General features: G+C 50.0%; 2 protein-coding genes across 2 annotated transcripts; one reads left to right on the top strand and one right to left on the bottom strand.

Moving 5' to 3' along the window:
* Positions 1-22,365: 22,365 nt before the first annotated feature.
* YWHAH (tyrosine 3-monooxygenase/tryptophan 5-monooxygenase activation protein eta) lies at positions 22,366-32,076 on the top strand. Its single transcript, XM_055404845.2, has 2 exons — positions 22,366-22,619; positions 30,633-32,076. The coding sequence occupies exons 1-2, from the start codon at positions 22,533-22,535 to the stop codon at positions 31,284-31,286; spliced, it is 741 nt and encodes a 246-aa protein (XP_055260820.1). The 5' UTR covers positions 22,366-22,532; the 3' UTR covers positions 31,287-32,076.
* A 32,509-nt stretch (positions 32,077-64,585) lies between these two features.
* LOC129542538 (diphosphoinositol polyphosphate phosphohydrolase NUDT4B) lies at positions 64,586-65,573 on the bottom strand. Its single transcript, XM_055405040.2, has one exon. The coding sequence runs from the start codon at positions 65,269-65,271 to the stop codon at positions 64,726-64,728; it is 546 nt and encodes a 181-aa protein (XP_055261015.2). The 5' UTR covers positions 65,272-65,573; the 3' UTR covers positions 64,586-64,725.
* Positions 65,574-70,559: the final 4,986 nt, after the last annotated feature.

A 70,559-nucleotide genomic window follows, 5' to 3' on the forward strand; every position in this document is an offset into this window, starting at 1 on the left:
GTTCTGCCTGTTTGGTGCATCCTCCAGGGGTGTGTTGAAGGCGGGGCGACCTTGAGCAAGTCTTTCTCCTCCACCTGCCTCAGTTTCCTCATCTTTCCAGTAGGAACATGTTCACTGTCCTTGCAGGGGGTTGACAAGCCCTTACATAGAGCACTGGCGCAGCGTCTGGCATGGCGGAGGTGCCCCCTAAGTGGAGTCATTGTCTAATAGTGACTGAGCCGGGCCAGGAATCCAGGCTCCAGTGGCTGCACTTTCTGCCTCCCCGCTCTGCCCTCCCCCCGGGGTGCTTCCAGGAGACACGGAGCCAGGAGCCGTCATCAGGCTGAACACATTGGCCCGAGCCCCAGCTTGCTCTCTGCTAAAGCGTTTCCCTGCTGTCACATCGCTGCCCTTTGCCAGTCACGCTAATGACGCCTGGAAAGTGGCGCTGGTCCACAGCCACAGCCAGACCAGGAGCCCGTGTCCCCTCCCTCCTAGTCCCCATGGCGCCCCAGGCAGGATCCAGCAGATGACTGACCAGCCGGTCTCTGCAGGCGCCTGATTCCTGCTGTGGCAGCCACGTGCCTGCAGGTGAGCAGCAGGGGTGACGCAGAGCCCACAGCCCCGGGCCTGAATGCAGCAGGACCGCATTGTCCTGCAAGGGTAGAGGCACCCGGAACCCTCTCTTCTGATTCAGGGAAGGAATGTCCCTAGACGGGGAAAGGAGCTGGCCCGGAGGCACACATGCCTGGAGCCAGGCGGATGCTCTACTCGCTACCCGGCTCCTTTCTAGCAACAACCCCTCAGGCTGTGGACCACTGGCCAGTTTTACAGATAAGGACCCTCTGGGGATTGGGGTCACCGAGTTGACAAGTGGGAGAGTCTGGATTCTAATCCAGGTCACCACGATCTTGCCTTGGCACCTGCCCCTTGGCTGGTGGCCCTTTGGGCTGGGTTTTGCTATATTTTTGTATTTCCTCTGACGTAAGCCGGATTGTAGGAGGCCTGGAGGCGAGATGGGCAAGGCTGAGCTCTGGTTTCTTCATCCGGCAAGGGGCCACAGGCTGGAGGCACCTCAGCACTGGGTTGGGGTGGGGCTGGGGCCTCCCTTTCTGGTTTCAGAGAGGAAGCCGAGGTCTGGAGGTGAAGGGTGGCTTGCCCAAGGTTACAAGGGTTGATCGCTGCAGAGCTGGGTCAGGTGGGCTTTCCTTGTGTCTCCTTCGTGACCTCCCTGGTTGGCCTCTGGGCCGCAGTCTAAGCTATTCCAGTTGGAGAATCCCAGTCCAGGCACCCTGGTCCTCCTTTCTGTGTCTCATTCCCCGGGCGACCCGGTCCTGTAATTCTGACCACCATCAACATGCCTGTGAGTCTCCACTTGAGACCTCTAGCCTTGACTCTGAACTCCAACCTGTCTGTCCAGCTGCCTTCTTGGCCCTCCCTAGAGACCTGAGAGCATAACAAACTGGCTGTGTCCATAACACAGCTCTTAGGAATTCCCTGCTGGTCCAGTGGTTAGGACTCTGCGCTTTCACTGCCAAGGGCCTGGGTTCTATCCCTAGTCAGGGATAGCCCACAAACCATGTGGTGTCACCAAAAAAAAAAAAAGCAACCCCAAAACAAAAAACAGGTCTTGATTTAGCTGCATCCTCCCTGCTACCACCTAAGCCTGCTCCTCCCACAGTCATGCTAGTTTCAGTCCATCCTAAAGGAGATCAACCCTGAATATTCATTGGAAGGACTGAGGCTGAAGCTGAAGCTCCAATACTTTGGCCACCTGATGAAAAGAGTCGACTCATTGGAAAAGACCCTGAAGCTGGGAAAAGATTGAGGGCAGGAGGAGAAGGGGACGACAGAGGATAAGATGGCTAGGTAGCATCACTGACTCAATGGACATGAATCTGAGCAAACACCAGGAGATAGTGGAGGACAGCGGAGGGTGGCGTGCTGCAGTTCATGGGGTCGCAAAGAGTTGGACACGGCTGAGCGACTGAACGACAATGACAACTATCATCTACCCAGTTTTCAGGCTGAAAGCCTTGTAGTCTTCTTTTATTTCCTTCTCTCCACCCCTGCATCTAATCCATTAGCAAAATGTGCTGTGACCCTTCTTCCCATCTCCACCTTTATCTGAAGCAGCAGCCCCTGGCTGGTCCTCCTGGGGATGAATTCCCAACTCCTTGCCATGACCCACACGGCGACATGGGGCCTGGGCTTCTGGACGCTTCTTTCACCTGCTCTTACTCTGAAAGATGCAGTGCCTCCTCTTTCTGCTGCATGGATGCCCCAGGGTTGCCCCTGGTCAGGGCCCTTGCACGACTCTCCCCTCTTCCTGGAATCCTCCTCCCAGGACTGCGGCTCTGCTGCCTCCTCATTGTTCGTGTCACCTGACTCCCCTGTCCAGAGACGCGCCCTCCCCCTGCCCGCCACTGCCCACCATGCCCCCCGTCATCCCCCCCTCGCCGGCCTGACAGCTCCTGAACCCACCCACGTCGCTGGCCCACGTGAGCACTGCCTTCTCGCCTCAGCGGAATGCAAGTTCTCGGACTGTTTTCCATTCCCGCCTCAGTCCTCACAGTAACAGGGTGCCTGGCATGCAGTAGGTGCTCAACGAGTGCCTGATCACAGAACAAACACAAGGGCATGAGTCAGGCCCGCCCTGGGTTGCTGGCCTCAACTCTCCTGCAAGACGGCTCTTCCCCGTCCTTTGATTTCTGTACTGCAGCCATTTCTTACGGTGCTCAGAGGTCGCTCAGAGGTCACCTGCCTGCTCTACCCCTACAGGCTTTGTGACCTCGGACAAGTTACTTAAGCTCTCTGGGCCTCGGCTTTGCGGGCTGTAAAGTGAGAACAGTAACAGTGCCCACCTCATAGGTGAGTGTGTGTGTGTGTGCGTGTGTGTGTGCGCGCGCGTGCTCAGCTGTGTCTGACTCTTTGCAACCCCATGGACTGTACTGCCGGGCTCCTCTGTCCATGGAATTTTCCAGGCCAGAATACTAGAGTAGGGTGCCATTTCCTTCTCCACTGTTACCTCTACTGCGATTTTCACCACCATTAGCACCAGTTTGATTCTTGAAAAACACAACTCTTGTTTCCTCTCTGCCTCCAGGTAATATCACTTACCTGGCCAATTTGCCTACGTGGCACCCTCCAGGGGCTTCCTGTTCCACTTGGGAAGAGACCAAACCCCTGGGAGCAGCCTGGCAGCCCCACCTCCCTCTGCAGCCTCACCTTGCCCAACTTTCCCTCTTGTTCAACCCTCTGCAGTCACACCGCCCTCATGTTAATTCTTCTTTTTTAGGTATTTATTTGGTTGCGTGGGGCTTCCTTGCAGCGTATGGGGTATTTCATGCAGGCATGCTGGCCCTCTAGTTGTGCTGCACTGGCTTAGTTGCTCTTAGTTGCGAGACCTTAGTTCCCCGACCAGGGATTGAACCTGAGTTGCAAGATGGATTCTTGACCACTGGGCCACCAGGAAGTCCCCTCAAGTCAGTTCTTTGTTCAACTGCTGCTTGTCCCACGCCAGGCACTCTGCCTGGAATGACCTTTCTCTCCTCCTGCCCCTGCTTGTGGCCTCCTCACTTGGTCAGGGCCCTTCAGCCTCCCGAGACCCCTGACAGGGGGTCCCTCCTGCACCCCTCCACCCTGGCGCAGGGAGTCTTCTCGGCCAGCCTTGGCACAGCACGCATGCCTGCCCTGGGTGGATGTGTGCCTTTCCTACGAGACCCTGAGCTCCACGAGAGCAGAGACACAGCCATCCTCTGTCACCTTTGTACTCATGGTGTTTGCACACGGTAAATATTAAGTGAGGGAGTGGGGAGACAGCCTTTGGATTGCACATACAACCGCGCCGAGAGAAGAATCTGCTGCCTTTGCAGAACCAACCAGCCTCCAGCCACAGAGCAGGAACAGCCCTCCCGACTTCCAGGAGGGTCCACTTGCTCGCAGCGTGGCCAGGGGCAGCCCCTGCTTGCAGGCTGCCTCCTCCCACACGGTGCCCACAAGGTCGCAGGCATCGGGAGAGCCTTTGCTCAGCGAGGCCAGGATAGAAACGGGACATGAAGCAGTGACTCTATGGGGAAGTCCGTCTGGCTCCCTGAGCTTGGCCGGCTCACGGCCAGACGTCCAGCTCTTCCTTCCCTCTCGAAACAGGGTGACTCTGGGGTCCCAATGCCCTCGTTTTTCTGGCTGATGGTGTTTCCTTCGATTGCTTGGACCAGAGGTCCTCGCAGGCGCCAGCCCTGGGCTAGTCCCCCCCACCCCAAGTCTGAGCCAGAACATGCCAAAATGAGAAAAATGGGGACACGACAGGGAGTTCTTGTAAAGCTAAATTAATTCTCAGGTTGTCTGCCCTCCTTTTTTTGTGTGTCAAGATGCCCTTTCTGAAACAAGGGTGATGCAGGTTGAGATAGGTTTTCTTTCCATCTTTATTTTTTTTTTTCTTCCTCTTAATGTCACCACTTGTCAAATTACCTACTTAATTTTCTTTTGAAATTTCCTGGTCTGTAGACAGCAGCTGAGTGGGGTGAATGCGCTCTCCACTCTGCAGCCCCTCCATGGTGAGGGTGAGATGCAGGGGAGCCACAGGAGCCACAGGCTGTGAGTTATTTACGGGCTGTGGAAGAGGGGACATGCTTGTTCTGGTTGCATCCCGGGGTCACTGGGGAGCAGTTTCAGATGGGCACGTCCCGGGCTTAGAATAGTTCCTGACAGACAATTATTCAACCACAGAGCAGGCCACCCCATCACAGTTGTCCGGGCACAGCTGGGGCGGCTCCGTCAGGGGCTGGGAGAGACAAGGCTCTGGCCAGGGCCGGGGCGGGGACGAGTTAAGACTCTTTGTCTTAGATTCGACCTGCTTTCAGCACCAGTTGCACCACTCACTACCTGTGTGACCTTGGGCAAGTCCGGCTCCTATTTAAAATGGGGGTAATCATTGTCACCCTCAGAGTCTCAAGAGGTTTCAAAAAAGGGGTGAGGCCTTCCAGGAGGGTGAATCCTGCCCCCAGGGAGCTTACTTAGAGTCTGGTAAAGAGCAGGAGGCTCACAAGCAATTTACCAACGAAGCCCTGCAAGAGTGGCCCAGACTTCTGAGTGGGGGTGTTTCTGAGGACGGGTGATCAGGGGAGGAGGTAACACTTAAACTGAACCTGGAGACGCTTCCCGGGCTGGACAAGTAGAGAGGAAACGGTGGGCAGCTTCCTGGGAGGAGAGCGTACAGCAGTCTATTAAGTACGAGTCTGTTGTTAGTTGCTCAGTCATGCCTGACTCTTTTTACCACCCCAAAGACCCTAGCCCACCAGGCTCCTCTGTCCATGGAATTCTCCAGGCAAGAATACTGGAGTGGAGAGCCATTCCTTTCTCCAGGTGATCTTCCCAACTCAGGGATGAAACCTGGGTTCTCCTGCATTGCAGGCAGATTCTTTATCGTCCAACTGCCAGGGAAACCCAAGTATGGGTCTAGTCAGTTCAGTCGCTCAGTCGTGACCGACTCTCCGCGACCCCGTGAATCACAGCACGCCAGGCCTCCCTGTCCATCACCAACTCCCGGAGTCCACCCAAACTCATGTCCATCGAGTTGGTGATGCCATCCAGCCATCTCATTCTCTGTCGTCCCCTTCTCCTTCCGCCCCCAATCCCTCCCAGCATCAGAGTCTTTTCCAGTGAGTCAACTCGTTTCATGAGGTGGCCAAAGTATTGGAGTTTCAGCTTTAGCATCAGTCCTTCCAATGAACACCCAGGGCTGATCTCCTTTAGAATGACTGGTTGGATCTCCTTGCAAGTAGCTACTATTATTACCTAAATTTCCAGGGCAGAGAAGTCTCTCTTTCCCTGGGTTGTCTTTCCCTGAGTGTGACAGCTCTGCGGTCACACTCCTGGCACATGAGAGATGCTTGGTGCATGTTGAATGAACGGGATTGGCTCAGAATAGAGGGAGATATGATTAGGTCTAAGTGACCTGGGGAAAGTGGGAGCATTCTTCCATCGAGTCATACTCCTGTCCATCATCCAACAAAGCCACATTCATCCTTCCATCTGTATGTTTCAAGCAGAGAACAAGAAAAAGCCACTCAAAGCTTACATCAAGTGGGACAGGGCTTACAGATATGAATCAAATAATGACATGAATAAGTATAAAACTGCAACTGTGAAGTGATACAGTCAGAGGGGTTCGTGGTGCCAGGACAGCCCAAACCAGAGTGATTCGACCTAATCAGGGAGGTCAAAAAGTCTCCCCAAGCAAGTGAGAACTCATGGGTAAGCTGGAGTAACTAGTAAGTAGAAGGATTGGAAGTGTGTTGGGGTATGTTCCAGGCAGAGAGGGCAGAGCACATGCCAGGGCAAGACAAAGTTGCAGGTGGGGTGTCAGCCTGATGCAGGGCCTCCTGGGCTTGTTTAGGATTTCAATTTTCATCTATAGAGGTTCTAAGGAGGCATTAGGTGACATGTTCTGTTCTGTTCTGTTCAGTCGCTCAGTCGTGTCCGACTCTTTGTGACCCCGTGGACTGTAGCCTACCAGGCTTCTCCGTCCATGGGATTCTGCAGGCAAGAATACTGGAGCGGGTTACCATTTCCTTCTCCAGGGGATCTTCCCAACCCAGGGATCGAACCCGGGTCTCCCGCATTGGAGGCAGACTCTTTAACCTCTGAGCCACCAGGGAAGTTACATGATCGGACTTAAATTTTGTAAAGACTGTCTGGCTGTGGTTATAGAAAATGGAAGTAGGGGTGGGACAGGCAGGTGTGATAGCAGGAGACCTGTGAGAAGCCTGGAAACCCATGGTGGAACCCCGGGCTGGGAAGGGGTTGGGGAGGGGACGAGTGGGCGAGGAGGCCATTTAGGAGATAAAGGGACGTGACTGGGCGATGTGTTTGGCGGGAAGAATGAGGGCGAGGGAGCTGCTTAGGATGCCACCTAGGTTTCTGGATGGAGCTGTTGCCAGGCGACAGGGTGACAGCGAGAAGCGCGGGGGAAGGGGTGGGACACACTTTCCCTTGCTCTTGTCATTATGTCTGTGTTTGCAAAATAAGGGTGTCGGGAGTGTGGGCGCGCACCCCTCCCCGAACCAACGATCGAACGCCTGCTGGCAGGGGGGAAGGCTGGTTTGAGGAGACCGCACATGGCAGGCTGGGGAGCCAGCTAGCCTTCCAGGCTTGGCTCTGCATCAGGGCAGACGTGTGACCCTAGGGGGCAGCTTCGCCTCTGTGGGCTTCGGCTCTGCAATGGACAGGGTCAGCATTCGGTGCAAACTCTCAGTTGAGGCATGTGGCATTTTAAGGGCATAAAGCAACCTGAGTCTTACTTGTGTCAAGGCATTATTTACAGGGCTCCCCCTTGGAAAGTTATTCCTTGTAGATCCCCTTTATCTAGAGCCTGAAGGTTAAAACAGCACCAAGGGGACTTCCTTGGTGGTCAATGGCTAGGACTATGTGCTCCTAATGCAGGGGGCCCCGGGTTCGATCCCTGCCCAGGGAACGAGATCCCACGTGCCTCAACTAAGTTTGCACTGAAGGCTGATCCTGCATACTGAGCCCCCATGCTGCACCTAGGATCCAGTGCAGCCAAATACATAAATATTTACAAAACTAAAACAAAAAAATCAGTATTGAGTCTAGCATGTGAGCTCAGAGGACTCGCAGAGCCTGCTTGCCCCATCCTCTGATTTTACAGAGGGGCAGCGCTTGTGTCTGACTGATCCTTTTCTCTCTCCTCCTGCCCGACCCTGCATGTAGCAGAACAGGGAGAACAGTTTTCATAGAACCACAAAGCTGCAGGGCAGAAAAGAGCCCTTTGAGGTTAGTCCCACTGTCCTCTTCTTACTTTGGGGGTGGGGATTCTTCTGCAGCCTACCACTGTTTCTTAGGACAGATGGGGCTAGGCAGAGCTGTGGGGATAAGCTAAGATCACAGACACAGGTGATGCTGAGCACCTGGGGGAAGAGTGATGAAGGGGACATCTGGAGCTGTGTCCTGCTAAGCCGGGGTCCTTTCTGACTCATTGAAGATGTCTTCTTGTCATGCACCCCTGCCGTGACTCCTGGGTGTCCTCCACAGGCTGCAGGATGCTCTCTGCAAAAAAAGGAATTCAGAAAACCCAGCCTTCCTCCCCCACCCCTGCATACAAGATATGGAGACAAAAACCCGGTTGGAACCTCAGGGCTGAGGTTTCCATGGTGGCTCCACTCTGCCGCCCTTCCCATTGGCTGGGTGTCCTGCTTTAGCAACAGAGGCTCAGATACATGTCTCCTTCCTGATTGGCCAGGCTGGTGCTGCAGCGCCATGGCAACAGGGGCAGAGGGACCAGTCTCTGCAGAACAACTTGAGTCACTCTCTACCTGGGGTGAGGCTGAGATCCAGAGGGCTGCCTGCAGGGGATGCAAACTGGAACAGGTAGCTCCACCTCAGCTCAAAGTCAGGTGGGTCAGTTCTTGGTCGCCCAGGGTGTTGGGAGACTGCTGAGCTTCTCCTTCTCGTCTCATCTATCCAGTATCTTGCAGCATGTTCCCAATCCTTCTCTTGCCCCAGGGCTATGTCTCCACAGAAGGAAAAATCGAACCTCTAGCAGTGCCAGTGGTTAATTCATTTGCCCAAAGTCACACAAGTTACAAGTTAGAACTTGAACCCTCATTATATTGCCTGACTTAAATAAAGGCTTTAGAGGGTCTTTGGTGGAAAATCTAGGGGTCCTTTTTTTTTTTTTTAATAGACTTTGTTTTTCAGAGCACTTTTAGGTTCATAGCAAAGGCACAGGGCTGAAGGTACAGCAATTTCCCATAGTGTTTTCAGTTTTAATAGCAATCCTCCTTTAATTCATCAAACAGCTGATGCTCGCCTAAACACTCCCCCAACAAATCTCTGATCCTCCCAATAACTCTGCGAGTTTGGTAAGTCAGGGAGGAATGACCAGTCTTACAGATGAGGCCACCAGAGTCCATAGAGGGCAAGTGATTTGTTCCAGGTCACACAGCATATTCATCCAGGGCTGGCCTTCCAACCCAGGCCTCCTGAATCCTTGTCAGGGGTCTACCCCCAAACCATTGACTTATCCATACCAGGGGCCCCCAGGAGGGTTGAAGGACTGCTCCTGGGGTTCTCTCATCTGTTTAGAGAACAGTTGCTGAATAGAATCAATGTCTCTAACATGGACCAAGGGCTTCACATCAAAACTCAAGTCCCTGCCAGGCAATTCTTAAATGTGGCTCAAGTTCCCACGAAGGGTCCTTGTTGCACTGAAAACCTTGCTGTCCATCCTGCTACACGGACGCAAGAAGGTGCACTCATAAACATCCAGTCAGTTTAGCGTTGCTCTGCACTTGACTCTGAGTGGAGGGCCTGCCTGACTCCTCACTGCAGCCTTGGGTCTTCACTGTCCACTGTTTACAGATGCAGAGGCTGGCTTCAAGGAAGGTCAGCCTGCATGCCAAGGTCACACACGTGGCAGTGCGGCCACGTTCCGACAGGAGGCCACCTGACTTGAAAGCGGGCTGACTTGAACATGTGATGGGCTCTCCGCCACCATAGGATGCAGAACGGCAGCTCCATGAGGCATCAGAGAGCAGATGTTGCTCTGGGGTGTGCATTTCCCACAGTGGAAGCAGTGGCTGGACCTACTTTTCGGTGCTGGAGAAGGCAGGCCCAGAGGACCTACTTGGTGTTATGGATTTAGAAGTCCTTGGCCCCTGAGGGGACCCAGTGCCCCCAACACCGTCTCCTGTGGCCTAGGGTCTCAGCTTTGAGACCCTTCAGGAGGATGTGCTGGGTGGCTGGTACTCAGCCATCAACTTGGAGGAAGGAAAACCCCATGATGTCCTTGCTCGGAATCTCAGCCCCAGCTGAAAATGAATGCTTTGGCAGATTTCTTTCCTTCCTGCTCAGCTTGGGCTCCCTGAAGCTCTTGCCCCTGAAACACAGCCAAGCCACCTGGCCTGCCCTCCTGCCCTCCCAAGGGTGAGGATCGTGGAGGACACAGAAGGCGGGAGCTCACGCCCATCACTCTGCACCCCAAGTGCCACACCAGTAAGGGGCATGCTCAGGAGTTACCCTCAGCAAGTCCGCAGCGTCCTCCCTGGGCCAGACACCCCACAGGAGCTAGGGAGATGGGCAGGAATGTGCCCCTATAGCCCTGCCCTCAGAGAAGCCGCTGCCTGGTGGAGGAGATGGATGATGGACCACAAGTGAATAAGTCGTGATTTCCGACAGCAGTAAATGTTGTGGATGACAGACTTCCCTGGCAGTCCAGTGGTTAAGACTCTGTGCTCCCAATGCAGGGGACGTGAGTTCGATCCCTGATCAGGGAGTTAGGATCCCTCATGCCACAAGTCACAGCTCCCCCCCCAAAAAAAAACGCCGAGGACTTGTGGACGGAATGAGACCGGGTAACAGGACAGGGAGCGGCTAGCTGGGACTCAGGGTCTGTGTTTCCTGTTTCAGCCAGGACGGTCAGGAGATGCCTCTCTGAGGAGGTGATATCTGAGCGCAAAGAACTTGGATAAAGAAGGGGAAACCGTTGACAGGCAAAGTGTGAGGGGCTGTGGGATGTAGCAATCCAACGTGACAAATGTCTGCTGAATCCCTACTCTGCATCAAGGCACCAGGACAGACGGGGGGGACCTGCCCAGGTGCAGTGGGAGCCCAGAGGAAGTACCACCCAGGCCTGGAGAGCCAGGAAGTCTTCCATGAGGAAGCAACGATCCTTTGGAGGCCTGAAGGATGTCAGGTCAAGCACAGTGGGGCAGCAGGGGCGTGGAAACACCGAGATGGTTCCAGCAGAAGAACAGAAGCTGCAAAGGCCAGAGGGAGGGAGAGTTGGGGATTGTCCGGTAAAAGGCAAAGAGCTGTGTCTGAAGCAGAGAGGGGAAAGGAGGAGCTTATAGGGCTTCCCTGGTAGCTCAGCTGGTGAAGAATCTGCCTGCAATGGAGGAGACCCTGGTTCGATTCCTGGGTCAGGAAGATCCCCTGGAGAAGGAAATGGCCAGTATTCTGACCTGGAAAATCCCATGGACAGAGGCGCTTGGTGGGCGACAGTCCATGGGGTCTCAAAGAGTCACAACTGAGTGACTAAGCATGAATGGGGTCAAAGTGGGCCTCGGAGGCCAGTTAAAAGACTCCAACCTTTTCCTGAAGGCAGCCTGCACAGGATTGCCAGGTTTAGCAAAAAAAAAACAAAACAAACAGGCTATCCTGTTAACTTTGAATTTCAGATAAACAACAAATACATTTTTAAGTATAATTATAGACACGCAATATATGGAACATTCTTACTAAAAACCATTACTTGTTGATTTGAAATTCAGTTTTAATGGGGCCTCCTGCATCCTCTCTGGCAACCCAGAGTTTGGGCCCACAGAAGGGTTTTACCCAGGGGATGACACGGTTGGATTTACATTTTGTGAAACTTCCAGGATTTGTGGGAAAACACATTGACGGGAGACCAGGAAGGGGGCGGGATGATGAGGCCCTGCTTTGTCCAGGCCAGAGACGCAGAGGACAGGGAACAGGGCCTCTCGTTGCGCCGCCTGCCTCCGTGTGGGTGGCCCTGGGTAAATCTCTCAGCTGGGTGACTGAAGACCAGATCAGACCCCGGCTCTGCAGTGTGAGCCTCCGGGCTGGTCTGCTCCCTCCGGGGCCCTCGGCATCCTCTGTCGAGTGAAGGGGTCAGATAGATAATCACAAGAGACGGTTCACAAGGGCCCTTCTGTTCCTGCCACCCTGGGCTCTCTGTCCATCCTCCGTCTGACGGCTCTCTGGGACGCTGCCCCACCATGGTGACAAGTCCAAACCCGATACAGCTGGCTCCAAGTTCCCCTCCCTCGCCCCCTTGCTCTTTCTTCCCTTCCCACAGCTCTCCAGCCGATGAATGCATGAAGCGCCCCCACACCTGGTCTGCTGAGGGCCCGCTGTGTGCTGGGCTGGGTCCTCTGCATCAGCCGGTGGTTTAGACTCTCAGTCGTGTCTGACTCCTCGTGACCTCCTGGACTGTAAGCCCCCCAGGCTCCTCTGTCCGTGGGATTTTCTAGGCAAGAATACAGGAGTGGGTTGCCATTTCCTTCTCCAGAGGATCGTTCTGACTCAGGGATCAAACCCGTGTCTTCTGCATTGCGGTCGGATTCTTTACGGACTGAGCCACCAGCAACTTCCCAATGTACAGCATTCATCTCCGTTAATTCTCACAAAAGCCTCTCGGGGAGGGTCTCATGATTCCCATTGCACAGATCAGAGAACTGAGGCTCAGTGGTGCAGCTGCTGCCCAGCTGTGCAAGGTAAGCCTGGGGTGGAGTCTGAGACCAGTCGGCGCCAGGGCGCTGTCCTCCCACTGTCTCCAGGAAACGTCCCCCGGAGCCCCTAATCCCCCTACATTTATCACCGGGGCTTGGTCAGCAGTCTCCTTGTCCCATGGCAGGCACATGATTCCCTGGTTCTTTCTGAGTTAAGCCGGGGGACTAAAACTCGTTGCTGTGATGCTCATCTGCTGGGGGGGCTTTCCGGTTTAGGAAATTTTACCATCTGTGCCCTCCTCACGACCCCGTGGGGACTCAGCATGGCCCCTCGGCCCTCCTAGCCTGCAGCTCTGCCGCAGTGGAGTCTTCATTAAATATTAACGGGGCCGCTCCCGGCACTGCTGTGACGTCAATTACCGGGCTGCTTGATGAGAGCTGTGGCCTCCTTTCCAAGGTGAAGCGGTGCCCGGAATTCAGCCGGCTCAGATGGTGTCCCTGGGGACCGGCTGTTGGAGAAGATGCCGCTAATGTAAGGCGTGGCAGGAGTCCAGGAGCTTTCCTCCCATCTCTCTGGCTCCCTCGGGGCCCCGGTGGCATTCTGATGCTGGCACGATGCATTGTCATTCGGTAGATATTTATTGAGCACCTGCTGGATGCCAAGCACGTACAGCAGATGAGACGGTTAGATAGCATCACTGATTTAATGGACATGAAACTCCGGGAGTTGGTGCAGGACAGGGAAGCCTGGCATGCTGCAGTCCATGGGGTCGCAAAAGAGACCCAACTTAGTGACTGAACAACAAGGATGCCGAGCACAGGTCTAGGCTCTGGGGATGCAGTCATGAGGGTGACGACGTCCTTCATCATGGGACATTCCTGTCTGGTGGTGGATAGGGAGAAACTGTCTTAACGCAGAACAGTAGACCCAGTGCTGTGAGCCAGAGCAGGTGCCCACCTCAGCCTGCCTGTGACCGAGGGATCCTCCCAGAGGAAACTAGGAATAAGCTAAACCCAAAGAAGGAGCCCACGTGAGGTCTGAAGAGAGGATGGGTGAGGGTTTTGGCGAGAAGGCCTAGGATCAGGTCTCAGACCCGAGTTCTGTCCCTCTTCAGTCGTTTACCTGCAGCAGAGTCTCCACTGTCCCGGCTGCGGAGAGGACTCCAGGAAGACATCGCTAATGGCAGCGGAGGGTTTGACGCTCAGCGAGAACTCGGGAGTAGCTGCTATGAAAATATCTCTGTGCCTTGACAGAATTCCTCACCCTGTCAGGGAACCCTACCCTGATTCGGGGAGCATAGAAACTGAGGCTCAGAGGGGTGACATAACAAGCCCTGGGTAATACTGTGGATCAGACCCCAGCCGGACATAAGACCCCAGGCTCTGACTTGGGCTCTCTGACATTTTCCAGCCACAGGCGACCCAGCTGGGGTCTCAGCTCAGTGAGAGCCAGAATCCCGCGAGATCTCAGTGTGAATTCCTCAGCCTTCTCTGAGGTTAAGGCTGCAGCTGCCCAAGGACAAGCCCAGGCCTTGGCTTTGGGGAGGGGGTGGGGGCAGGGCCTAGGCCTTGCTCTGCTGGGAATCTGCTGTGTGCCTGTGAGTGAATTTCCTTCCCTCTCTGAGCTTCAGTTCCCCATCCTCAACACTCACACCAGCCTGGGTCTCTGATCCTCACAACAGAGCTGTGGCAAAGGAATTATTTTTAATTTCTTGTTAAAGATGAGGAGCCAGGCCACAGAGCAAGTGGGGGCTGGATTTGGAGCCAGGCTCGTCTGCTGGCAGAGCTGGCTAACAGCCCATCCTGCACTGTGGTCTCAGAGTAGGAAAGCCAGCCTCAGTTGTCTCTAAGATCCTTATTATTTAAAAAAACTATGCATTTATTTAGGGACTTCTCTGATGGTCCAGTGGCTAAGACTCTGCGCTCCCAAAGCAGGGGGCCCAGGTTCAATGCCTGGTCAGGAAAAATGGTAGAAAGTTAAATGTTTATTTATCTGGCTGTGCCAGGTCCTCACTGCGGCATGGAGGATCCAGTTCCCTGTTGTTGCTCGGTCTTTAATTTATGTCTGACTCTTTGCGACCCCACGGACTGCAGCATGCCGAGCTTCCCTGTCCTTAACTGTCTCTTGGAATTTGCTCAAAGTCGTGTCCATTGAGTCGATGATGCCATCCAACATCTTACCTTCTGTCGCCCCCTTCTCCTCCTGCCCTCAATCTTTTCCAGCATCAGGGTCTTTCCCAGTGAATCAGCTCTTCACATCACGTGGCCAAAGTACTGGAGCTTCAGCTTCAGCATCAGTCCTTCCAATGAACACCCAGGACTGCTCTCCTTTAGGATGGACTGGTTTGATCTCCTTGCAGTCCAAGGGACTCTCAAGAGTCTTCTCCACACCACAGTTCGGGCCCCCTGCATTGGGAGCTCGGAGTCTTAACTGCTGGACCACGATTACAAGTCTGTGATTCAGTGAGTTCCGTACTGCTCCCCAGGCCTGCATGGCCTAGTGATTTCACAGGGAGGGCATTTCGGTTTGGGCTGGTCCTCCAATGCCTCACATAGAGGAGGTAACAGCTCAGTCACAAGTGCCAGGCAGGCAGCACCCACTCTTCCTCATCCTTGTTCCTCCTGGCATCAGGGGCCAGGTGAGCAACAAGTCCACTTTACACACAAGGAAACTGAACTCAGAGAGGTGCAATGACTTGTCCAGGCTACTCCAGCTACTGCAGAAGAGCTGGGATTTGAGGCCCCATCAGGCAACTCCAGATCTTATACCCCAAGTTACTGCAAGGTGGCCAAATTCAACCGGGAGACCACCTCCTCCTCACCTCAGCCCCCTCCTGGGCCCTGCAATCTTGCCTTCCTCCCTCAGCTCCCTCCTGTCCAGTCTTGCACAAGGCTGCCAGTCCACCATCAGCCAGTATAAAGCACATCCCCTCCTGGAAGACCTCGGCCACTCACACAGAGGGATCTTGTTGTTTGCATTTCTTTAAAAAACAAAAATCACTTGTTTGGCCGTGTCAGGTCTCAGGTGTGGCGTGTGGGGTCTTTCGTTGCGTGGCACCGGACTCCCCATTTGGTGCATGTGGGCCCAGGAGTTGCGGTGCACGAGCTTAATTGCCCTGTGACATGTGGCATTTTAGTTCCCTGATCAGGGACTCGATCCCTCGTCCCCTGCATTGCAAGGTGATTCTAAGCCCCCGGACTCACCAGGGAAGTCCTTTGTAGTGGCATTTCTGCAGTGGGCACAGGTGTGATCAGGTTTGATGGAGCACTCGTGAAGAGCGGCACCCCGGACCCCTGGATGGTGAACCAAATGAAATGCAGGCTTGTCCTTTGGTGTTTACTTTTTTCGCGGGAAATGCCAACTTCCTTTAGGAAGCAGGAAGCAGCTGGTAAAAGTGACAAAAAGCGTGAACCTCATAGTCAGAAAGGCCTGGTTCACATCCTGACTCTGCCCCCGTTAGCTCCATGACCTTGGATATGAGAGCTGCCATTTCCTCATGTTTAAATGTGTACAAGAGAACGCTCCCACATCACAGTTGTCATGAGGATTAAACAAGATTAAATTGCATAACACAGGGCTTGATGCCTAGTAGCTGGCCAGGAAACACCAGTCCTGCCAAGAGAAGTCCATGCAGGTGGTGGGGACCAGAGTCATGGTGGGAGTGAGTGGAAGGAGAGCATGCTTCTTGGTGGAGACCTGGGAAAGAGCTTGAGAGGAGATGAGCTTTCAGCTCATCAGACTTAGAGGAAGAGGAGGAAGAATGGGAAAGTTGGCAGACTTGCGGACAGGGCCTGTGAACCCAGTGGTCTTAGGATGTCCATAGGGTAGGTAGTGATCCTGGAAAGGTGGGCCAGGGCCAGGTCACAAAGGGCCAGGCAGGGAGGGTTGCATCTTTTAAGGGTGAAAACGTTCTTCCTACCTATGACCCCAGTGGCCACTCAGAGCCGTCTGCAGAGACCAGCCCCTAGAGTCAGGCTTCTCCCCTGACTTTGGTGATTCTAGATCCCTTTGTCTCCCGAGTTGGGGCCAGCCCACCACTGTCGTCTGGAAGCAGACAGAAGGCTGCAGCAATCTGCTTGCCTCCTACTAACACGCCGGGGAGGAAAAGCTGTTTTTGAGCACAGTTGCCTGGCAGAGAATCTTGGTAGAAACTTATTAGCTCTCAACTCACTTCCAAGGTTATGGTTCAAGCAGCAGTTAATGATAGTTACGTGCTCAGCTCAACAACCGAAAGGACTTTTCAGGTGCTCACAAGGTCAGGGCAGGCACGGGAAGGATGGTGATGGTGGTGGAGCGGGTCAGGATCCGGGTTCCCGCCCCCTGCTCCCTGTGCTGCTTTGGGACAATCTTAACCTCCTGGGCCTCAGCTTCTTCCTCTGTAAAATTGGAACGGAAATACCGAAACTTCATGTTTCTCCAGTAGTCATGTACGGATGTGAGAGCTGGACCATAAAAAAGGCTGAGCGCCGAAGAATTGATGCTTTCGAATTATGGTGTTGGAGAAGACTCTTGAGAGTCCCTTGGACTGCAAGGAGATCCAACCAGTCCATCCTAAAGGAGATCAGTCCTGGGTGTTCATTGGAAGGACTGATGCTGAAGCTGAAACTCCAATACTTTGGCCACCTCATGCGAAGAGTAGACTCATTTGAAAAAACCCTGATGCTGGGAAAGACTGAAAGCAGGAGGAGAAGGGGGGTGACAGAGGATGACGTGGTTGGATGGCATCGCCGACTCAATGGACGTGAGTTTGAGCAAGCTCTAGGAGACAGTGGAGGACAGAGGAGCCTGGTGTGCTGCAGTCCACAGAGTCCCAGAGAGTTGGACACGACTTCCTGACTGAACAACACTGTCCCTACCTTGACTGAGGGGGAGCTCACTGGCCACCCACTGCCCACGGCCTGCTGAGGAGTAGGTCTTGCTACCCTCTTCCACTCCCTGTGTGGATGTGGGCCAGACACTGGGCCTTTGAGGCATCACTGCTTCATCCTCTTGAGCTGCCGTGTCATTTATGGAACTTCCAGTGGTGTCATACCCTAGACCTTCAGAGCTGGAAAAAAGACAGAACTCTGCCATCTGCCAGCACAGCTTCCCATTTCTTAGCCAGGAAGTCCAAGGCTCTGAGAAGGGAAGTTACCACACTCCAGCTTTCCCTGGACCACCATAGCCTCTCCCACCTGGGCCCACCGCCTGAGAACCACACAGAAGGCAAGTATCCAGATGGTTCCAGCCAAAGGATCTAGAAAATTCTGGCTAAGAAACACAAGCTCCTTGACCATCTGTGGAACGGAAGCAGAAGCCTTTTGCATCCTCATTTTAACTATGATTCTATAGGCGACAGCTTGGCCTTCTTCCCCAGAGCCAAGCTCCGCTGATCAAGCTTGCAGGGGGAGGGGATGGGGGTTGCTGAGAACAGGGCTCCGAGCTCCCCACCAGCTCACAGATTGCGGCTACCAGGACATTTTCGCACTTCTTAATGCCAAAAGCTGCTGTGGAAGCCGATCTGCTCCCAAAGAGGGCTTTCAAAGGGCAGCGGGATACTCGGGCTGATCCTGAAATCTGTGCGCTCAGATCCTGAAATCTGACCTTAGACACAGGCGGTGGAAGTTGGTATCTGCAAAAGGGCCTGGCCAGTTGGCAGAGAGTGGGCGTGGGCAGGGAGGCCGGGGGTGACCGCCGTGACCACTGAGCAAGCACCTCACTGCTCTACGTCTACTTCTCCTCATGCACATGATGTGAGGACTTGGAGAGCTGGTCCGGGGGGTCAAGTGTTTACCCCAAGGCAGGCAGAGAGCCAGCAGTTAACAGTGAGAGCTGCTGCTGCTGCTTCTGGTGGCGATATCATCCCTGGCTTGGAATCGGCCAGGTCACTCAAGCGGCAGGAGGCTTGCATTTGGGAGAAAAATAAAATTGAAAATCCTATCTAGGTGACACGAATCTGTGGGCGGGCGGCCCCTCCTGCTCAAGCTGGTAACCATGACAACGGTGTGAACGCCGTCTCTCCAGAACAATACTAGGGCTTCTTTGTAACATGTCCCTTGGTGTCCAGACTTCACAGGGAGCTCAGAGTGCCCCAGAGCGGGGGAAAAAGAATAAAGAAAAGCAGGGCGTGCCTTTTCTGGGTCACCTATTCACTGGGCTCCAGCAGAGGGTTCTGGTGATGCTTTGGAAATCCAGTCCCGCATGAGAAACAGTCGTTACCACCAGCTCAAGGTGGGGCACGGCATGGAATTTTCTACAGCTGTGATGGCTGGTGCAGGCGGGGTGGGAACTTGCTCTTGCTGATCCCCAATCCTAAGAAACAGGGTGGTCAGTTCTCCTGACAAGTGGCTTTCCCAAGGGTGCTCATCTGGTAACCGGCAGAGCAGACCCAAGCCCAGATCTCCGTCACACACACGTTGTGGTGGAGAGCGCTGCTCTGTTCCCCGGGTGAGACCCTGCTCGGTAAGGATGCAGCGTACTTGGCCCCTGCTCTAGGCACCTGCTCCGAGCTCGAGGGGCCACACAGTGTGTCTGACCTTGGTCATCAGCCCCCATCCCCAGTTCAGCGGCCCTCTTGGAAATTGCTCAAAAGCAACGCTGCTTGATGGGACTTTGAGCTCTGGGAGTAGGTGACCTGTCTAAGGTGGTCATCTTGGTCTCTGTTTATAAGATTTTAGGGAGTAGGCAGCTCTCTCCTGAGGGTGAAGGAGCTGGATGCTGCGAAGTGTGTGGGCTACAAGAGGGAGGCTTGTGTGTGCTGTTCACAATCTGGACAACTGCTAAAAGGGGAGTCACACCTTGACCCCTTCTCAGCTACACCTCAAGACATCGTGGGGCCATCAGGCCCAGGAGGTGGATAGATTGGAGCTTGAATCCTGGGTCTGCTGACTACCAGCTGCATGATTTTATTCAAGTCATGGAATATCTTCAAGCCAGTTTCCTCATCTGTTTGATGGGGATGGAGGTCCTACTGACCTTACAGGGACTATCTGGAGGGAAAAGATATGCCCATCTCTGCAAAGCCCCTGGCCCAGTGCTGGCAACGGGGTAGAAGTTCCCTTCAAGAGTGGGCGTGGATGAAGTCACCCAGGATAGGGCAGAGGGCCTGGGCAGAGCTCTGAGAAGCCCAAGCATTTCTGTGTAGGCTGAGAAGACGAGCCCACATGGGAGACAGAAGAGGGGTGGCTGGAGCAATATAGAGGAGCCAGGAGAGGCAGGTCATGCAAGCTGAGAGGAAAACCTGCTAAGGAGGCTGAGCAGCTGTGCCGGGTGCTGAAATGCAGGCCAGGAAGGGGAGGACTGTGCAGTGACCGTGGACTGGGGGCCACAGCCAGGGCCAGCTAGGCGGAAGAGCGACTGTAGAGCCAGAGTGCACTGGATTGGGGGGTGGGTGGGAGGTGCAGACAGCGACGTTTTGTGAGAAGTAAAGAAAAAAGCCTTATGGGAGAACCAGTGTCCCCCATGTGACATGTATGAATGTCAACATCAGTTACTTAGAATGCCCCAGTCTACCTGATTTTCACTGTTCTGAAATCACCCTCAGTCCAACATGATCAGAAGCCAGAAAGGCTCAAATCCGTCTAAGGACTGGAAGGAACTGTGGAAGCACCCCCCAGTGCTTGCCCTCCTCCTCCCTCTCACAGGAACCCATCCTCTTGGGGCCCACAATGTATGATAAATTAGTATCTATCACTCTTTGGGGCTTCCATGGTGGCTCAGTGAAGAATCTGCCTGCAATGCTGGAGAACCAGGTTCGACCCTGGGTAAGGAAGATCCCCTGAAGAAGGGAATAGCTAACCACTCTACTACTCTGGCTTGGAGAATTCCAGGGACAGAGGAGCCCAGGGAGCTGCAGTCCGCGCGGTCACAAACCGTCATATACAACTGAGCAACTAACAATCACTCATCACACACTTTAAAGATATTCACTAGTGGAAAGATCAGCCTGGTTTGTTAATCTTGATTCCATTTGTAGTTAGCAAAGGTCACTATTCAAAGCATGGAGAGGCCTGGGGTGGGGGCTTCCTTCCAGACACACGCTCAAATACTGTCCTGGGTCCTCACTGCAGCATCACAGCGGGAAGAAGGCGGCCCAGGAGCCAAGACAACCTAGTGTGGAGGCCCTGGCTCTGCTGGCTGTGCAAGCTGGGGCCAGCCCCTCCTCCCCGAGACTTCACTCTCCCCTGGTGCAGGGCAAGGGGTCAGACAGTGCTGAATCTAAGGGTCCTGCCAACTCCACATTCCAGGATTTCGCCTACTCTACAGCGCTTTAAACAGTTCAAGTCTAGTTCTACAGGTTAACTGAGGTCCAGAAAAGGCCCACTCTACAGTCCCTCTCGCTCCCTTCTTTTGAAATAATTTTTAAAATTTATTTTTCTTTTGACTGCATTGGGTCTTCGCTGCTGCTCTGGCTTTTCTCTGGTTTTGGTGAGCGGGTCTACTCTCCAGCTGCAGTGTGTGGGCTTCTCATTGCAGGGGCTTCTTTTGGTTTGGAGCACAGGCTCTAGGGCACATGGGCTCAGTAGTTGCAATCCCCAGGCTCCAGACCACAAGCTCAATAGTTGTGGCACACAGGCTTAGTTGGCTCCACGGCACGTGGGATCTTCCAGGATCAGGGATCGAACCCATGTTTCCTGCATTGGCAGATGGATTCCTTACCAGTGAGCCACCAGGGAGGCTCTCCCACCTTTTAAAAATATTTATTGGCTGCGCTAGGTCTTAGCTGTGGCATGCGGGATCTAGTTCTCTGACCAGGGATGGAACCCCTGCAACAGGAGCGAGGTGTCCCAACCATTGGACCACCAGGGCAGTCCCCTTCCTCTCCACTCTAATGCACCTGACTCTGCAGAGCAAGGTTCTAGACCCAAAATATCTCTTCCATGCCTCTAGTACTTCTCAATTACCTGAGGGTAAAGCCTCAGATCTTCAGTCTGGCATTGAAAACACTTCATGACTTTGTTCTAACCAACCTCAGGTCCCACTGCCAGGCCTCTCTCCTCACCGCCAAGCCCTCGCCCTTGCTGGACCCCACTCCCTAAGACCTCTTCCCTGACTCACCTCCTTCAACGTCTGGCCGACCTGCTCTTGAGTACTTAGGTCTCTGCTTCTCAGAGGCAGGCACGGTATCCTACTCTGCAGCTACTCCTTCCTCCAGCGCTGAGGATGCAGTAGACACTCAAGATCCTCAGCGAGCAAAAGGTCCCTCCCTTCTCCTGCATATCCCTTGGCATGTTTTACTAAGTCTGGCCAAGCTTCAGGCACCGGGATTTTCCTCCCTCGCCCAGGGCCTGGCACCAGGGGTCCTCAGCATGGAACGCCAGGACTGGGCTCAGTGAACAGCTGGTCCACTCTCCTCTTTCCCACAGGGGGAATCGTGCCACAACTTACAGGCGGTGTAACCTTAAGCACGTCACTATTCTGGCTTTGAAAGATGGGGAGGCCGGCAGCGCCCACGGGGGTGGGGTTGTGAGCATTAAATAGCATCGTGCCTGTAAGGGCCTATAGCACCAGGCCAGCTCCCAGCAGGTGTGTGTGGTGTTACTCGTTCCAGCGGGACCACTCAGTCCCTCCTCCCGTGGCGGAAAGGACAAGGCCACCTCCCATGGCGGGGACCCCGTGAGTGAATGTGCGTGGACCCCACCCCGCCGGGCCAGCGCGGACCCAAGCGCAGGGTGTGGCCCACAGAGGCCCAACCGCCAGGCTGGGCGGGCGCGAGCCTGGCCCGCCCGCCCCTAGGGCACGCGGCCTCCTGGCTCTCCCAAGCACCAAGTGTATTTGCTTTTGGGTTCTTCCTCAAGCCAGACGTGTATCCTGAACTCCGAGCCGCCTTTCTGGATGGGGCCGTGAGAGTGCGCGGCCTGCGGGGCCTCCGTGGCCGCGCCCCGCGCCCCGGCTGCGCAGGCCGCACCCCGGGTGCCCCCTCTCGCACCTCCACCTCTGCGGCGGTAAAATGCAGCACCCGCACGGCGCCTGCGCGACTCTGGGGCGGGGCGGCGCCCGCAGCTATTTATAGAAGGTGACGTCACCTTGAAATAGACCGTTAGGGCCGGGCCGCCCCCCCACCCCCGGTCCACTGGCGCCGCCCCGCGCCGCCCGGCCGGGCCCCTCGCACTGCGCAGGCGTGCTCGCGTCCTCCCATCCCCCCGCGCGGCCGCCTGTCCTCCCTCGGCGGCGTCCGCGGCGCGAGCCACAGAGCGCGGGGCGAGCCAGCGAGAGGGTGAGAGGCGCTGCTCGCTGCCTGCAGCCTCGGCCGGCCGGCAAGCCAGTGCGCGTGCGCGGCGGCGGCGGCCTCCGCGGCGACCGGAGAGGACGCGCGGGCGAGCGAGCGGCGAGGGGCGCGAGGCGAGGCCGGGCGCAGCGACATGGGGGACCGCGAGCAGCTGCTGCAGCGGGCGCGGCTGGCCGAGCAGGCGGAGCGCTACGACGACATGGCCTCCGCCATGAAGGCGGTGAGCGCGCCGGGAGCCCGGGCGGTCGGCCGGGGGCCCGGCGTAGGGGAGGGGTGGGCGGCCCGGCGGCAGCCGCTCGGGCCCGGGGCGAGCCCGCCGCCCTGCTGGGCGCGGCCGCCGGCCCGCAGCCCTCGCTTCCCGCGCCCGCCGCGCGTCCCGCCTTTTCTGCGGCCGCGCGGGGTGGGATCCCCAGGGACGGGGCGCAGCGGGGACCCCGCGGGCGCACGGGGGGCGCGGCACCCCAGCTTGGGGCCCCGAACGGGGGAGGGAGCGCGGGGGAGCCGCATTCCTCCCCCGGCCCGGCCCGCCAGGCTGGGGCACCCCCTCTCGCTTTCCTCCACGCACCCCAACTTGGAATAAAGAATCACCTAGTGAGTGGCGCCCTGTCTCCACTGGTTTCCGCTGCCACGACCCGAGGTCGGTGTAATCCCGATGCGCTTTCGCTCTGCTCTCCCGAACCGCTCTACTTTCATCCTCCCACGCCCGGGGTCCGCTTTGTGTGCCGAGACCCCTACCCTGCAGTCAGGCGAGGGCGTGGGGCCCCCTCCCATGTCGGATGCTGCGCCCGTCTGCCTGGAACCCCAAACGGGTTGCAACTCCTGGGCGAGCCAAACCCATGTGCCTTTGCCCTCTCGAGATCCTCGGAGACCCGCCTGCAGCTCCGTTTCCGGGGAAGGAGTCGTGGCCGGCCACACCCTGGGCCAGTGCCTTGGATTAGACACCACCTGCGTGTCTGAGACCTAGAGTTCCAGCGACCCCCTCACTGCTCTGTTAACTCGTAGTATTTCACGTCTAATCGAAATGAACATTACTTCTCTGCGTCAAGGTCACAGGTCTAGAGCCACAGTCGGCAACCTGCCCCGTTCACCCAGCGCACAACCTCCTGAGACGGGAGCGGATCCGCTGGGGCCCCACCCTAGACCTGCAGACTCAGATACTCGGGGCGGGTGGGACTCAGAGCTGCCCTTGACCCATCCCTCGAGGCAAGTGCCAGTGGGTTTAAGTTCAAGAATGACTGTCCTGGGTTATTTAGCTCCTTTACCCTTTTTTCCTGGCTTGGGAGGGGATTTGGTACTGAAAAATCCTCAAATACAGTGGTTCCCTAAAATTTCAGAGTCATGTGAAAAGCTCCTTTTAAGGCTTTTGTTATTAATACAAAATCTGTTGTTGGCATCCAAATTTAGGATTATCCAGGTAAGGAGGGTACTTGAAGCAGTGACTTTTCCATGTCCTCCACATCATACCTTGAACCAGGTGTCTAGAAACCATCACCACCGCCCATTTGTTGACTCGTTGGTTATCTCCAGTTGAGCCCAAGCAGGGTGTTATGGGCTAGGGAGCTTTTCATCCAGGCCAGGCACGATGTAGGTTTGGAATCTCAAGTCTATGTAATTCTGAGGGTCTCATAAGAAAGAAAAAAAAAATTTAATAATTTAGCAAATTTTACAGAAATAAGATTGACTATGAGTGCATGTCCTCGCAAGGGGCCCTGAGCTTAATCTTTGGGTTAAAGCCGCTTCTGTCCACTCAGCAAGTCACACTAAAGTGAGTCTCTTCTACCTAGTGACTGAGTGGCACTGGGGTTGTGCAGGCTGAGGCTGCGCTCTGGACATGTTAGGGAGGCCCTCTCCCGTCCTGCCAGTGGACCTGAAGACTGCAGTGTCAGAAGCCTTTTGGGGACTAAAAAGTGATTGAGATTAAGGGGAAATGACTAGGAGGCAGTAGTGGAGCTGTGGGAAACAGGAAATTTGAAATGAGAAGTAAGGAGAGAGTGCAGAGATGTAACAGGAAACGAATAGAGTTTGCAGAGAAAAAATAATTGGTTTTCTGCTCTTTGTAAGCAGGCTTATGAAAAATGCTTTTCTGTAGCTTTCTACTTGTGTCCACAGATTTTCTATGAGACATTAAGGTAGGATTTTGCAAACGTGTATTGGAAACATAACATCGGTATCAGAGATGATTGGTGGGTTGGATAGGCTCCTGAGAATTCAATCCAAGCTCTAATCATGTCATCTCAGAATTGTGAGACCAGTCCCTCAAGGTAACTCCTATTAAAATGTGGACATTTTTGGTCAATATGCCTGTTTTTTCTATTAAAAAATTTTTTTTTTCTTATCTAAATTAATGGATATATTTATTGGAAAGGACTCAGCAAGGTCAGTGGAAAACTTTATCACATTTTACCTAAGTTGACGTTTCAACGTTAAATTTTTAATTTTATTTAGAAGGCTTAGTCCCTATTTCACTAATATCCTAGGCCTGAAATACAGCTTTTGGAAGGCTTTGGGATTCTGTTAACTCTCTGGGTTTAGGGTGTTTTCTTCAGGGCAGGTAAGTAGACTGTTGTGAGGTGCCTGAGTGAGGGAATGGTCTGATGCGGCCACTCTGTGACCTTGAAGTTCATAGTCGCTTGTCTCCTGGTCCTCTGAAGTGCAAAACTAGTTATGTTAGTGTTATTGTCAAGTGGGTTCTTAGCTTTCTTTTTCTAACTTGTTTTCTGTTTCCTTTATCATCTTAATGGTCCCTAATAATATTGCCTGCCTGTAGTGACTGCTGTTCCTTATGCTACCAGCGTCACCTGGAGGATGGTGTCGGTAAGGCCTATAAAAAATCACGCACGTTGAAACAAAGATGTGTGTTCACATCGGTGGAGACCTGCAGTTCCCTGCCTCATCCCCTGATTTGAAGAGGCAAGAAATGTTCTTGAAGTTAAGCACAGGTGTGTCTTCCAGCTCATCTCACACCTAGCTGCTTACCTAGAGTGGAACAGTGGAAGGAAAAGTTGTGAAAGATTCTGGAACCCAAGTCCTTTTCAGACCAGGCTTGGAAAGACCTTATACAGTTCATCACCTCCATAAAATGAGCCTAGTTTCTCATGAGAACTATGAGATAAACCCATAATGTGGGATAAAAATATTAGTGCCTAAAACTAAGTGATCTAAGGAAAGAGTAATTAATCAGATAGATTCCTAGTGAATACTCCTGGATAGACGTCATTCAGTCATGTCACTGCCCTCCGTCATCCACACTGAAATGGAGGTGGCAATCATGAAGTTACAGAAGGTCAAAATTATTTGGGTTGGCGTGGTGTGTTCTAATATTGTTGCACAGTCATTGACAAAGGATGGAGAGAAATACACATGAAGGACTTGAAGGCTAGCTGTAGAAATCTTAAGTGCAGGTGACAAAGCTGCAGCTTTTGAGGCCCAGCCCAGTGGCCAAAGGCTGTTATTCCAATAGCGGTAAGATCTCAGGAGGTAGGGAGTGAGCAAGTGCTCTGTGAAAGGAGAGCACGGCTGAGCGTCCTAGGCTGGGGCTTAACCCATGTTGCAGGTACGGAAACTAAGGATGATTCAGAAGTGGACCAGAAGTGTGATCAGTGTGGCATCATACAGCCACGTTGGTACTACCATTTGAAATGTACGTGAACCAGCAAGCCTTGTTGCCCATGTAAGTATCACTTTGTCTTAATGGCTGAGGAAGGAAGAGAGCTCTGCGTTAGTCCTGCAATGTTCTCAGTTAAAAGACCTTCACTTGGTGAGCAGTTTACATAGCTGCTGCATTGACATGAGGTATCCCCATCTGGATTTGGGGTTCCTAAATTATCCCCAGAAGAGCTCCTGCTGTCCAAAACCCCACCATTCCTTTAAAGACAACAAAAGTGTATTTTCTCATCTTTGTCTGGAACTTAGTGATAAGACTTCAGCGTCACACTTTTTCAGAAATAATTACGGTGGGGTACCCCAAGTGTGTGTTCCATGTTACAGTTCATCAGGTTTATTACATTTACCATTTTACCTGTTAGGCACTCAATAAATGGTAGCTTTGATTCCATGTGTACGTTCTCATTTACTGTTGAGAACAACTCTGGATGGATCTTGTTTTACTAACTCCATTTTACAAAGGAGATTTGAAGAGTTGAATTCCCTCAAGGTCGAGCTGTAAAGCGAAGATTTTGGCTCTCAAGTTTAGAGCTCTCCCTTTAACCCAGTGATGGTGCCCCATGAGGCTGAGCAATCAAGTTTCTTTCTCGTATACTTTCTGGTCCTTTCGCCATTGTCATCATTGGTCACTTAAGTTCCGAGCTAGTCACATAAGTGGGCTATTGAACAAATAATTCCCTCTATTAGATAGAAGTCATTTGCACCAGGCTCAATTAAAGACAGAATCTGCCACTTATGGGTCTTAGCTACAGCAGGGGAACATGACTGGATTATTCTTGGTTTCTTAGAGGCCAGTTTTGTTTTGTTTTAGCTTAGGAAGCAAAGTATTAATTTGAGTTCCTGCTATGAATTGAGAAGTGCAAGACTATGTTAAATTAAAGTTTTAAGAGATTGTTTCTCCATATTGTGTTTAGTATGTTCTACAAGCCTAGAGACCCCGTAAGTTTCAGTGTTTAGGATGGTCAGATTCTCGCAGGAGTCCAGGTCGAAGCCAGTTGAGACTGCCCCTCCTGCTCCTCACTCTGCAGTGGTGTCCCCTCCTTGGTGGTGGGTGTTGGCACTTCCCTGTGATTGGAACCTGCACAGCTTCTGAAGAGTTTGGACCTGGTGCCTCGGCAGTAGTGTGCAGTAACTGTTCAGATGGAGTTGTATTTAATGCCAGTCACGGCCCATGAAAATGGCTGCTTAAGCCCAGAGCGAGACAAAGGTGGTTTCTTAATGATACAAGGGTAGCTATTTTGACTGATAGTGAACTTAGAGGGAATAGTCGCTACCTGAACTCCCCTGCTGTGAGCTTAAAGCCGGGTCCCTTCCTGGCCTTGTAGGACCTGCAGCTTCTCCCTGGTGAGGACAGAAGGTGGTCTTCCAGGTCAGGGCAAGTGGAGACCAATAATGGGTGCCTTGCCAGTGGGGCACCAGGCAGAATCCTCACTTTGGGAGGCATTAACTTGGGAAAGAATCAGCCAAAAAAAAAAGCTTTCATTCTTCAAGGTCACTTTTCTTTTTTAAAAATCTATATAGGGTTCTGCCAAAGAAACTTAAAGACTATCATGTGGTTATGTTTATGTAATTATTCTTGAGGATTTTTTTTTTTTTCCTGTTGTAAATTTCTATATCAAAAGCAAGCTTGTTGGTAGCATGCGGGTGTGGGTGGCTGTAATGAGTGGTAGGAGTGTGTGTGTGGCCATGAAGGATGAGAAGGCTTCTCGGAGTATCTAAACCTCAGCTTGAGCCACGTGATCTGGCAGCTCAGGGGTGATTTTTTTTTTTTTTTCATTTGTTTGTTCAGTGTTACTTTTGAGGTTGGATGTTTCCCAGATTGAGAACTTAAAGTTTTCCCAAATAGTTCATGTGCTATTTTTGGCAGCGGGTCTATTTTTACTCACAAACACATAGCTTATTGCCCTTTGAGTTAGTGGGAGGAGGCCCTTGCGGATTGTTGAATAAGCCAATGGTGTCACAAGAAGATAAATGAATTCGTAACTGACCAGGTCATTGGATTCTTTCAGAACTGCCATGTGGTCCAGAGCAGAGAAGGGTGAAGGGAGCTGGTGCAGCCAGAGGCTCCCTGGTGAGGACACACGTGAGCAGAATGACTGGCAGGGAGGCCGGTCCTCGAAGGAGATGGGAGGAGAGCCTCCCAAATGGGAAAGGTTCAACAGTCTTACGGTTTTCAGGAAGCATCTAAGTGGGATTACCTGGGGTGGGGAGTGGGGCAGGAGAACCAGACAGCAGAGGGGCGGTGAGCAGAGGTGGGGGAGTCTCTCAAAGCTGGCGTGGCCACGTGAAGACTTGGTGTCGGGTGGGGGCTGCGCTGGGCACAGCTGGCATGTGATGGACGCGAGAGTGTTGGAACCAGCATCGGAGGAGAAAGAAGGCTGGGAATCCTCGTCTAGGTCTCTCCTGCCTCGAGAGTTCCGTGTCTGCTCTTTCTGTTCCTGATTAGCTGTTTGGAAACTTGTGATCCTAGCGATGAGGAAGTCATCTCTGCCGAATCCACAGGTGGCTTGCCCACTGGGCTCATCTGAGGGATGGTTGGGACCAGCAGTTCCTACTTTCCTGCCCTGCATCGCGTTGCCCTCAGGATCTGCCCCTCTTAATGGGTGACCAGACTTGTCTTTAAGTATCCTGGCTCCTGTATTTTGGAAGTTGAAGTGTTGAGAATTCGCACTAGCAAACATTAGCGAAGGTTATTTACAAGACTGGCTGTAAATCTTGGTTTACAACAGGCCATCGGATTTCACTTCAGTCTATAATTTTCCAATCTGGGGAAAACTCCCAATTTTCTTTAGTTATCTGATCAAGTAATAAAGCTATCTTCCTCCCGTAAGTTTCCTTTTGTTAGCCAAGTTGTAATCCAGGAGTATTAAAAAACACTGTATTTAAACATATGCAGTTGTTTCCTAGTTAGGCCCTGGCTGGGGTTCTGAGAACAATGCTTGTTTAGCTGTTAGTCACACTCAGCTGATACCGATAGTGATTCACTCAGACTGGCAGGCGACCAGGTGATCGTTACATAAACACTGACACTCCTAGGCACTAGTGCTTCTCGTGAAGGTGTCATTACAAATATTGCCCAGTAGCTTTTTTTGGCAGTTTATTCTGGATGGAGAAGGGATCAGACCTGTGGATTCCTGGGACCCACAGGTACACCCGTACGTTATAGTACCGATCTCAGGCCTTAACCACACCTGTTACTGTTGCTCAGGAAGAACAATCCTAGGATTTTAGAGCTGAAGAAATACTTGGAGGTTGTTTGGGCTGGCTTCACTAATTTGACTTTTGATGCCCAGAAAAGTTGCGCTCTGTTGAAGGTCACACAGCTAGCTCAGGCTATGCTCCAGATGTCTTAGGATTTTTCTGAATAATGATAGTGCCTCTTGTACAAACACTGTGTGATATATAAATATTTCAGGTATGCACTCAATGATATACCCTTGGGACGTATCTTGAGGGGTCTTTGCAATAGTCTAACAAAAGCAGTTTTATTGGTCACAGGATGAAGTAAATAGTGACTCCTTATGGATGTCACTTGCACTTCAGGATCAAGTGGCCTTCGTTGGGATTTGCTTACTGGAAGATCTGAGGAGCTTTCCAAATTCTGTTCTTGCCTCGCATTTTGTTTTATGCAATATTGTCCTAGAAAAGTGTCATTCTAAAGGGTTCAGGCATTCTGCAATTTTTCATAGTATTTGAGATAGAATTTTGATTTATATGGGTTGCTTCCATAAAAGGCCAAATTATCAGAATATAAAATCTTTTCATACTTGTAGTAAAGTGATAGGAGTATGTGAGTGTCTAAAGGCAGTTCTTGGAGAACAGCATGGGGTTCTCGGTCTTGAAGGACCTGGGAATGTGGATGAGTAGAGAACAGGTTACTTCAGGCTTGTGTGGACACCACTCCTATCTGTGTGGTGGCACCGAGGAGCCCAGCTTGTGGGCTGCCCTCCTGGGGAATGTTGGGGTGGCTTGCAGCTGAAGACACTGGAGAATGAAGTGTGGTTGGGTTGATGGACTGGGAACTGGGGGAGACAATCCCCGGCTAAGGGCTTGTAGCAGAAGAGGAAGAGGCCTGGGGATAGGGAAATGGGGGAAGTTAGAAGAGGGAAGGTGTTTATATTTTGTCTGGGATTTATTGAGGAGGGAAGTGGTGATAGACAGTTGCTTGTTTCACTTTTTAAGAACTTGACACAAGGCCTGAATTATGAATCTCTCAAAGTTCTTACTGCTAATATTTTTGAGTTGGTATCTGCCTCTTCTGTTAGACTGTAGTCTCCCTTGAGATAGGGTCCTTGTCCAATTGGTTTTTCTTGAGTGGCTTCTCTGTAATCCTGTTTCATTTAGGATATTTTATGTCCATACTGTGCGGCATGTGGCATCTTAGTTCCCTGACCAAGGGATCCAACCCGTGCCCCCTGCATTGGGAGCATGGAATCTTAACAATGGGATCACCAGGGAAGTACCACATAATCCTGTTTTTCAGGAGGCTTGTTGACGGGGTTGAAGGGAAGGTCTCTCTCCCAGGTTTTCGAACTTAGGTCTCAGTGTTTATCTTTTGGGGATGTTGCAGGTGACCGAGCTCAATGAACCTCTCTCCAACGAAGACCGAAACCTCCTCTCCGTGGCCTACAAGAACGTGGTTGGTGCCCGGCGGTCTTCCTGGAGGGTCATCAGCAGCATCGAGCAGAAGACCATGGCTGATGGGAATGAGAAGAAGCTGGAGAAGGTGAAGGCCTACCGGGAGAAGATCGAGAAGGAGCTGGAGACGGTGTGCAATGACGTGCTGGCGCTGCTGGACAGGTTCCTCATCAAGAACTGCAACGACTTCCAGTACGAGAGTAAGGTCTTCTACCTGAAGATGAAGGGTGACTACTACCGCTACCTGGCCGAGGTGGCCTCCGGCGAGAAGAGGGGCGGCGTGGTGGAGGCCTCGGAGGCCGCCTACAAGGAGGCCTTCGAGATCAGCAGGGAGCACATGCAGCCCACACACCCTATCCGGCTGGGCCTGGCCCTCAACTTCTCCGTGTTCTACTACGAGATCCAGAACGCGCCCGAGCAGGCCTGCCTCCTAGCCAAACAAGCCTTCGACGACGCCATAGCTGAGCTGGACACGCTAAATGAGGATTCCTATAAGGACTCCACGCTCATCATGCAGCTGCTGCGAGACAACCTCACCCTCTGGACAAGCGACCAGCAGGACGAGGAAGCCGGAGAGGGCAACTGAGCGCCTCGGCCCGCCCCGCCCCCACCCCGTCACCACCAGTCCCCTCTCGCCACACTCACCAAGTATCCAGCGCTCAACCTATCTGTCCGGCAGCACAGCTACTCAGACCTGCTCTCTGCCCCTGGGAAGCAGCTCCAGATAAATTACTTCATGGGCATTGCTGGACTGACGGTTGCTTTGAGCCCACAGGAGCTCCCTTTTTGGATTGTGCAGACAGGTGCGTTCTGAAGGAGGCCTTTTCGTTTGCTTGCCTGTCTAGGTGAAGTGCAGGCGAAAGCCACAGAAAGTTAGAGAGGAGCATTAGCCACACAGGCTACAGTTGGTATTTAAATAGTCCACTTCAAACCAGCTGCTAGTGTTTTGTTAAAGCAGTACATCTGTGCATGCAAAAGTGAATCCACCCCTCCCTCTTCTTTCTTAGCTAATGGAAAACCATTAAGGGCAGCCGGGACGAGAGACCACTTGCTCCTTTCCATCAGCTTAATAATAAACTTTAACGTGAGGTTTCAGTAGCACCTTGTTCGCCTCTTTAAATTATGACGTGCACAAACCTTCTTTTCAGTGCAATGCATCTGAAGTTTTGATACCTGTAACTTTTTTTTTTGGTTGCAGTTGTTTAAGAATCATGGGTTTATTTTTTGTAACTCTTTGGCTATTGTCCTGTGTATCCTGACAGCGCCATGTGTGTCAGCCCATGTCAATCAAGATGGGTGATTATGAGATGCCAGACTCCTAAATTAAATGTTTCGGAATTCAGTGGGTAAATAAAAATGCTGCTTTGGGGATATTACCTCTACGTGTGTGGTCTTCATTTCTCTCACTCTTGAAGAGCTGTCACAGCTCCCCGCTCTGAATCCGGATTTGATCTCTCCAAACTCCAAAGCATTTCTGGAGTAGGGAGTCTGTGCCCCCTGATTCCATCACAGGTTTTGCAGCATACACATCAGACTCACGAATTTTAAGTAGTTTCCTCTGAACCCACCTAATGTGGCCTCTCTGGTCTCCTCTTCCTGTTGCTGGTTCCTTTAAAGGGAAGACCCTAGTGCGTCTTCTGAGGAACAGCCCCTCTGGAAGGTGGGTCTGTGTCTGACTTCAAGGGTGTAGCTCCAGCCACCCCACAGAACGTTGGTTGCTTTGTAACACACAAAGTAGGTACATGTTCACCATTTTTCTTAATATTTTTTCTGCACTACGTGGAATAAAATGTTACTTAGAGACACAGCTTGGGTACCCAATACAATCTTGAGAAATCATTATTAAGAAAGCTCTGAGTATTCTTTGAAATAGGGTAACAGAACTCCCCGGAGAAGGCAATGGCAAGCCACTCCAGTACTCTTGCCTAGAAAATCCCATGGATGGAGGAGCCTGGTTGGTAGGCTGCAGTCCGTGGGGTCACTAAGGGTCGGACATGACTGAGCGACTTCACTTTCACTTTTCACTTTCACACATTGGAGAAGGAAATGGCAACCCACTCCAGTGTTCTTGCTTGGAAAATCCCAGGGACAGGGAAGCCTGATGGGCTTCCGTCTATGGGGTCACACAGAGTCGGACACGACTGGGGTGACTTAGCAGCAGCAGCAACAGAACTCCCTCTGAGTTTTAAGAACAAGAAAGGCCTGGCCCCTAGTGTACTCCCCACCCCCCATCTGCCTCCTCCCCAGGCCACTCCTGAAGCCTTGTGTCACCAACTGGACCCTTGAGCTCCAGCCTGGTACTCGGGACTGGATATACTTGTCCAGCGGGTTGGTTCAGTTACCTGAAGGGCCTAAGCACCTTGGGGCCTTCTTGACTGAAGCTTAACGCTGGGCTGGTGAGACGGCCGTGCCTGGCCTCTGTCCTTGGTCCTGCGTTGTGGTGGAGCACAGCACTCGTCAGCATGGACACTTAACCTGTTTTCTCACCCTGATAGGCCCACATGATAATAAGTAGTCCTCAGGAAGCTATTTCAGGTTGACCTAATTGCTACCAAAAATCATTACTGAGTTTTGCTTCAATTAGTAGGTCAGGTATTTTAAAGCTACAAGCTCTATGTGGCTAAGGCACTTGGCTTTGATGAAAATACTTTAAACATTATAACTTCTTAGGAATGCCCCTCACACAAAGGGATTTAGAAAAAGCAATCACATTTTCACTTCACAGCCGTCTTATGAAAAGTTTTGTTCCCTTACAGGGGGAGGAATTAGGTGCAGAGCTGGAGGACCTCTGGAATCAGCTGGTGCCACAGGACAGCCTCTGCCCATGACCTAAGGCTATCTTAGTCTGCGGTCTCGAATTCAGAATTCTAACTGCCTCTGGTGGGCCCCAGGCAGCTGACAGCCTTCAAGGTTCAGGTCCCTCATTGAATCTGGAGTATAAGTTTTAATTCAACTCTTGAGTACCATGTGCAAGGCATCCTCTTGGGTCTGGGAACAGGGTGTGGGGAAGTATGGACACATAATTCCAGTCAGCCCCACAAGTAATAAACAGGGTTCTTTGAGAGGACCTGAAATTACACGTGATGTAAAGCTGAAAGCATCTCTGTTGCGTGGGCTCAAAGGCTTCCTTCCAGTTCTGCATGCTCTGATGTTTTAAAACTTGTCAAGATCAAAGGAAAAGAAAAAAAGCTTGTCAAGATAAATTTATGGAATGAAATAGGGTCATCTCAGTGTTACCACAGGGGAAATGAGACCAGAGAAATGAATAGAAAGTTAGTGCCAGAACCCAGATTAGCATTCAGATCCCTGGAATCCTTGTTCATGGTTTTTCTCACTGGGCGACAGTCTTGGGGTTGAGAAAAAATGGACGTCACACACATCTTGTTCTGGGGCACTTTTCAGTGCTTTTAATATTTCACTTCCAGTTCAACGAATTACACTTGGCAAGAACATCTCAGTGTATTGGTGCTAATGCTCAGATTTTCAATAACTCCTCAAACCCTGCTCAAAGCTCCATTTGTTTGATTTGGAGGAAAGGAGAGGATTCTTGATAATGGCGCTATTGTCGGGTCAGTACTTGGCCATCTCAGGTCACGGGGTTGGGGAGCCCAGGGCCCTGCTTGGTTCTGTAAAGGAGGCTGCATTCCACGGCTGGGCCCTGCCAGAGGCCGAGGGAGCCCTCCGTTCTCAGAAGACCCCCTGCCCCCGCTCCAGCTATGGGGCGGGCGCAGGCACTGAGTCACAGCTGGGTGGGACCGAGCAGACCGTCTTCTGTTGCAAAGCGCAGGCGTTAGGCTGACGGGCACGGCAGTTTCCAACACCTTCTGTGTTCCAGACACTACGTACATGGGCCCTGAGTCTTTACAGAGACCCTGGAAGATTCAAGCGCCTCACAGCTTGTGGGAAAACGAACTTGACAGTGGATTCCTTCATCTTGACCCCCCCACCCCCACCCCGGGCTCCTGTACTGTGGGTCTGCACCACGCGATGGCGTTCATCACCTGTCTTGTCAGCAACCCATTCCCTGCCATGTGGTAGGCGCTGGTCAGGGCGCTAGGGCTGGATGCCTGGGTGAATTACCTGTCCTTGGGCTAAGACTCAGAGAAGGCAATGGCGCCCCACTCCAGTACTCTTGCCTGGAAAAGCCCATGGACAGAGGAGCCTGGTGGGCTGCAGTCCATGGGGTCGCGACTGAGCGACTTCACTTTCACACATTGGAGAAGGAAATGGCACCCCACTCCAGTGTTCGTGCCTGGAGAATACCAGGGATGGGAGAGCCTGGTGGGCTGCCGTCTATGGGGTCGCACAGAGTCGGACACGACTGAAGCGACTTAGCAGCAGCAGCAGCAGGGCTAAAACTAGTGGGGGATACAAACCAAACGTAAAATGATACAATAACTATAAAGATACCACTCAAGTTCTCCGGGCCTAGCACACAGCTCAGAGTAAGAATTTGTTGACTTCATGAGTGAATGACTGACCTGAGACCAAAGCTTTGGAAAGAGAAGTGAACAGAAGGAATCCTTCATTTCCACACCCAAATCTATCAATGAGCCACTTAAGAAACTGAGGGTCGGGACTTCCCTGGCAGTCCAGTGGTTAAGATTCCATGCTTCCAGTGCAAGGCGCACGGATTCGATCCCTGGTCATGAAATTAATATCCTGTATGCCTAGTGGTGTAGTCAAAAAAAAGAAAAACCAAACAGAGTCATGAGTCCCTGAGCTTAGTTCTAACATCACCTATAAACTGGTTTGAGCGTGTCCTGACCTCTCAGCAGCCTCTAAAAACGAGGTGGATACTTGGGGTGGTCTCTGGGTACTTTTGCATTTTGGAGATTCTATGATTCTGTTATTTTCAACCGCTCTGGGATGGTCCCCATCCTCTTCCTGGCCCTTTTCCTGTTCTCCCCCTCCCTTTTCCTTCCGCCCTTCACATTTGTCCCTTTTGCATCCGCCCTCCACACCCTCCTTTGCTTTCCTGGCCACCCCCTAATTCCACCAAGACGGTTTCCATGGCAATCATCTCCTGGAAGTGACATCACTCATCTCCTAGGCAACAGTTTCTAAGGCAGTGACATCATTCAATCACCATGGCAACCCTCCAGGAGGATAGTTCTGCAGTAAAATGGGCAAATAGAATTCTTATGTATTTCTGGGGGCTTGGGGGGCAATGTAGGGAGCTATTACAAAGATCTCAAGGGCCAGATGTAAAAGCTTTGGGCCTGTAGGGAAAAAAATGGGAAGCCAATGTAGGGGCTGGAAAAGAAGCTCTGGGATAAAGCCCTTCTCCTTTCTAATAACTAGGCTGACCATTTAATATGTCACCAAATTGGGACACTGGGGAGTAAATAAGGGCACTGTGGTTGATACACTGGATGACAGGTGAAAACTGGGCCTCCCCCAGCGAACCAGGGCATGTGGCTCCCGCCTAGGTCAGGCTGGTGCCTGGCCTTAGTTCCTCACCTATGGCTCATCCCACAGGCATGGATTCTGCTCTACGGTGTGCAGGCACCGGGGATACCACAGTGAGCAAAACCCACCGAACAGAACTCAAGGTCGTGTGTGTGTGTGTGTGTGTGTGTGTGTGTGGTGGGGTGCTGGGGTAACACGCAGTCACCAGGTGAGTGTTGCAGAGCAGACTGCAGTGCTCAGAAGGGAAGGCGCAGGGGGTGGGATGGCATAGGTGGGAGAAGTCTGTTTGCAGAGGGAACAGCATCTGCAAAGGGAGTGTGCAGAGCACCAAGAGTGGAAAGGAAGCTGTGTCAGACTGCAGGGCAGGAGGCAGTGGGCAGGTGGGAAATGAGAGTGGAGAGGTGGCCAGAGCGCTGGGCAGCCCCGTGGATGTGTTTAGAGGAGCAGGAGACACAATTCTGTTTGCATCTTCAAAATCTGATTGCAATGTGGGGCAGAGTAGTGGCGCAGTTTGCCCCGGAGGGAGATTGGCACTGGGGAGCTGGGTGATGGCAGGCAGATGGAGGATAAGGAGCATGTACTTGGGAGACGGAGCTGACAGGATCTCCAAGTCTGCCTTCTTCATCTTCGCCACTATCATCTGTGCTTTAGGGCCCTTCCCCAGGCTGCTCTCCCCAGGAGGAGTGACCTCTGTGCCTCAGCTTCCCCTTCTGTAAAATGGGGATAATGACAGAAGGATTTGTGCTGAGGCTGAATGAATTGAGTAAAGCGATCAGAATGGTTCTCCAGTATAGACTGGACCGATGGGTGTCAGCAGCTATCGGGATGAGGGCAGGAGGGTGGGAGCGTGGGTGTGCGCGTGACACACAGCCTGTGGGACCAGGTGGGAGAGGCGGGGCAAGGACACGAGGACTGGCTGATGGCCGAGGGAGAAGCCTCCTCCTCACCAGCTGGCTCCCGGGAAGACAGCACAGTTTGCACCCCTCCTTCCAATCCTACGCCTGCTGCAGGGGGAGGAAGATGAGCCTGGCCTCCCTTGGGAAAAGGGCATCTTAGAAAAAGCCTGGAAACAAGCATTTCACATCCTTGAGGCTAAAGTCTGGGGGCAGGGGTGGTGCAAGGGAGTAAGAGATCTGCACCCAGGCACCCACCCAATCCACCTTCCAGTCCACAACCCCCCACCCCCCGCCACACCCTGCTATTAAACAGTCATGGTTTTGCTTTAGCCTCCAGCTATTGCCGGGAGAAATATCAATAACCTCAGATATGCAGATGACACCACCCTTATGGCAGAAAGTGAAGAAGAACTAAAAAGCTTCTTGATGAAAGTGAAAGAGGAGAGTGAAAAAGTTGGCTTAAAGCTCAACATTCAGAAAACTAAGATAAGGCATCCGGTCCCATCACTTCATGGCAAATAGATGGGGAAACAGTGGAAATAGTGTCAGACTTTATTTTTCTGGGCTCCAAAATCACTGCAGATGGTGATTGCAGCCATGAAATTAAAAGACCTTACTCCTTGGAAGGAAAGTTATGACCAACCTAGACAGCATATTAAAAAGCAGAGACATTACTTTGCCAACCAAGGTCCATCTAGACAAGGCTATGGTTTTTCCCGTGGTCATGTATGGATGTGAGTTGGACTGTGAAGAAAGCTGAATGCTGAAGAATTGATACTTTTGTACTGTGGTGTTGGAGAAGATTCTTGAGAGTCTCTTGGACTGCAAGGAGATCTAACCAGTACATCCTAAAGGAGATCAGTCCTGGGTGTTCATTGGAAGGACTGATGTTGAAGCTGAAACTCCAATCCTTTGGCCACCTGATGAGAAGAACTGACTCCTTGGAAAAGACCCTGATGCTGGGAAAGACTGAAGGCAGGAGGAGAAGGGGACGAGAGAGGATGAGATGGTTGGATGGCATCACCATCTCAAAGGACATGAGTTTGGGTAAACTCCGGGAGTTGGTGATGGACAGGGAGGCCTGGTGTGCTGCGTGCGGTTCATGGGGTTGCAAAGTGTCAGACACAACTGAGCAACTGAACTGATAGGACCCTAAAGGCACAGGCTACCTTGAGCTGCAAAAAGAGTGAATTAACCAGAGGACTGGGCCCTGTGATGGCAGCACACACATATACAGACATACTCACTCACCCCTGCTTCCTCTGCGGCTTCAGCCAGAGAAATGGTACCAACAGGAGATGCACATTAAGAGATTTATTGTAAAGAGCTGACTTATGTGAGTGTGGGGCTGGCAAAGTGAGCGTGAAATCGTGAAGTTCAGGCTGGAACTCCTGCCAAGGGCGGGAGCTACTGTCCAAGGGCAGAATAACTTCTTCCTCAGGGAAGCCTCTGCTCGGTTCTTAAGCTCTGTCCTTCCAAATGGGACTGAATCAGGCCCATCCAGATTCGCCAGGATAATCTCCCTTAAAGTCAATTGACTTAATTGCATCTACCTCCATCACGACACCAAGATTAGTGTTCGATTGCATAAATGGGGACTGTAACCTGGCCAAGCTGACACAGTAAACAATACCATCACGCTCAGTTTGCAGCTAGACATGGTTTGGGAGGCCTGTGGGAAGCTGCTTTATGTTTATTAATGTGACTAGTTACTGAGCACTTAACATGTGTTAGGCAATGTACCAAGTGATTTCCATGCAGTGTATCAGTGAATCCTCAAAGTTTCCTGTAAGAGCAGGTGCTCTTGTACCTAATTCTACAGGTAAGGAGACAGCCTCAGATAGGTGAGGACCCCTTGGGATGGCAGGTGTCAGGCCCCTCCCTGTTGGCCTGTCCTCTCTCACTGTGTCTCTTCTCCCGGACCAGAAGTCAGAATTCAAATCGCATGATGTGAGGCGATCCTGTGATCCTGTATTCCTGTTCTCTGCGAGGTGGTTCCATCCTTCCAGACTTTTCTGGGCTGAAGCAAGAAGCTATTCTGGGAGCACTTTCTCAGTCCTTTGCTGCCACCTAGGGGGCTTGCCAGAGATCGCTGCGCTCCAGGCAGGCCCTGGGAAGGCAGATGAGTTGGTGGGTGAGCTGCCAGGACCAGCGGGGTGGCAGGAGGGAGTAGGTGGGGGCGAGTGTGGGCTCAGTACAGACACAATGAATATCCCACTGGCTCCTGTCCCTACCAGCTCACTTAGGTCCCCCAGGTCCCTGAAGAGTCCTCCAGGATTTCTGGGGCCCCAGGCATATTGAGGTTTCCATCACTGTGGAGCTCTGTGCCAGTCTGCCCCTGAGAGGCCCTGTCCATCCCCTGCTGAAGCTGGGAAGCCCAGGATGCCCAGGTTCTAAGGACGGTGGGAACCTATCTCTCCGACAGGTCGCCGGACTGACCTGCAGCACAGCTCAGGCCCCCGAGGGGACACACCCATTCTGCTCCAGAGGAGGAGGAGGCCCAGGGGTGAAGGGAAAACCTCCATTCTCCAGCTGTTGCTGTTGTTGCTGGTCAGTCGCTGGTGTGTCCACTCTTTGGGACCCCATGGACTGTAGCACGCCAGTCTCCTCTGTCCTCCACCATCTCCTAGGTTTTTTTCAAACTCATGTCCATTGAGTTGGTGATGCCATCCAACCATCTCATCCTCTGTTGTCCCCTTCTCCTCCTGCCTTCAATCTTTCCCAGCATCAGGATCTTTTCCAATGAGTCTGCTTTTCGCATCTGGTGACAAAAGTATTGGAGCTTCAGCTTCAGCATCAGTCCTTCCAATGAGTATTTAGGATTGACTTCCTTCAGGATTGACTAGTTTGATCTCCTTGCTGTCCAAGGGACTCTCAAGAGTCTTCTCCAGTACCACAATTTGAAAGCATCAATTCTTTGGTGCTCAGCCTTCTATATGGTCCAACTCTCACATCTGTACATGACTATTGGAAAGAGCAGAGGTTTGACTCTACAGATCTTTGTCGGCAAAGTGATGTCTCAGCTTTTTAATATGCTGTCTACGACGTTGTTATTGCTTTCCTTCCAAGGAGCAAGCATCTTTTACTTTCTCCAGCCATAGTCCAGCCTCTATCCCCGCCCACTCACCGACTCCTCCCACCACAGCTCCTAATCCACCCGTCGCCCCGCCCACAGTCCTTGCCCCGCCCCCATCGCGTGCCCACCACCGACCCCGCCCTCCCGCGCCCCAGCAGTGGCCCCGCCCACAGCCTTGGCCCCGCCCCTCGACCCTGCCCCTCCGTTCAGCGTGAGGCCCCCAGGTGACTGCGCGGACCACGTAAGGTCTCCGGCTTGGTCCCTGAGAGAAGTCGCGGCCACAGCGCTCTGTGGAACCCTTTCGTGGTGGGTGAGTTGGCGTGAAGTGAGCGGGAGGTGGAGGCCGAGGCTGAGAGGCCACGGCAACCCCCGCACGCCGACCTGCCAGTCCATGTCGTCAGCCGTCTACAGTCCAGTCACTCAGCCTGTCAATCCTGCCAGCAAGCCTGTCAGTCACCTGTCAGTTCTGTCCGTCAACCTCAGCCAGTCAGCCAGCCTGTCAGTCCAGTCAGCCTGTCATTTCTGTCAACCATCCTGTCAGCCAGTTTGTCAGTCGATCTGTCGGTCCCGTCAGTCGGTCAGCCAGCCAGTAGGTCAGTTGGTCAGGTCACACGGCCGCAGTTTCCCGTCGGCCCTTGTGCCACCTCGGGGCTCTGTCGCCGTCGAGGCCGAGGGTCCGTGGGGACGGGAGGAGCCGGGCGGCGGGACCCTGACCCGGCGGCGGACGCGGCGGGGCTTCTGCGGGCGCCGCAGCCGGGGGAGTGGGGGCCACCACCCGGCTTCGGTGGCTTCCCACGGGCGGCGGAGGGACTCAGAGAAGGAGGGGCGGCTTGAGCAGACCGCGTCCCTGCCCCTGCCTGGGCTTCAGGGATTGGGCGGCCGGACTCGCGGCCCCCGCGGCCCGAGACTGAGGGAAGGAGGATCGGCCGGGTCCGCGGGGGCGCTCGAGCAGCCTTGCGGGGACTGGGGATGGGCCCGGCGGGGCAGGGTCTCCGGGCGGAAGGCGCCCGCAGCGTGGCCCGCGGAGCTTCCGAGACCTTCGCGAGGAGGAGGCTTCACCTACGCGGAGAGGGAGGTGGGGACAGGGTTGGGGGTGCGGAACTCGGCTCCCTCTGGAGGCGGGTCTCCCCTCCTTCCGCCCCGGCCCCTCCCCTTTCCTCCACGCTGAGGACCCTCTCCTGTCAGGTGCGAGCCGGAGTCCACGAGGCGGAACCGCAGCTCCGGAGCCGGAGGGGGCGGGGCCTGCAGGACACCCCCGGGGGCGGAGGTCTGGGAGGAGCCAAGAGGAGTTAGCTGTTCCTCCAACTAGGATTTGTGCGCCGCGCACAAGTGCAGCTCTGCGCTAGGCTTTGAGAGACAGAACGAATGGAGCAGATGCTGCCTTGTTTCTAGGGTGCAGAGCGGTCATAAGAGAGATCAGAGAAGACAAAAAAATGAACTAACAAATTGACTGTGGTCAAAATTGTGCTATGAGAGCAGCAGAGAGGATCTGAGAAAAAATATAAAGCACGGCAGTTTGGGAGGGTGCCCTGGGCTGGTGCCACTCAACCTAAGACCTGAAGAAGGAACCAAGCATGGAAAGGAGGGAGTGCTCCAAATGGAGGGAATATCACTCAGTCGTCCTCTCATTCCTAGGTTACTGTGTGTCAGGTGCTGTTCTAGTTGCTAGAAGAGCAAAGGTGGACAATAGAAGGGAAGTTCTTTCTCTCATGGAGCTTATGTTCTAGCGGGAGGAGACAGAAGACAACCTCAGGGAATGATGAATGCTATAAAGAGAATTAAAACAAGGTTGTGGGATAGAAAATGACTGAAGATGAGGGCACTATGGCAGATAGGATGGTGAGGGAAGGCTTCTCAAACCAGAATGATGAGGAGACAGCCATGCAAGGAGGAGGAAGAATATTCCAGCCAGAGGGACATGGAATGAATTTAGAATGTTTTGTTTGCAGCATATATCTGGTAGTTTAGTGATGGGCAGCCAGGTGCAGGGAGCAGGTGATGAAGGGAGTGGCCAAGCCAGGAGAGGAGTTTGGATTTTGTGTGTGTTTGTGTGGCTGCACTTCTTGACTTGTGAGATCTTAGTGTTCCGCCCAGGGATCAAATCTGTGCCCCCTTCAGTGGCTGCACAGACTCTTAACCAGTGGACTGCCAGGAAAGCCTCTGGGTTTTATTAGAAGGCACTGGGAAGCTGATGGAGAGATGTGGACAGTGTGTGGGATATGAGCAGTCTGATCCCTCCGTGCGCCTTGTGGGTGTGGAGTGAGGGGGTGGGAGGGTAGGAGTGGAAGCGGTTTGAGGCTGGTGCAGTAGTCCAGGGCAGTGACGATGCTGGCCTGGATGAGGGTGGTGGTAGTGGAGGTAGAGACAAGTAATCAGACATATCTATGAGATGAAAGGATAGGACTCAATGACTGCTTGGAAGTGGGGCAGGGTTGAAGGAAAAGGATAACCCTTTGGATTTTAATTCCAGCAACCAGTTGGATGGTGATGTCATTGAGTTGAGTGGGCTGTTGAGACAGTTTTTGGGGTGGAAAATGAGAATGCAGTTTTGGAGAACTTACAGAGATTTCTGTTAGACAGGCAAGTGGAGAGGCTAAGAAGGAAGCTTGTTCTCTGAGCCTGGAGCTCAGGAGAGAGGATTGATCTAGAGTTAACATTGGCTTGGGACATGAGATAATGCTAGTTAGGCCAGCAAGGACAGTGCAGGTCAAGGCACTAGGGCTAAACTGTCCATCACAGTAGCCCCTGGATACACATGACTGTTGGGCACTTAACATAAAAGGCTTATCTGAATTGATGTGTCCATAGGTATAAAATACACACCAGATTTTGAATATTTAGCATTGCAAAAAGAGCATGCTGCTGCTGCTAAGTCGCTTCAGTCGTATCCGACTCTGTGCAACCCCATATACGGAAGCCCACCAGGCTCCCCTGTCCCTGGGATTCTCCAGGCAAGAACACTGGAGTGGGGTGCCATTTCCTTCTCCAATGCATGAAAGTGAAAGTGAAGTCGCTCAGTTGTGTCCGACTCTTAGCGACCCCATGGACTGCAGCCTACCAGGCTCCTCCGTCCATGGGATTTTCCAGGCAAGAGTACTGGAGTGGGTTGCCATTGCCTTCTCTGTAAAAAGAGCATTCAGTTCAGTTCAGTCGCACAGTTGTGTCCGACTCTTTGCGACCCCATGAATCATAGACTGTCATTAATATTTTTTTCTATTGATTGCATGTTGAAGTAGTAATAGTTTGGATATATTGGGTTATATAAAATATATTATTAGACTTAATTTCATCTGTTTCTTTTTACCTTTTAAAATGTAGCTATTAAAAAAAATTACATCTTTGCTTGCATTATATTTCTGTTGGGCAGTGCTGCACTAGAGGTTTGGGCTGCACAAACATTGTCAGATGTGGCCAGTCAGGGCACCAGGGGGCAGTGGTGGTTAGGAAATGGAAAGGCACTTCTGCTGAGCGCAGTCTTACATTACACCTAGAGTGAGGATTGATGGCTTGACCCTTCCTTGCTCGCCTTCCTGGGACCTTGTCAGATCAGAATTGCAGCACAGCCTTTGGACTTCCCAACTCCTTGGTTCTCTCAGTTGGAGTTGAGGAAGAGGCAGGAGGGATCTCAATGAACTCAGGAAGATATGGATACCTCAGATGTTGAATCCTCATTCCCTTCATATTACCCCTGGCTGACATCACCTGGTAGGGGAACACTTTGACTCCTTGAGTTGAGCAGGGTATGCCACCAACAGTTGTGCAATCAAGGCAACCAAGGTCGTAAAACTCATGGTGATTAATTTATATGAAATAGATGTGACTGAAAGTTATTTTCATTCATTAGCATTCTAAATACCTTCCTCGAATTGCCTGTAGTGTTTCTAATTGGCAGGAAAACTGCCATTAGGGGAAAGGAGAAATGAGGTGATTGAGTGAGTGAGTTGCATTGAGTGAGGGAGTGAGGCTGAATTCACTTTAGTTAGTTGGGCATGATTTTTGTGAGGACCACTGTGTGCCAAACACTGGGGCTGGGCGCTCTGGGTTGTTTACTGTGTTGTTCTAAGGAATATGTGTTGAAATACCTTAACACAGGGACATGTGCATAAAGGTCTATTAGAGACCCATGAGAACTAGAGGAAGAATGAAAGCCTGTGTGTGTGTGTATGTGTGTGTAAATTTTGAAGTCAAAGAAGATACCAAGTGTGATCAGAGCAAAGGGTCAGGATTTGGCTATGCCGTGGAGGTGGGGAAGAGAGGGTTTTCCAGGGACATGGTACATCAAGAAAGGACATGATTCAGGGAAGGACAGAGAAAGAATTGTTTGGCTAGAATGTTGGGTGTGTGGAGCAGAGTGATAGAAAAAGAAACCTGGTGCCAGATCTTGAGCGGCCTTGATTCTCAGGTTAGGAGATTTGACTTTAGACTGTAGACAATCGGGAACAATTGAGAGTGCTTAGAAATAGAAACCACTTAGGAAGAAGAAAGCACTTGCCTGGAGTTTTTGGTGCTCAGAGGACAGGACAAGGTAGGGTGTGAACCAGGAGCTTGTATGGGGAAAGGAGGGAGATAAAGAACCCTTCTGGGACTAGTCAGCTTGCAAATAAAGTGGGGTCATGTCATGGTTGGAAGCATTCATTTGGGAGAGGGAAGACCTGGACTTGAACTGTAGTCTTATAACTGTTTTATTTTTGGCTGCGCCTGAAGGCCTGACCGAGGATAGAACCTGGGCCCCTGCATAGACCCCTTTAACAGGACTGATGCTTTGGGAAGCTGGTGCATTATTGTGGGAACTGTGAAGGAGCCACACAGTGAGGTTAGAGGATGGTCAGTGCTCAGGAGCTCCCCTCTGCCCTGATTTCCTGCCTTGACACTGCTGAGGGCTCTGGGGGCAACTGTGGCCTCACTAGGCAGACAGTGAGAGACAGAGTTGCTGAGGTGGAGACAGAGTGAGGAAGGGGAGCCCGACTCCCTGGCTTGTCGGGTTGGAAAGGTCCCCAGCTGTGGTTCCTTGCCTTTGTTAAGCAGAGGCGTGGTGTCCAGTTTGGTGAGAAGGCAGTGCCCACAAAGTTATTTAAATGGCTTTGTAGCCCAGGTCTTCTTCTTTTTTTTTAATTGAAGTGCAATTCACACAACATAAAGTTAACTATTTTAAGGTATAATTCAGTGGCATTTAGTACAAATACAATGTGATACAGTTATCACCTCTGTCTAGTTCCAAAGCATTTTTATCATCCCAAAGGGAAACATATACAGTCACAAACATAGTTACTTTGATCCCTGGTCAGGGGGCTAAGATCCCACATGTTGCAGGGTGACTAAAACCCACACGCCATAGTTACTGAGCCCATGAGCTCTAGAGCCCGTGCTCAGCAACTAGAGAAAGTCTGCTAAACTAATGCTGTATTTTTCCCAGGTTATGTATTCAGTTCAGTTCAGTCGCTCAGTCGTGTCCGACTCTTTGTGACCCCATGAATCACAGCATGCCAGGCCTCCCTGTTCATCACCAACTCCCGGAGTTCACTCAAACTCATGTCCATCGAGTCGGTGATGCCATCCAGTCACCTCATTCTCTGTCGTTCCCTTCTCCTCCCGTCCCCAATCCCTCCCAGCATCAGAGTCTTTTCCAGTGAGTCAACTCGTCGCATGAGGTGGCCAAAGTATTGGAGTTTCAGCTTTAGCATCAGTACTTCCAATGAACACCCAGGATTGATCTCCTTTTGAAATAGGAAGCTTCTGAAGACATCAATCAAATTTATTAATCAAATTTATTTTTCCCAGGGAGAATAATTTTTTTGAAAGGGAACGGAGGACCAATGAATGAAAGTTGCTGGGAGGTTGATTTTTGTCCCAGGATAAAAGAGAAACTCTCAAGAGAGCATCTTGGAGATAGTGAGCTCTTGTGTCCTAGGAGGTGACCACACAGAGGCCAGCTGACGTGTTGGTGGAGGGGCTTCCTGGATCCATCTGAAGGTTGTAGAGGGGATGCTGGCCTCCTGAGGTGCATTTTGCAAGGGTTGTCCTTTCCACACCTGTTCCCAGAAGCCCTTGCTCTCTCCTGCTTGAGTGGCTCCCTCCTTTGGTAGGGCCTGGAACACTGCAGGTATTGGGGTGCCAGAGGTGACTGCTGGCGTGGGTGCCTCCTGCAAGTGACCTGGCACCTTATCTCCCCTGCCTCCGTCTCTCCCCTGCCTTTTCTGGCTTACCTCCTAGATAGAAATAACCCAGGGCCAAACATTAACAGAGAAACCATAAAACCACGTGAAGCTCAGGTGGTTTCCAGCAGCTTGGACTCTTGGTGCCCTGTTATCAAGAAATGTTGCCTCACCCCCCTGTGGGTGGGGAGGATGGCATGGCTGGAATGTTGAGGGAGACAAAGCACTTTAGGCTTCTTCCTTGGCAGAACAGGGGCCAGAGGATGCCTCTATTGCTTGAGGCTCAGGTAAGGGCTGCTTAGATCTGATCCTTGGGGCTTGGGGAGACAGTGTAGCAGCATCAACAAGATGCGCCCTCATGTATGCAATCCTAGCTTGCTGTGGGCCTGATGCACACATACAGATGTGCAGTGACTTCACAGACAGTCACATAGTACTGAAAAACACACCTTCCTCTCACGTTCCCTGGTGTGTACCCATCCGTCTACTGTGTCTTATTCGGCCCAGAGCCCAGCACAGTGCCTGAAATAACAACACGTCTGTGTTGAACTGATGGGTGAACGGTGATTTATGCCCATGCACACGCTCATCTACACATGTATGCATTTGCAGGAGGGACTTGCAGATGCCACACGTGGATGTCTACATTATACCTGCACACTGCACACACACTGGCATAAATGCACCTGTCTAAAAACGCTGGCACCCAAAGGTCATATATACATGAACATGTGAGTTTGTCTATAGATTCCTAAAAGACCGTGCTGAACAGCAAAGGTGGTGACTGTGAGAAGACCGTATGGGTCCACGGACACAGGACAGGGCAAAGATGTTTCCTTTGGGAAGCCCAGCTCCCAGTGTGTGCTGGAGTGCTTGCCCACAGTCTAAAGTCTTTATGCCTCTCTTCTCCCTGGTAAGCACTTTAGTGCACAAGGAGGGGCTGAGGGAGCACACCAGAGCAATGGGACCAAGTCCAGCATCTCCTGGCCTCTTGCAATCTCTTCAAAAAGTGTCCCGGTTGGGAACTGTTGCTCCCTTAAAGGATGATAATGAAGGAGGGGAGGGAGTTCCTTAGTGGTCCAGCGGCTAAGACTCTGTCCTCCCAGTGCAGGGGGCCTGGATTTGATCCCTGGTCAGGGAACAAGATCCCACATGCCACATCTAAGAGTTCACAGGCGGAAACTAAAGATCCCACGTGCCCCAACGCAGGTGGGAGATCTTGTGTGCCACAACTAAGGCCTAGCCAAGTAAATAACCCATCAAAAGAGGGGAGGAAAACAGTCTGAGATTCTGAAGAGGTGAAGCCCCGAGCAGGCTGGGGCCCAGTGGGAGGCATTCCTGAAGTGTGTGTGTGTATCCATGTGTTGGTATGGAGGCTGCAGCTAGCTGTAATTTCTTAAAATGAGGGTGAGGCTTTGGTTTTGCTTCGTGCCACACACTCTGAAGCGCTGAACTGGGAGGCGAAAACTCTGGCATATGCTGGGGCTCTACCACCAACTTGCCATGTGGCCTTAAGGAGATGCTTCACGTCCATGTTCCACGCTTCACACTCCAGTTAAGCGGTTGGCTTGTTTCACAGGGGTCCCATGAGAATCCCAGGAGCTAAGAGAGCTTACAAGTGACTCTGAAGAGTGAGGAATATTTCCCCGTGGCCAGGCCTTGTTCTCAGCTCAGTGAAACACATTTCAAATATTCCAGCATTCTCAACAATGAGCCCATACATAGAATAAAAGGTGGAACACAGTGCAGTTTCTACTCCCAAGAGAAGTAACCAAGCAGGAAGAAGTAGCCGTAGGAGTGCTCACTACCACCTCAGTCCGTCTGTGTTAAATGCTCTCCACTGGGATGGAGGGCAGGATATTGAGGTGAACAGAGAGCTGTGGTCACGGGGTCTTAGGAAGTCAAAAAGGGTTTAAGGGGTGAGGATTGACGTGGTTTAGTTAGCAGGAGGGGGAATGGGGGGCAGGGACCGGGGCAGTTTGGATAGAGGGTTAGGGGATGGCACCAGGACTGTGCAGGCAGGAGAGGAATGGTGCCTCACCAGAGCATGGGTGGTAAAGATTGAAGGGAAAACAGGAGCCACCAGGTTAATTTTTGAGTCCTTTCTGGAACTGACCCAGTACAATGGTTAATCATTTGACCCTTAGGGAATTCTTTGGACCCTGTCCCAGACATACACACACAACTGGAGGGTCCAGAGTGGCCCAGACTGGAGCTGAGGGGAAACTTGGAAGTCACTTCATCCAAGGCTGACCCTTTACCAGAGGCAAAACTGAGGTCAGGAGAGGACAAATAGAGGGACTGTGGTTTCCCAGGGAGTTAGTTACAGAGCAGGACCTTGAACTCAGGTCCCCTGAGTTTTGGTCATCATCGACTGGGTCTTAAAAGTGGGCTGGTTTTCAGAGGCTTTCTGCCTAGTGCTGGGTAAACCTCAAATGTGGATCCTGCCTTGTAAGAGTAGCTGTATGTATTTGCTGATTGTTCTGGAAGTAGAGGTTAACGTTGCACACTGGCTAGGCTCCTGTATGTAACCAAAATGGGCAGTTCCCAGGGATTTCATGGGTGACCAGAAGGCCCTCTGTGTTCCTAGTTGGCTACTGATAGCTAACATTCTGCTGGTAGAGCTTCATGGCCACAGATACAGATAACACTGTTCTGCCCTGAGAAGAAGAGTCAGTTGGCAATATGTCAGTGTAAATGGGGCAAGCAGTGCCTTTCCTGGGGAAAGAAAGCATGAAGCCCAGGCTTTTCAATATGCTATAGAGGTTAGGAGCTTGGCTTTAGAATCAGGCAGATTTTTTTTCTTATTAAAAAAGCAATATCTCCTTATTACTGAAGAATCAGAAAATACCGAGGGCAATAATATCAGAAGAAATAGACTCCACAGTCCCCTTCTCCCCTTCCTGCTTAGAGAGCCATCATTAATACTTGGGTCGGTGTCCCTTTAGTTCCTTCTCTAAACATGTACTGTGTGTGTGTGACTGTGAGGAATGTACATGTGTGAGTGTTGGTACGTGGTTATTATTTATATGTATGCTGCGGCTGCGGCTGCGTCACCTCAGTCGCGTCCGACTCTGTGACCCCACAGACGGAGGCCCACCAGGCTCCCCTGTCCCTGCGACTCTCCAGGCAAGAACACTGGAGTGGGTTGCCATTGCCTTCTCCAGTGAGTGTTCATACGTGGTTATTATTTATATGCGGCTGCGGCTGCGGCTGCGGCACCTCAGTCGCGTCCGACTCTGTGACCCCACAGACGGAGGCCCACCGGGCTCCCCCGTCCCTGCGACTCTCCAGGCAAGAACACTGGAGTGGGCTGCCATTGCCTTCTCCAATGTGTGAAAGTGAAAAGGGAAAGTGAAGTCACTCAGTCGTGTCCGACCCTTAGCGACCCCACGGACTGCAGCCCACCAGGCTCCTCCATCCATGGGATTTTCTAGGCAAGAGTACTGGAGTGGCTTGCCATTGCCTTCTCCGATTTTGTATACTATATGCATATAAATAAAAGTGTGTAATCTTGAATGCACTCTGTTCTGGGAAGTACATGCCAATGGGCATCTCAGAACGGGTCCTTCTGTGCTCAGCATTGTGCAAATTTGTTCAAATATCTTTTCCTGTTACTCTTCATTATCCTCTAAAGCAGTGTAAACTTGCTCTAGAAAAAAGTAGGGCAAACGTTTTCTGAAAAAGGCCAGATAGTAGATATTTTGTTTAATGAGCCATGTAATCTCTGTCACACCCACTCAACTCAGCTGTTGTAGCACAAAAGCAGTCATGGTGTGCAAGTGAACAGATGTGACTGTCGTCCAATAAGAGTTTATTTATAGACACTGAATTTGAACTTTGTATAATTTTTACATGCACAAAATATTATTATTCTTTTAATTTTTCAACCATTTGAAAACGTGAAGGCCATTCTGGTTCTGATGGAAATGTTCTGTATTTGTGCCATCAGATACAGTAGCCACAAGCCACATGTGACTATCGAGCATTTGAAATGTGACCAGTGCAGCTGAGGAACTGAATTTTTTATTTTATTTCACTTTAACTAACTTACATTTAAACAGCCACATATGGCTTGTGACTCTTGTATTGAATACAGAATTATTTTCTGAGGGCTGCTGTAACAAAGTGCCACAAACTGGATGGCTTAAGACAACAGACACTTATTCCCTTGCAGTTCTGGAGGCTTGAAAGTATCTAGAAGTCTGAAATCATGATATTAGTAGGAATGGAAAACTCTAGGGAAGAGTCCTTCCTTGCTTCTCTCCTAGCTTCTGGTGACTCCTGGTAATCTTTGGCATTCCTTGGCTTGTAAACACAGCACTGCAGTCTCTGCCTCTGTTGTCACACGGTATTCTCCCTGTGTGTCTGTGTCTCTGTTTTCTCTGTGTAAAAGGACACTGGTCATTGGGTTTAGGGCCCACACTAATTCAGTATGGCCTCATCTTAATTAATTACATCTGCAGAGACCCTAATTTTAAATAAGGTCACATTCTGAGCTCTTGGGTGGACATAAATTTTGGGGGTACATTAATCAACCCAGGGTAGGGACTTCCCTGGTGGTCCAGTGGTTAATAATTCACTTTCCAACTCATGGGATGCAGGTTTGATTCCTTTTCGGGGACCCAAGATCTTACATGCTTCCGGGCAACTAAGCCTGAGCCACAGCTAGAGAAGCCTGTGCGCTACAACTACAGAGCTGGTTTACTCTAGAGCCTACGCGCTGCAACAAGTGAAGCCTGAGCACTGTAATGAAGACCCAGTGCAGCCAAAAAAAAAGAACCCGCATCGCTAGAGCAGAAGCTCTTGACCATGGTTCTCAAGTCGGGTGTGCATCAGAAATGACCTGGAGGGCTTACTGAGCCGTAGATGCTGGGTCCCCATCTCAGAGTTTCTGGTTGGTAGGTCTTGCCTATCTAACAAATCCCAGGTGGTGCTGATTCTGTTTTTCCCTTGTTTCCCACTGGAAGACTGCACTTTGAGAACCACTTTGCTAGAGAGCTTCTGTTAATTTGCTCTGGCTGCCATAACAAAGTATAGTTGTCTCTTCATATCTGTGGGGGACTGGCCCCACACAGTCCAGTGGGACCTCCCCCTCCCCCAATGGATACCAAAATCCAGTGATGCTCAAGTTCTTTATATAAAATGGCCATCTTCACATTTGCATGCCATTCTCCCTGTATATGTGTCTGTATCCAAACATCCCCTTTTTTTTTTATAAGGGCACTGGTCATACTGGTGGATTAAGGCCTACCCCAATGATCTCATTCTAACTTGATTGCCTCTGTGAAGACCCCATCTCCAAAAAGGTCACATTCTGAGCTATCGGAGGTTAGGACTTCCACATATGAATTTTGGTGGGACATGGTTCACCCAATAGCAGAATTAACTTGTTGAGTTAGGGTTACCTTCTTGGAGGCCCTGTGTACAAAATGATCTTTGTACAAAACAATGCTCCCCTTGTGTTTGTTTTAAACAGAGGGCTTTTTTAGAAATTGTTCTAAAACTATTTATTTATTTGGCTGCACCATGTCTTAGTTGTGGTATGCAGAATCTTTTTTTGTCTTAGTTGCAACATGCAGAATCTTTAGCTGTGGAATGTGACCTCTTAGTTGTAGCATGTGGGATCTTAGTTCCTTGACCAGGAATCGAACCTGCCTCCCACCCCCTGCATTGGGAGGGCAGAGTCTTAGTAACTGGACCACCAGGGAAGTCCCTGCTCCCCTCATCTATGAATTGTGGATGGAGGTTAGCTTGGATAGGCCCTTCCTGCACTAGGAGGTAGGAATCTTGGCTTCCAGTTCTACTCTCATGACATCTGACTGGGGGACCTTGGATAAATTACTAATCTTGAGACCTTAGTATCTCCCTTGGCTTTGGTTATTCCTGACAGTCTGTGATTCCCAGGTGGTAAGACAAGGTTAGTTTTGGTTACTTCTCAGCCTTCAGGCTTTCTTGTAGACTTTTAATTTGAGCTAACTCACTGGAAAAGACTCTGATACTGGGAGGGATTGGGGGCGGGAGGAGACGGGGACGACAGAGAATGAGATGGCTGGATGGCATCACCAGCTCGATGGACATGAGTTTGAGTGAACTCCAGGAGTTGGTGATGGACAGGGAGGCCTGGCATGCTGTGATTCATGGGGTCACAAAGAGTCGGACATGACTGAGCAACTGAACTGAACTGAATGAGAGCAAGTTTGGAAATCTGGCTTTTAAGGGACTCGTTGACTTCTCTCTAGGACCTATCATTTTTTATTCATTCTTTCACTAAACACTCACTGAGTATCTGTTGTATACTAGACATTGTGCTCAACAGGGCATAGTCCCTGCCCTTCTGAGCTCAGTCTGGTAGGGAGATAGCTGTATAACCAAATAACCAGGAACACATTTGATGAATGCTATACCTGTTTTGTAAATATCATGTACTATGGGTCCTTGGAAGAAAAGTTATGACCAACCTAGACAGCATATTAAAAAACAGAGACATTACTTTGCCAACAAAAGTTAGTCTAGTTAAAGCTTTGCTTTTTCCAGTAGTCATGTATGGATGTGAGAGTTGGACTATAAAGAAAGCTGAGCACCAAAGAATTGATGCTTTTGAACTGTGGTATTGGAGAAGACTCTTGAGAGTCCCCTGGACAGCAAGGAGATTCAACCAGTCCATCCTAAAGAAAATCAGTCCTGAATATTCATTGGAAGGACTGATGCTAAAACTGAAATTCCAATATGTTGGCCACCTGATGCAAAGAACTGACTCATTTGAAAAGACTTTGATGCTGGGAAAGATTGAAGGCAGGAGGAAAAGGGGGTGACCGAGGATGAGATAGTTGGATGGCATCACTGACTCGATGGACGTGAGTTTGAGCAATCTCTGGGAGTTAGTGATGGACAGGGAAGCTTGGCATACTGCAGTCCATGGGGTCACAAAGAGTCAGACACGACAGTGACTGAACTGAACTGAACTGAGCTGATGGGTCCTAGGAGAGTGAGGTGGCTGGTTCTTCCTGGAGACATCAAGGAAGGCTGTATCAAGGAGATGAGCTGTATCTGAAAGGTTGAATAGTAGTACTTCCGGGAGAGAGGAACAGAAGAGGAATTCTAAGCAGAGGGAATAGCATGTGCTGTTCCTGGTGCTATGGAAAAGTCATTAGATATGGCTAGTGCTCTGAGACATGTGGACAACTAGTGGGAGATAAGGCTGAGACGTGGCTTATGCCCTCATTATGAAGGGTGTTATCCGCCAGGCCAAGGAATTTAGATTTCATCCTGAGACTACAAAGGAACCACCAGGGTTTTTACACCCGGGGAGTTATATATTCACATGTTTGTTTTGGGAAGAACTCTGGCAGCAGTCTGAGGGAGGTGTTGGAGGTGAAGAGGCAGTTAGGGTCAGTCCAGCAGCTCAGGCAAGTGATGATGAGGTCTGGACCAAAGCAAGGATTATGGTGATTGAGAAAGGACAAATTCAAGAGACGTTTAACAGGTCTTTAGCTTGGGTCACTGGATGTTTAGTGGAGCAGTGGCTGCTCAGGGAAGGGGAGGGGGCTGGGCTGCAGAAAATAATGACTTGTATTTTGGACATATTGTATTCAAGGGCTCTGGGCACCACCAGGGAAGTGTGTGCCATCAGCTTGTGGATTGCAAGTCTGGAGTTCAGGGAGGGGCAGGGGCCATCTCCTCCTGCTCAGAGCTCCGGTCACTCTGCCCTTCTGTCCCGTCTTAGCTTGTGCCAGCCACACTCATGCCTACCTAAGAGTCTCTGGTTTCTGCATGACTGGCTCCTCTCATTCTTCAGCCCCTAGCTCCCTGAGGGCAAGGACCGTCACTGTTTTGTCAGTGCTGAGTCCTCAGAGTCAAGCACAGTGCCTGGCACATAGTAGCTGCTCAATGAATGTCTGTTGAGAGAATAAGTGAATGGTGGCTAAAATCTGAATAAGAAGCAGGGGGAAAGGATGCACATTAACATTAAAAGAATCTGAGGGGAATCTGATGGCAGAACAATTCCCTCCACAGTTGGCACTGGAATCCTTTTTGAGTTATTGTTTTTGTTGATAATAATAATATTAAAAATGACAATGTATCAGTTAGATTACCTGGGCTCAGATTTCTCTCTTATTACTTGTGTGACTTTGTGCCAACGCCTCAGTTTTCTCATCTGTAAAATGGGGGTTATAATATTTCTATCTACTACTCTGCCAATGTTGTAAAGATTAAATGAAATGATGCCTGTGTATACAGGCACAGAGTAAATATTCAATAAATATTAGCTGCTGCTGCTGCTAAGTCACTTCAGTCGTGTCCGACACTGTGTGACCCCATAGATGGAAGCCCACCAGGCTCCCCCATCCCTGGGATTCTCTAGGCAAGAACACTGGAGTGGGTTGCCATTTCCTTCTCCAATGTGTGAAAGTGAAAAGTGAAAATGAAGTCGCTCAGTCGTGTCTGACCCTTAGCGACCCCATGGATTGCAGCCTACCAGGCTCCTCCATCCATGGGATTTTCTAAGCAAGAGTACTGGAGTGGCTTGCCATTGTCTTCAGCGAAATATTAGCTATAATTATTAAATGAACATCAACTTATATCAGGCACTTTATTAAGGATTTTTCACTTCAAGTTCTTAGTTTTCTCAATAACCTGGTGAATTTTATTTTCCAAAAATCCAGGGACTTCCCTGGTGGTCCAGAGGCTAAGACTCCTTGCTCCCAACGCAGGGGGCTTGGGTTCCATCCCTGGTTGAAGAACTAGATCGCACCTGCTACAACTAGGTTGAAGATCCTGTGTGCCACAAAAAGACCTGCAAATACATAAATTTAAAAAATATATAAAAAAATCCATGTTTCATAGTTGAAACATGAAATGGAGGCTTCAGTTCAGTTCAGTTCAGTCCAGTCGCTCAGTCGTGTCCAACTCTTTGTGACCCCATGAATCACAGCACGCCAGGCCTCCCTGTCCATCATCAACTCCCAGAGTTCACTCAAACTCATGTCCATTGAATCGGTGATGCCATCCAGCCATCTCGTTCTCTGTCATCCCCTTCTCCTCCCGCCCCCAACCTTTCCCAGCATCAGAGTCTTTTCCAGTGAGTCAACTCGTCACATGAGGTGGCCAAAGTATTGGAGCTTCAGCTTTAGCATCAGTCCTTCCAATGAACGGAGAAGGCAATGGCAAGCCACTCCAGTACTCTTGCCTAGAAAATCCCATGGATGGAGGAGCCTGGTAGGCTGTAGTCCGTGGGGTCGCTAAGGGTTGGACACGACTGAGCGACTTCACTTTCACTTTTCACTTTCACACATTGGAGAAGGAAATGGCAACCCACTCCAGTGTTCTTGCCTGGAGAATCCCAGGGAAGGGGGAGCCTGGTGGGCTGCCGTCTATGGGGTCACACAGAGTCGGACACGACTGAAGTGACTTAGCAGCAGCAGCAGCTTCCAGTGAACACCCTGGACTGATCTCCTTTAGGATGGACTGGTTGGATCCCCTTGCAGTCCAAGGGACTCTCAAGAGTCTTTTCCAACACCACACTTCAAAAGCATCAATTCTTTGGCGATCAGCTTTCTTCACAGTCCAGCTCTCACATCCATACATGACCACTGGAAAAACCATAGCCTTGACTAGACGGACCTTGGTTAACAAAGTAATGTCTCTGCTTTTTAATATGCTATCTAGGTTGGTCATAACTTTCCTTCCAAGGAGTAAGCGTCTTTTAATTTCATGTCTACAGTCACCATCCGCAGTGATTTTGGAGCCCCCAAAAATAAAGTCTGATACTGTTTCCACTGTTTCCCCATCTATTTCCCATGACGTGATGGGACCAGATGCCATGATCTTTGTTTTCTGAATGTTGAGCTTCAAGCCAACTTTTTCACTCTCCTCTTTCACTTTCATCAAGAGGCTTTTGAGTTCCTCTTCACTTTCTGCCATAAGGGTGGTGTCATCTGCATATCTGAGGTTATTGATATTTCTCCCAGCAGTCTTGATTCCAGCTTGTGCTTCTTCCAGCCCAGCATTCCTCATGATGTACTCCGCATATAAGTTAAATAAGCAGGGTGACAATATACAGCCTTGACGTACTCCTTTTCCTATTTGGAACTGGTCTGTTGTTCCATGTCCAGTTCTAACTGTTGCTTCCTGACCTGCATACAGGTTTCTCAAGAGGCAGGTTGGGTGGTCTGGTATTCCCATCTCTTTCAGAATTTTCCACAGTTTATTGTGATCCACACAGTCAAAGGCTTTGGCATAGTCAATGAAGCAGAAATAGATGTTTTCTGGAACTTTCTTGCTTTTTTTGATGATCCAGCAGATGTTGGCAATTTGATCTCTGGTTCCTCTGCCTTTTCTAAAACCAGCTTGAACATCTGCAAGTTCACGGTTCACGTATTGCTGAAGTCTGGCTTGGAGAATTTTGAGCATGACTTTACTAGCGTGTGAGATGAGTGCAATTGTGCGGTAGTTTGAGCATTCTTTGGCATTGCCTTTCTTTGGGATTGGAATGAAGATTAACCTTTTCCAGTCCTGTGGCCACTGCTGAGTTTTCCAAATTTGCTGGCATATTGAGTGAAGCACTTTCATAGCATCATCTTTCAGGATTTGAAATAGCTCAACTGGAATTCCATCACCTGCACTAGCTTTGTTTGTAGTGATGCTTTCTAAGGCCCACTTGAATTCACATTCCAAGATGTTTGGCTCTAGGTGAGTGATCACACCATCGTGATTATCTTGGTTGTGAAGATCTTGAGGTCTGACAGAATGTGGTCCACTGGAGAAGGAAATAGCAAACCACTTCAGTATACTTGCCTTGAGAACCCCATGAACAGTATGAAAAGGCAAAATGATAGGATACTGAATGAGGAATTCTCCATGTTGGTAGGTGTCCAGTATGCTACTGGAGATCATTGGAGAAATAACTCCAGAATGGAGGCTTAGGAAGAGAAAATCCCTGAATTACCAGTTGGGAGGCGGAGGCACTGGGAGTTAAGCCCAGGTTTGTCTGGCTTTGATGTTGGTGCACGAAACCACCACATCACACTGCAGCCCCTCTGCAGGGGTGACCCCAGAGTCCTGGCACAGTCAAGGGAGCTGACTGCAGAGGCTGATCAGAGCTTGGAGTCCTGTCTCCTAGACTTTAGCCCTCCTGAGCCTGAGTGGACCTCTGTGGAAGGGCAGCAGAAAGGGTATCCCAAGACAAGGGGGCACCACAGAATAAGGTTGCTACTCTGACTAGGAAGCCTGGGCAGAGGGCTTTGTGACGTCTACAGCCTGGTGACCCACACCAGCCTATAGACCAGAATGCTTATAACTAGTCATCACATTTTTCTCCACTATCTAGGAGATATTTAGGTATCTATATTCCTAAGATATAGATATATATTATATATATTTAAGCCTCTGCTGCTGCTGCTGCTAAGTCACTGCTGTCGTGTCTGACTCTGTGCGACCCCATAGAGGGTAGCCCACCAGGCTCCTCTGTCCCTGGGATTCTCCAGGCAAGAACACTGGAGTGGGTTGCCATTTCCTTCTCCAATGCATGACAGTGAAAAGTGAAAGTGAAGTTGCTCAGTCATGTCCAACTCTTAGCGACCCCATGGACTGCAGCCCACCAGCCTCCTCCACCCATGGGATTTTCCAGGCAAGAGTATTGGAGTGGGTTGCCATTGCCTTCTTTGATCTAAGCCTCTAAGAGGCTTCAATTAAAATAAGATCTGCCCCTTTGAACAATCAATTTTTAATTATCTGGCCACTCACTAACCTTGGCTGATATGCTGATAAACACAAGGAAATGACTTTTGAATTTGTTCCTTGACAACAATCTTCAGAGGAAACAGTGTTTTATGTATACACAGGATTGTACACGTGCACACACTGCTCAATTGCAGACACCTAAAAACGTGCCTCTCGGGGGCATACTCTTGGGGCACTGGTCCACATACTCTTGGGAACAGAAACTGTCTTGTGAGGAACTTGCCCTGTGTGCAAGGGCTCTTATCTGCGCAATTCTGCACACACAGCAAAAATCAAAACAACCACGCGCACACACACACGTAAGCCTTCAGATGACTCAAGTTTGGAAGGACAGAGGCTAAGTGAAAGAACAGTAATACTAGTCTCCACGAATTGAGAGCTCCAAGCGCTGGAGATCGTGTTAAGCACTTTACATTGTATCGTTTCAGCTAGTCTTCATGGCAACCCTTTTAGCATTCCCTGGTTTCCCACTGGGAGGCTGAGGCTATGGTGAAGCCTGGATGCTCTAGGGGTTTATATGTTCATCAAACTCTGGATGCCTTGTGGTCTAGCTTATACGAGTGTACACAACTGGTAAGTCACAGATGCAAACATTGAACTTAGTCGTCTTCTAAATGTAAACAACTACGATTTTACCTGTCTGTATGTCCATAATGGTGACAGAGAGAAGAAACATAGATTAATTTTTACTATAAAGCATGACATCTTTTAACACATGACATCTTCCACAGCCATCATCCAACTTAGAAGGAGCAGCTATTTTCATAACACCTATCACTTCTTTAAATAAAAAGTTTTAAGATATTTGTTTATTCTTGGCAGTGTTGGGTCATAGTTGCAGCATGCAGGCTCTTTCTGTACGGTGCCTGGGCTTCTCTCTAGTTGTGTTCTCAGGCTTAGTTGCCCTGAGGCATGTGGGATCTTAGTTCTCCAGCTAGGGATTGAGCCCGTGCCCCCCTCAATGGAAGTGCAGAATCTTAACCACTGGACCACCAGGGAAGTCCCAAAAGGTTAACTTAGTTTTCAAGAAGGTTTGAGGCTCATAGATAATCCAATACCAGCTCACTCCCCCTGGGAACATCAGTGGTAATATACTATTTATTCTTCCTGTCTTCCCCTGTTTCATTCACCTTCAGGCTTTCTGATCTACGTGGTCCTGATCTTGCCTGAAGTATGTTAGGAAGAAGGGAGGCCTCCAGGCCTCCAGTTCCTTCATGGGAACCCCAGAACAGGTTCTCCTGATTCCTAGTCACGTCAGTTGTTTAGTTCTTAGCTTCTGAGGACTCCCACCTGTCTCCAGTGATTCCACACCCAGACGACATACAGCCAGTTAATAGCCTTGGGAGGAACCATCTCAGTGCAATGCTGGGTCTCGCTGCAAGATGGCGCTGTATCCTTCTTCGCTTTTAGTTTCTGTCTCGATGGAAAATGTCTAAATTTGCACACTGTCATTCAACAAATAGAACTGTGACCAAGGGATGGCTTCACAATTTAAATAGATAATTTAATTGACTATCCTATTTCATGTTCTATTAGGTTTCAGATAGTTACAAATAAATTTGTTTCTTTGCTGTGCTTTTAAGATAATGGCGTTACACTAGAAAAGAGAGGGTCTCTAAATCTTAACTCAGTCTTGAATATTCATTGGGGAACTGATGCTGAAGCTGAAGCTCCAATACTTTGGCCACCTGGTGTGGAAAACTGACGTTGGAAAAGACCCTGATGCTGGGCAAGATTGAAGGCAGGAGAAGCGGATAACAGAGGATGAGATGGTTTGATGGCATCACCGACTCGATGGACATGAGTTTGAGCAAGCTCTGGGAGTTGGTGATGGGCAGGGAAGTCTGGTGTGCCGCAGTCCATGGAGTCACAGTCGGACATGACTGAATGACTGAATTGAAACCTTAACTCTCACTTACAGGTATGGATTTTCCAGAACTTCTGCTACATTCCTTCTTATAAGTTCTCTGAAAAAGAGGCAATAATTTGGTCTTTGGCTCTTTGGACCCTCTTGCTCCTTAGATGACATTGCTTTCGTTCTTTTTATTAGCTGTTTAGTCTGTGTAAAGACACTAGCTTATATGCTTTGGGAACATGAAAAGGCAGGGCTTAGTCTCTCACTTTCACTTTTATGGACGTCCCTGGTGGCTCAGATGGTAAAGAATTGGCCTGCAATACAGGAGACCGGGTTTGATCCTTGGTCGGGACGATCCCCTGGAGAAGGGAACAGTGGCTACCCACTCCGGTATTCTTGCCTGGAGAATTTCATGGACAGAGGAACCTGGTGGGCTACAGTCCATGGGGTCACAAAGAGCCAGACACGACTGAGCGACTAGCACTTTCACTTTAGTCTTCAGGTTGCTCTTAAAGCCTGTGGAGAGGTTTCCAGAAAAAGTGTAAGCATAAGAGCTCTTTAGATATTCTGGGTGTTTATCTTGTGCATCTGTTTATTCCCTGTCCTCACGGACTTCACAGTCAGGTGAAGAGAGTGTACGATGAAGTATGATGTGTGCTATGAGAAGCACTCAGAGCTAAAGACATGTAGGGAGAATGCTTAAGCCAGATTTTAGGGGCAGTGGGAGGCTTCCTTAGAAGTGATAGTTAATCTGAGTTCCCGGGGGATGAGGTAGCCAGCTGGGGAACTGGGCCATGTCTTCTTCCTCTTTTTATCTCCCTGGCAACACTTTTACACACATTACCTTCCACTTGAGCATCATTTAGTGTTTGTGGAAGTAAGAGGGAATTTCAGGCAGAGGAGAGATTTGGGGCAGTAGGACTTCATAGTATTTCTCAGATTTTACTAAGTTAAAGAGTCTAGGGGAACTCAGCTTCTTCTCTGCAGTGCTTGGGACTTCGTGAATTTTAGAATTGACCTAGAAGTAAGATGCCATTGATTCTTATCTTTAATACGGTGCTGAAATCCCCTGTATAAAATCTTAGATAAGCGGTCAACCCACTTCTGTTGTTTAGTCCTTGAGACCGAGAAGTTTACTTCTTCCATGAGGCATCTCATTCTATTTTCAAATTAACTGGTTGTTAGAAATCTCTTCCTTATTTTGGACTTTGTCCCCTTTCCACCCATTGTTCCCTGGCTTCCCACTAGAAACACTAAGCATTTCTGTTCTTTCCACCTGGCCACCCTTCAGATAAAGGGTGACCCCTTATCAGGGTGACCCACCCTTCATCCTAAAGACAATAACCTTGTGTGTTTTGAGTCTCCTTTTCACCAAATGAAATATTCCTAGTTCAGTCAGTCTCCACTTTCATTCTGAAAGCCTTCGTGGGTCATCTTTTACAACTCAGTGAGTCTTTGTTAATGACCCACTGGGGTGGGAGGGAAGACTTGACTTCTCTTGAGAAGATTGGGAAGAAAGGTAGCCCTAGGGGAGCTATGTACACACCTGTGTGGGAAGATAACTGCCTTGGGCTATGGTTCTTAACCTTGATAGCATTTTGGAACCATCTGGGGGATTTTTCCTTTATTACACTATAAAAAAATGATCATCAGTAAATATCAATATAAAAATGGAAATATCAATAACCTCAGATACGCAGATGACACCACCCTTATAGCAAAAAGTGAAGAACTAAAGAGCGTCTTGATGAAAGTGAAAGAGGATAGTGAAACAGCTGGCTTAAAACTCAGGTTTCAAAAAACAAAGATCATGGCATCCAGTCTCATCACTCCATGGAAATATACGGAGAAACAATGCTAAACAGTGAGAGACTTTATTTTCTTGGGCTCCAAAATCACTGCAGATGGTGACTGAAGTCATAAAATTAAAAGACACTTGCTCTTTGGGAGAAAAGCTATGACCAACCTAGACAGCATATTAAAAAGTAGAGACATTACTTTGCCAACAAAGGTCCATCTAGTCAAAGCTATGGTTTTTCCAGTAGTCATGTATGGATGTGACAGTTGGACTGTAAAGAAATCTGAGCATTGAAGAATTGATACTTTTGAACTGTGGTGTTGGAGAAGACTCTTGAGAGTCCGTTGGACTGTAGTCAGTCCTAAAGGAAATCAGTCCTGAATATTCATTGGAAGGACTGATGCTGAAACTGAAATTCCAATACGTTGGCCACCTGATGCAAAGAACTGACTCATTTTGAAAAGACCCTGATGCTGGGAAAGATTGAAGGCAGGAGGAGAAGGGAATGACAGAGGATGAGATGGTTGGATGGCATCACTGACTCAATGGACATGAGTTTGAGCAAGATTTGGGAGTTGGTGATGGACAGGGTAGCCTGGCGTGCTGCAGTCCATGGGGTTGCAAAGAGTGGGACATGACTGAGTGACCAAACTGAACTGAAAAAAAAATTGGTAATTTATTAATTTATACTTTATTGTGAATCACAGATCTTTCATTGCAGTTTTTAAAAAATTTATTTATTTTAAAATTTATTTGCCTGGGCCAGGTCTTAGTTGCAGCCTGGGGCATCTAGTTCCCTGACCACACATCAAACCCCCTGCATTTGGGAGTGTGCAGTCTTAACCACTGGACCACCAGGGAAGTCCCTCACAGCAGTTTCTTTTTTTTTTTTATTTAAATTTACATAGAATAAGATTCACTCTCTTTGAGTGTTTAGTTGTGTGAATTTTGGCAAATGCAGAGTCATAGAACTACCACCACAATAAAGATACAGAAAATTTCCATCATCCCCACAAATTCCCATGTTTTGTCAATTTGTAGTAAACCCCGCCACCCTTAACCCCTGGTGATCAGTTCTCCATTACTATGGTTTCCTGTTTTCCAGAATGTATATAAATGAAACAATACAGCATGTAGCCTTTTGACTCTGACTTCTTTCATTTTGTAAAATACATTTGAGATTCATCAGTGTTGTTGAATGAATCAGTAATGTATTACTTTTTACTGATGAATAATTGTCCTGGCTATACTATTATTTGTTTATCCATTCCCTAGTTGAGGGACATTGTTTCCAGTTTTTAGCATGACTGGTTTTTGTGTGAAGGGAGGTTTTCATTTTATTTGAATAAATAGTTAAGAATGGGATTGCTGGGGCACATGTAATTATATGTTTGACTTTAGAAGAAAACAACAAACTGTTTTCCAGAGTGGCTGTACCATTTTACACTCCTGCCAGCAATATATGAGAGTTCCAGTTGCCCTACATCCTTTCCAATGCTTGATATTGTGCTTTAGTGAAAGTCGCTCAGTTGTGTCTGACTCTTTGAGACCTTACAGATTGTAGCCTGCCAGGCTCCTCTGTTCATGGGGTTCTGCAGACAAGAATACTGGACCGGGTAGCCATTCCCTTCTCCAGGGAATCTTCCTAACCCAGGGATCGAACCCAGGTCTCCCATCTTACAGGCAGATTCTTTATTGTCTGAGCTGCCAGGGAAGCCCTGTGTGCTTTAGGTGTCAAGTATAACTACTCTTTGCCTACCTCTAGGTTATGAAGACTTTCTCCTATGTTTTAAAGTTTTGTAGTTTAACATTTTACATTTGTATCTATGATAGTTAACTTTTATATAAGGTACAAAGTTTAGATTGAATTTCACCTGTGTGTAAGGATGTCTAATTTTCCCAGCACTGTTTTATTATTTTAGAATTTAATTAAAATATATGCATTTATTTATTTGTCTGTCCCAGGTCTTAATTGCAGCATGCTGGTTCTTTAGTTGTGGCATGCGGGACCTTTAGTTGCTAAATGTGAACTCTTAAGCACAACTTAAGGGATCTAGTTCTCTGATCAGGGATTGAACCTGGGCCCTCTGCATTGGGAGCATGGAGCCTCAGCCACTGGATCTTCGGGGAAGTCCCTGACTTTTTTAGTCGAGAAGCAATAAGTTTTATTTTTCTAGTGAGCAGGGAGCAGCACCGTGTCCCGGCTGTGCCACCCTCTCACTCAATACTTTCCAGACCTTCACGTGCGTGTTACTTGTGCTCAGTCGCTTCAGTTGTGTCCCACTCTTTCCGACCCCGTGGACTGCAGCCCAGCCAGACTCCTCTATCCATGGGACTTCCCAGGCAAGAATAATGGAGTGGGTTGCCATGTCCTCCTCTGGGACTCTTCTGAACCCTGGAATCAAACCAGGGTCTCCTACATTGCAGGTGGATTCTTTACCGCGGAGCCAGCTGGGAAGCCCATGTCACCTGGGGGTCTGTTAATGCAGCTTCTGCTTCAGCAGCTCTGGGCTGGGGGCGGGGGTGGGCTGACACCCTGCATTCTTTTCTATTTTCAGCACTATTAAAAAATTGTATAATTCCTTAGTAATATTCAATGTTGGACATCTTTTCATATGCTATTTTCCAGCTGTACATTTTCTTTACTGAGATGTGCTTTCATGTCTTTGACTTAGTTTTAAATTGAGTTGTTCATTTTCTTATTGTTGAGTTTTATGAATTCTTTGCATATTTTGGATAACAGCCCTTTATCAGATGTGTCTTCAGCAAATATTTTCTCCTGGTCTGTGGCTTGTCTCCTTATTCTCTTGACAGTGTCTTTCTCAGAGCGAAAGTTTTTAATTTTGATGAAGTCCAGGTTATGAATTATTTCTTACATGGATTATGCATTTGTTGTTGCATTTTTTTTTGCTTATTAAATATTTTACACTTTTTTTTTTAAAGATTTGAAAGCATCTGAAAAACATGCAAATTGTTTGAAAATCCTGCATGGCAAATTCAGACAGTTTGCAAGCGTCATTCAGATGTTTGTCAAGGATAATAAAGACGCCTCTGGCTCACAAGACTGCACAGGGTGGAAGCGGTCTTCCCAATTCTATCTTACACTGGACGGCAGCCCAGATGTCTGTGCAGCAGTGACAAACAAGGTGTTACTGTCTGGAAGGGAAGGGACTGTTGAGTTTCCATTGGTGGGAGAACAGCCCAGCTTTAGTTTTTCCAGATACTCTGCATGTACAGGCTTATGGCACTGGAGAACTTTGATGGCATCTTCTACTTTGAACCACTCTCTCTTCCTTCCTATATTAACAGAATCTTCCCAGTCTTCTAATATTTCAGTGACAGTAAGAACATAAACGTATGTTCTGTGCTTTCGGTCTTGGTTCTGCTCAAATATGCCCAGGAGTCTGCCCAATTTTCCTTTTACTCCAGCCTCTTCATAAACCTCCCTCACAGCAGCACCATCAGGCTCTTCCTCAGGCTCCATTCCTCCTCCTGGGACAATCCATTGGTCTGGATACCGACTGCTGCTCACCAACAGCACCTCGTCCTCCTGCTCGCTCCGGAAGCAGAGGCACGCCGCCCGCTTCTTGAAGGCCTCGCGGTGATAGGTCCGTGTCTGGTTGGGCTTGAACTTCATCATAGAGGCGGGTTCTTGCTGCCGCTGCTACCCCGGCCGCCGCCACCCCGCCGGGCAGTGGGGTCGAGGGCGAGTCGGGGCGCAGGGAAGCGAGGAGGCTGCGCGGGGAAGGGCAGCGAGGCCGGGTCAGTCCCGGAGCAGACGACCGCTCCGACGCGGGGCAGAGCGCGAGCGTCGGTCACTGGAGCCCGGGTGCCGGGGTGGAAGCGCCGCCTCTGCCCGGGCGTCCGCAGCTCTCCATGGAGCCCGCCGCACGCTCGCCTCCGCTCCCTCCTGCTGCCGCCCTCGCTGCCGGAGAAAGCGAGGCTCCCCGCTCCCGCCACGAGGAGACAGTTGCAGGAACTGGTGCCGACTGGGCAGCGGCGCCGCGGCCTGTTGTTGCATTTAAAAAGTCATCCCCATACTGAAGGTTACCTAGATTTTTTCCTGTATTTCTTTCTAGGAATTTTATAGTTTAGCATTTTACATTTAGGTCTATGATCCATTTTGGGTTAAGTTTTGTGAAGGGTGTGATTTTTGTCTTGATTAATTTGTTTTTGCATGTGACCGTCCAGCTGTCCCAGCATCTGTTGAAAAGACTGTTTTTCTCTGTTCTATTGCCTTTGCTCCTTTGTCAAAGATCAGTTGACTGTGCTTATTCGGTCTCTTTCTGGGCCCTCTACTCCATTCCATTGATCTGTTCGTCCATTCTTTTGCCAGTACACACTGTCTTTATACTGTAGCTTTATAGTAAGTCTTGAAGTTGGGTAGTGTCAGTCCCCCAACTGTGTCCCTCATCTTCAACACTGTGTTGTCTATTCTGGGGCTTTGGCCTGCATGCAGACTTTGTTTATTTAGTGTCAGTCCCCCGACTGTGTTCCTCATCTTCAGTACTGTGTTGTCTACTCTGGGACTTTGGCCTGCATGCAGACTTTATTTCTGAAAATGCTTACTTGGCTGCATCTGGTCTTAGTTGTGGCACGGGGGCTTTCACTGCACTGTGTGAGATCTTCCCGTGTGGCACACGGGTTTAGTCACATGTGGGATCTTAGTTCCCCCGTCAGAGATGAACCCGCATTCCCTGCACTGCAAGGATTATTAACTGCTGGACCACCAGGGACGTTCCCATACAAACTTTAGACTCAGTCATCTTAACGTGTGTGAGTTGATATCTCATTGAGTTTTTTTTTCAAGATTTTTTTTTGATGTGGACTATTTAAAAATTTTTTTAATTGAATTTGTTACAGCATTACTTTCATTACGTGTTTTTGTTTTTTGGCATCAAGGCGTTAGTTCCCTGACCAGGGATCGAACCCATACCTCCTGCATTAGAAGGCGAAATCTCTCTCATTGTCACTTTGGTTTTCTTCTCTCTGATGATTAGTGATGTTGAGCACCATTACATACTTGGTTGTGATTTGTGTGTCTTCTTTAGAAAAAATGTCTATTTATGGTCCTTTGCTGAAATTTAAAATCAGGTTATTTATTATTATTATTATACGGCGTTGGGATGCCAGAGAAAGGGTAGAATCCTTGCTGGGTGTGGTTAATTATGGAAGACTTGAATGATGGTTGATTATGCCAAAGACACAGACTAAGATGTACATTTCAGATTTCAGCTTTGTCTCTTACTACTTCTGATTTTGGGCCATTTATTTCACTTCTGTGCATCTTAGTTTCTTCATCAATGGAACCTGGTAATATTCAGATTCTTATGAAAATTAAACTAGCAAATATACTGAAAACTGCCTAGCCTACTGCCTAGTACATGGTGAGTAGCTGCCGTAATATTAACATGGCAGTGTTAGTATTATCATCCCTGTTATTACAGGGCAGGGCAGTCTGGGCAGAAGTAAAACAGTTGAGGAAGGAACAGTGAGTATGTAAGTGGCATCTCTCCAGTGAGCTTGAAGACAGTGTCTGATTACCTTTGGACTCCCCCGGACTGAACTATGTGTAGGGCATTATTCAGGGCAGCCTGGTGAGAGTCAGCTATGAGGTGGGCAGGGCAAGAGAGCTCTGACAGATGAGAAGTGTCTAAAATCAAGGGCAGGCGGGGCTTCCCTTTTGGTCCAATGGTTAAGAATTTGCCTTGCAATGCAGCAGACACAGGTTCGACTCCTGGTAGGGGAACTAAGATCCCGCATGATACCTCACAACTAGAGAGTCCGAATGATGCCACAACAGAAGATCCTGAATGCCGCAACTAAGACTTAAAGCAGTGGAAAAAAAAAAAAAAAGAATAAAATCAAGGGTGGTGGGCTTCACAGGTGGTTTCCAGTTAGTGTTGTGAGGAACCCTAGGAGGAGTGGGCCCTTTGCAGGAGTGAGTGGGCAGCAAAGTTTTCCAGGCTCTGAGACTCTGCTCCCTAAGTTTCTGCTTTAAATATGTGGTGGTGGAGGTAGGGGTCCATGGGAACATTTATTTAAATCACAAACCAGCAAGATTGGATGGTGGCCAAGAGTTTCAACTCGTGACTTTCCTGCTGAGTGTGGGATGTGACTCCAGTTCAGCATCTGGCTTGGCTGCCTCCTCCTCGTTGGGTGTGTTTGAGACATATCTCCTTCTGTCAGCTTGTGAGTGCTTCTCTGTGGTGGAAGGCTGAGTAATGGTCCCTCAAAGCATGTATGTCTGAATCCCTAGAACTTGCCAATGTTACTTTATATGGGATTTTGCAGATGTGCATGTAAGAATTTTAAGATGGGGAGATTATCGTGGTTTATTTATGTGGCCCAGTGTCATCACAAAGGCTCTTGTAAGAGAGACAGAGGAAGACTTGACACAGAAGACTTTGCAGGTGGACAAAGGGGCCATGGGCATGTAATTCTAGAAGGGGAAAAGCAAGCAAACAGATTCTCTTCTAAAGCTTCTGGAGGCAGTGCAGCCCTGCTTAATTTCAGCCCAGGGAAACTAATTTTAGAATTCTGACTTTGGAGCCAAAACTGTAATAATAGTTGTGTGCTTTTCCCCCATTTTCAGATAAAGTTTAATAACAAGGAAAATCTACATAAAAGAGTACAAAGTAACAAAAGTAGGCTACAAAGCCATATGCACACGATAAATGCTCCCTAGAAAATTATGTCATCTTCCCAGGTGGCTCAGTGGTAAAGAATCTGCCTGCCAAGCAGGAGACACGAGTTTGATCCCTGGGTTGGGAAGATCCCCTGGGGAAGGAAATGGCAACCCATTCCTGTCTTCTTGCCTGGGAAATCCCATGGACAGAGGACCCTGGGGGGCTATAGTCTGTGGGGTCGCAGAAAAGTCAGACACAACTTTGCAACTAAACAACAACAAATAATTATGTATGCATGTTTGTATGTATGTGAGCACACATATTAGGGCCTGTCAGATGTGTATACAATAACATACATAAGACCTGGAAAGGAAAATTGTTGATAGTGCTTTTTTTGGGTCCTGAATGACTTAAAAATACTTTTCAATAGTGAATATGTTCTATGCCAGATGGGAATGCTCAGCTACAGTCTGACAGTCAACGTAGAAGAAGCAGAGATGAAGCACAAAGTTAGAACAAGGAAGTCTTGACATCATTTGGGTTTCTGGATTCAGTCATGCATAAATCAGCTCCCATTGTCCTTCTCCCAATTTTGTTGAATATGCAAATACATTACTTACACTTTGTTTTTTCCTTGTTCTGTTTCCCCTTACGTAAGGTTAAACTGGGTGTCCCAGGTGGCTCAATGGTGAAGAATTTGCTTGCTACTGCAGGAGATGTGGGCTTGATCCCTGCGTTGGTAAGATTCCCTGGAGAAGAAAATGGCAACCTAATCCAGTATTCTTGCCTGGGAAATCCCATGGACAGAGGAGCCTGGAGGGTTACTGTTGTGAAAGGTTTGGACATGACTTAGCGACTAAACAACAAGCTTACACTAGGTTTCCATCACTTGAATCAAAGTTGTGTGTTGTTGTAAGCCACCAGGTTTGTGGTAATTTGTTAGAGAAGCCATAGGTAACTCGCTCACCTGCCCTCTCCCCATCTACCCTCCCTTCCCTTCTTGGAGGGGCTGGGTGTTCAGGTTGCTGCTCTTGTTCTTGTCCAGTATTGGTCCCTGGGAAATCCCATGGGCAGAGGAGCCTGGCAGGCTACAGTCCATGGGGTCACAAAAGAGCAGGACATGACTTAGTGACTGAGCGTATAGGCACACATACCAGTTGTATCTTAATAAAATCGGAAGAAAATATTGCATTGACGGAATTGACCAGTTTTATATAAATCAGTAATTTTCCATTCAAAAAGATTGTTTTAAAATGTTTAAAATGTAGTTTATTTGTTTCTTACCAGATAAACAAGAATTATACTCATTGAGGATGCTTATTTTTGCCTTGAATTCTGTGATTGCCCCTAGTCCACAAAAGGTGTCCTGTGGATAAAACCTGATGCCAGGTAGCTCTCTGGAGTCTCTGGGTTCCCCACCCCAGCTGTGAAAAGGAAAATTTCCCAGGAAGAGGGTGTGACAATGCTCATAAAATGATTAGTGTTTCTTGCTTCAGACACAGGTGTGACCTAAAGAGGGTGCTGCCAACCTCTTAGGCCAGACTCCTGAATGGAGCAAGTGGAAACATGCCCTTACCTGACTCAGCTGGAGGAGTGAGGGAACACCAAGCAGAGGCTCAGTTTCCTTCCCAGACCTCAGCATAAGGGAGTAGGTCACCTGAGGACAGTGAGCTCAGGACAGGAACGAGACTTACCCAGGGTCAGCCACCATGACTGTGGCAGACGATCCTGTGGCTCTGCCCTGCACCCCAGGCTGCCTCTTATCAGCAGATACTTACTGAGCACCGGCTGTGTGCGGGTACAGTGGTGCTCTGACCTGCGCTGTGCTCCTTTGTCTCATGCTGTGCCTTGTGCCCCTCTTTCCTATTTTGCCTCTTTCCCCTGGATCATTATCACTGCTGCTGCTGCTAAGTCACTTCAGTCGTGTCCGACTCTGTGCGACCCCATAGACGTCAGCCCACCAGGCTCCCCCGCCCCTGGGATTCTCCAGGCAAGAACACTGGAGTGGGTTGCCATTTCCTTCTCCAATGCATGAATGTGAAAAGTGAAATGAAGTCGCTCAGTCGTGTCCGACTCTTAGCGACCCCATGGACCGCAGCCTACCAGGCTCCTCCATCCATGGGATTTCCCAAACTGCTCACATCACTCTTCTGGGAGCTTTCCCTGAGCCCCTGCCTCCTGGGGCACAGCCCCAATTCAGGCCCCTTTCAGAAGTTCTAGATCACCCCATGGGTGTCTTTGTCATAGCTCTTCTCACCCTGTATGATGTGGCGCCTAGATGTGCCCTTGTTGTCTGCTC

This window comes from Moschus berezovskii, chromosome 19, assembly GCF_049115385.1.
Source record: "Moschus berezovskii isolate FMDL1 chromosome 19, NW_MosBer_1.0, whole genome shotgun sequence".
Lineage (NCBI taxonomy): Eukaryota > Metazoa > Chordata > Mammalia > Artiodactyla > Moschidae > Moschus > Moschus berezovskii.

What these genes read in the sequence shown, in the direction of transcription:
- LOC129542538 (XM_055405040.2), bottom strand. Translation starts at nt 65,271, where the DNA reads ATGATGAAGTTCAAGCCCAACCAGACACGGACCTATCACCGCGAGGCC.
- YWHAH (XM_055404845.2), top strand. Translation starts at nt 22,533, where the DNA reads ATGGGGGACCGCGAGCAGCTGCTGCAGCGGGCGCGGCTGGCCGAGCAG. An exon ending in TGGCCTCCGCCATGAAGGCG is followed by an intron (nt 22,620 to 30,632) that starts GTGAGCGCGCCG and finishes GGGATGTTGCAG; the next exon opens with GTGACCGAGCTCAATGAACC.